This window comes from Lactuca sativa, chromosome 9 (assembly GCF_002870075.4).
Source record: "Lactuca sativa cultivar Salinas chromosome 9, Lsat_Salinas_v11, whole genome shotgun sequence".
Lineage (NCBI taxonomy): Eukaryota > Viridiplantae > Streptophyta > Magnoliopsida > Asterales > Asteraceae > Lactuca > Lactuca sativa.
In genome coordinates, this window is record NC_056631.2 from 148,602,320 (window position 1) to 148,674,408 (window position 72,089).

Below are 72,089 nucleotides of genomic sequence, written 5' to 3' on the forward strand. Positions count from 1 at the left end.
CTACGCAATAGGGTCAAATCCAATACTCTAAGATCATTCAACCCTGATTACATGTGACTTAATGTATTCATCTAATAGCTAACTCACATCACTCAGAATCCCACAAAGCACAGAGCAAGCAGCATTTAGACAAGGAAAATCTAGTCATAACATAATCAGGCAATCATATTCACATATCAAGAATCTGTACTAGCATGCGACATAAGCTCATATACTCAAGCATAACCTAAACAGGCTATCCCACTACTGTCTAATCAATACTATCATGCAGCTCAAAAACACATATAACAGGCACATAAGGCATCCTTTCTAGATCCTTAGTCCTAATCTAGCATATTGTTCTACTAACTGATAATCATAACATAACTTATATGGGTATTTTGGGGTACTTACTTGAGCTCGACTGATTGCATGCACCACACCATTTTCTCTTTTCAAAGTTCTTTTCTTTTTCAAAGTTCTTTCCGCTTTTTCTAAAACTCTTTTATTTTCTAAAAATCCATTTTTACAAAAATTGATTTTCCTTTTGAAAATTACTTTACCAATCCCTTAGTTTGAGTCCAGACACACCCGAAAGTATGTCCGAATCCCTCAAACAAAGGCTCTGATACCAACTTGTAACAACCCAAAAATCACGACTAAAAATTTCCTTTAAAACATTACTAAAACCATATTTATAAAACCATATTATAAGTCATAACATAACTTCAGAGTATCAATTCAAAACATGTTCTTATTATCATTGTAAAACATCCTAGGCTGACTAACTATGGTGTGTGCCATGCGATCATCCCGAGCTCTTCCCTCCGCTACCGGAAGTACCTGAAACCAAAACTGAAAACTATAAGCACAAAGCTTAGTGAGTTCCCCAAACTACCACATACCATACACATAACTGCATACTGTAAATACTGGGCCTCGCCTACTACCTCGAGCCTCGCCCGCTGCAACAGGCCCCACCTGGCTTCGACCCTGCGGTGTACATATCTGTTTCTCTTAGGTCCCGCCTGTCTCTGGGACCCGCCCGCTAAACATATACAAACATATGACATATCGCATAACACATAAACCATAACTACTCTACTGCATTCCTGTACTAAGGCCTCGCCCCTGTCCTGCTACTGACGAGTCATGGAACCCCGTCCACACTCCTGCTGATAGTGAGATACGGGCCCAGCCTACACTCACTCCATTCCTAACTTCGGCTTCGCCCCTGCTCGGCTACTGATGAGATATGGAACCCCATCCATAATCTGTTAATAGTGAGATACGGAACCTCGGCCACACACACCTCCCTACCAGGCACATACAAGTATCACACATACAACAAGTATACTCTATCATGCAAAACATTCCTTGGGCACCCACCCGACATTGGACGTTGGTCCTGAATATCATACTGACAAACAGTGCCTAGGGCTAACCCCCAGGTCTTCCTACTCATAACTACATGGGTCAGCATTATGGCCGTAGATCCATTCACACAAAGGGAAACTCACCTGCATTGCTGAACTCCGCTGATAACCCTCAGGCTACTATCCAACAACTTTCTGAACCACTGCTCCACTAGCTCCCCGAGCTACCAATACCAATAATAACAATTAGCCTAACTGTCCTCCCGAAGTCAACAAGGTCAAATCTGGTTAAGGTCCTTCTCAAGGTCAAAGTCAACGGTCAGAGTCAACTTCCAGTTGACTCGACTCGCCGAGTTGTTCTACCAACTCGTCGAGTCCATGTTCCTCAAATCCCAAAACAACCTCGACTCTACTCGTCGAGTCTAGCAACAAATCGATGGGTTCTCCTTCAACTAAACATTCGGGACCATCTTCAACCGACTCGTCGAGTTGTTCTACAACTCGTCGAGTCCATCTTCATTAGCTAAGAAGATTGCCTTGGACTCGCCGAGTTCCTCCTTGAACTTGTCGAGTACTATGATCTTCATGTCCATTACGGACCCAATCTGGTTGAATCCTTTACTAACTCCACCCACTGATCCGAATCATAAATAGGAGGGTTTGGGTTTGCGACCCGACTCGCCAAGTCCATGAACTGACTCGTCGAGTCCACCTTGTGACACCTCTATTCTGTCGATCACAGTCCATTCCAACACCTTCAAGTCATAGATTTGGACTTCTAATGCTAGCTTTGCACGTAAAGTTGCTAACTTTACGTGCATGCAAGGTGTTATGGGGCTAGAACACTTAATCCAAGCTTCAAAGAAGGCCTAGTTCATGAAATGAAGCCATGGATGGATAAAGCTACCCCCTCAGAGCTTCTAGAGCTCATAAATGCATAGATCTTAAGTCCTATCATCCTCAATGGCTCAAAGTTCGGATTGACCTTGGAAATGATCCAAATATGACCAAATCTATACTAGAAAGGGAATCTAGGTGATTAGCAGCCAAGGTGTAAGCTTTTTACCTCTACATGGTGTGAAATGTCACCCCTACTCTGGATCTAAACTTCTTCTTGCACCAACAAGGTCCTTCTACCTTCTCCAAGCTTCAATTCACTCTCAAGGAAAGAACTAGCTCAACAATGGAGTTAGGTGGCTAGGGTTTCGAGTTCTGGACAATAGGGGCCGCAAATGAGCCCTAGGGAAAAGAATGAGATGCTTAAATAGGGTACCAAGTCCCAGAATTAGGGTTTCCTAACCCAGACCTGACTCGCCGAGTCCACTCTCTGAATCGTCGATTCGGTTACTTAACCTTGCACACGGATCCCGCTCCGGCTCGTCGAGTTCTTCCTTGGACTCAACGAGTTGACCCCTTTTGACTTAGGGTTTCCTTTCCTTTCTTGGTCTTTCTGATTCTAGGTGTTACATTATGACACACTATATAAGTAATATGTTGATCAGAAAAATTGGAACTTAAGCAAGTAGGAAGAGGGCTAACTAATTTCAAGAGTGTGACATTTCTCTCAAGGTTTATTCCAAGTGCGTTGGGTGTTGTGTGAGACATTTGAGGCATCACACTTAGGGTGCTAGGCTCACAAGGTTTTCAAGGAATCCAAATCACTACAAGGTATGTTTTCTTACTATCTTTTATGATTAAAAGTTTCCTTGTATACTAGATAGGTTAAGAACCATGGAAAAAACAATTTTGCATGTATCATAGATAAAACATAGATCCAAGGTTTCTAGGGGTGCATGTACACCATAGGAGTGTTAGAATGCTCAAAACCCAACAGGTTGTTGGGTTTGAAGATAGTACACCCCCCTGAATCGGGGTAGAAAACCCCTAGATGTACTTTTCTATCTTCTTACTCTCTGGGGTAACCATCCTCGGGCATAGTGCTGCCAGGTCGCTAAACCTGTTAGTGTAGGCCACTATGTATGAGCCGACCATGGTATGCTCCCATAGCTATTGTTCCAGTTTTTGAACTTCGCCCCTTGGGCAGTATTCTTCCAGCATCATCTTTGTTAGGTTCTCCCAACCTATCGAGTTAGCCACTGATAGGGTCATTGATTTAACATAGCAATTCAACCATGTTAGGGCTCTGTCGGAGAAGGTGCCGGCCGCAAACTTCACTTTGCTCCCTTCTAGGCACAAACAGATTTCGAAGACCGAATCTGTTTTCTTGAACCATCGCATCAGAGCAATGACTCCCCCATTTCCATTAAAGGATTTGGGTTTGCAGTTCATGAAGTCCTTATACGAACACTCCCGTAGGTGTCCACGGGTAACACCGGGGTTAGTTAAGTGGGTACCGCTACCAGATCCACTGGTACTACATATGTGAGTGTGAGTTATAGCAGCTGTTATTGCTGCTATTATTGCTTCTTGGAGAGCAGCAGGATCAAATTGTGGTGGTGCATTCTCTGTTGTGCTATTGGCCACACGCCTTATAGGTCTAACGCGAGGCATCTTTTGCTAAAAATAATACAAATATGAGACAGAAATAAGTCTGTAGCAGTGGTTATAAGCCGAAAGTTGAATGACTAAGTTATCCGTTACTGGCTACATGAAAAAGCAATGACTTAGTGGCTATCCTCGAATGAATTTCCGTGAATTGAATATCCGTTACTGGCTGCATGAAAAAGAAATAATCCTAACACATAGTGTGAGTAGTGTATTCGCTAGCTCACAAAGTCAATTAAGGTTGTTATTTATTAGTGTGATGCATAGGATGTTTTGGTTTCTTCGGTTGATCCCTCCTTGGAAAACTCCTCTTGAATCTCTTTTTGTTTCTCCTTGACCCCTCAAATGACTGATATAACATAGTGGTTACATCTATCTGGGTTTGTCGTGCGAGAATGGAAGTATCTAAAGAATCTATGAGATTAAGTGAAACTTTATGGGGTGATCCTTACCGGGTCCTCCTATAATTGCGCAGTCTAAACAAGTTGTATATAATTTAAGATAAAATAGACCTTCGAATAAGTGATCCTACTCTAAAACCACAACCAAACAAGGAACATGAAGTAGAGCATAGATCACAACTTCTAAGTCTATAAAATCTCAATTATATAAAACCGTGGGAGTATACATTCTGGAATTATAGACCTACTGGAAGGGTCTTTTAAATTTTCACATAAGTTATTTATAGTGCCTAAAATAACCCTATAGTATTTGAATGTAATGAACTTGGTATGTTTTAAATTTGTTGTTGTCTTATGGTATCATAAAATACTCTTATAGTATTTTAACTTTATGTTCTGATCTAGAAATCCCTTAAATAGAGCTAGGTAAGTTTTAAAACTGTTGCAACACCACATCACTCCCTGATAAGTTTAAAACTAAACTTGAAGATCGATTAGATCAATAAAACAGGTAAAGAAATAAATAAGTAAACAGCAAGAACACTCGAATGAATCAAACGTGTCGAATGATTATAAAACAATCCTCAGAAGAGCTCGATAAAGAACATCAACTGTAGAGGATTAAAGGGTTTACAAGAACGATAAAGAAATCTGCAAAGCTATCATAATTCTATCAATCGTATTCTAGATCGTTTCCCTAATATGCATGCAAGCATATTATTATATACTAAACCCTACAGCTCACGGTTGGACAGGCGCAAACCGGAGATCAAAATATTGGACTATTAACCAAGCCCAATGACGCAATACAAAAACTAATCTGCTACCCAACAATCTCCCCCTTTGCGTCAATTGGAGCGAGATCATTACTTCTTGCTTGGGCCAGCAGCAGCAGGAACCTTCTTCTTTACAGTCTGAAACAGACGCGAGATAAGGGCAAGTATCGTCTGTCTGAATCGGATGTATCACTGTATCATATCATCGAAGTATTTGATATCATCCGCTGTATTCTCTTTACACCTATGGATGATCCCCAGCACATGCTCAAGACAAGCAGTGGTATAAAGATGTTTATCCACTAAGGCAAAGAGACATTTCTGTCCTTCAGCCCTAGTGAACATGACCGAGTTTCGCCTTGGGTCAATCTTTCCCATCTTCATCTGGTTGAGATCACTGGCTGAGCCAACAGGAGAGATCTTCGGTTTCTTCTTGAAGACATTGGCAATCTCCTGATCCATCAAGGTGACCTCCATGATATAGCATACCAACATCCTTTTGAGATGGTCAATGATTGGACCATATTCAGCTTCATTCGTCAAGAGGATGTTGTGCAGAACGATCCAGTCATGGGGGTTGAGGTTCGGTAGATCTGCTAAGGATATGAGAAGTTCGGTTTTTGCAGACCCTCTGATCACCCTGAACCGAACGTTGATAAATCTCCCTTCAGTGTATGGCTTTAGCACCCGAACGTTGACGATCTTCTGAGCGCTCCAGGTTTGGTACTGGGGTTGAGCGGCCTTCAGATAGAACTCGATCAATTCCCGATCAACCTCCGGATGAGGATGAGGGACTTTGGCAACGTTGGCGAAGGCGTGGAAGATAAACGCCTTTCGGGTTAAGGGCATGTCGAACTGCGAGTCAACAGAATTGTAGCAGTCGAAGGAGATCACCGGTTTGAGCCATAAGATGCTCGGAGTATCGATTGCCTCCTTTATCATTCTCTCTCGAGTCCAATCAGGGAAAAGAGTCTTCCTGCTCTCGAGGAGATTGTGGGCTTCTTTCTTTTTACGTTCAGCTTCTTCAGCTTCTCGCGCCACACGAATGTTGTCATTATCAACATTGCGACTATTTTTGCGTTTCAGCAAGTCGGCAATGGTTTCTTGATCATCTTCCTCTTCTTCCTCAGCTATCTTCTTTCCTTTATCCTTCACACCCAAACCAGAAGTTTGACCTGTAGGAGGAGGTTCGGTTGTGTGAGCAGCTTTTGAGGAAGGAGGTTGCGATCCAGACTCCTTTTCTCCCCCTTGTTTCGGAGTAGACACGAAACTAGGCAGCCCTTCAATTTTGCTGAGTAGATCCAGGGCAGGGGCGAGTTTTTCTGCAAGGGTTCGCCTCACAGAGTGGTTCAGAATGGGATCGTGCGCTTCCAGGATGTTGGATATTGCTGAGTGTACATCCGAAACACACGTCCTTATTACCTCCCGTTCGGATCGAAGAGCGTCAAGTTGTTGTTGAGAACTTGAAAGTTGAGCACTCTTGACCTTGAGGGCAGTGGTCTTCCTTGCTAGAGCATCCATCAACGAGTTATCATAAGCAAGATCCTGTTGGAGTTTAGACAGGCGCTCGTCGATAGAGGTCCGAAGGGCAGAGTTGTTGTCAGTTAAAGTTTGACGAAGGGTGGCGAAGGACTTCAACTCTATGGAGACGAACGTGGCCAATCGTTGAACAATCGGTTCCAGCGTTGTCTTGGTTGCAGCAGCACTCTCCTGTAAAGATTGTAACAGGGCAGAGGCGTCTGAAAATAGTTTATCGACTTTTTCGGTCGCAGCCTCACAAGCTTTCGTGGAGGCGTCTATGGCAGCAATGGCAGAAGCGACGGAATCATGTTGAGCCCTGGAGAAGGCATCAACAATCTTCTGAAGAGCAGCTTCAGAGAGAGAGGATTGAGAATTGGAGGATGAAGCAATAAGTAGGTCAACCTTCTCATGCAGCTCCTTAAGATGCTTCTTTGTTACTGGAGCTTCCTCATCGTCGTCGCTTTGGACCTGAAACGGACTGTAGTAGACCGAATCGAAGGTCATATTTTCCCCTCCAAGGAAAGGGTTATCTCCATCAAAGGCATGACCTAGAGATGTTGGTGGTGGTGAAGCTGGGGGTGTTGTGGTATGAGTAGGTTCAGGTTGAGTGTGAGTGGGGGTAGTTTCGGGTGGATGTTGAGTTTGGCTAGGTTCGGGTGGTGGTTGGGTTTCGGTTGTGTTTATAGGTTCGGTAACAGGTGGTGGTTCGGTTGCATCGGTATGAACCCCCGTATCAGATACGTTGTTTGTAACCTTTGCAGTTGTTGTTGTTGTTGTATCAGTGAAAATGGGTGGTGGTATAGGGAAAGAGGTTTTAGGAATGGTGGTAGAGGGGTTTATGGTGGGAATGGAAGTGGGAATTGTTTGAGTGGGAGAGGGAATTGGTGAGATATGGATTTCCATATCAGGGGTAGGTTATCGGGGTGGGGTGTTGCCTCTTGGAGGGGTTTCGCCTCTTTGAGAGCCGTCCGAATCTGAACTCTCACCGTCTGATTCACTCGAAGAGGAAGCGCTAATGAGCTTTCGCTTCAGTTGAGTCTTTCGCCTCTTCGGCTGCGGGGACTGTGCAGCTTTCGTTGATTTCCTCTTCCTGGGAGAAGGACCTTTAGCCCCTTTGGCCACCTGCTTGCCTTTATCTGCCTTTTTGCCTCTCGAAACAGGCTTATCGGCATCATGAATGCACTTGAGCATCTCCGGCGTGAGATCCCTCGGTCCAGACTGCTTGAACTCCTTGATAGTTTGGATGATTCTACTGTCTGCTGGGACATCAGCATACATTGTCTCCGGAATAGAACCAATAAAGGGGAATTTTGATGCATCTGAGACGATAATCTTCGTGGTATGGAAAGTACCGATCGAAGACATCGATGCACCGGCAACAGTGGGGACATCAAACTTATCCATCACCCACTTAGTGATGAGAGTCCAAAACCTTGCATACGACACCTCATAATGTCGTGAAGAAGAAGAGAGGCTTTGGATGAGTTGTTGCCAGAGAACCAACCCATAGTCGACGTTGATTCCGTTGTAGACGCCGTACATGATCGACAAGAAGAGTCGACTGGAGCCATCTGATCCTGAGCTCCTTTCTGATAAACCCTTGAAAAGGACAGTGAGCATACCGTTCCACTGTGGCGGCAAACATGACTTTTTAAACTTTGGGACGGAGGAGAGCGCCTCCGTGTACCCCATATTGTAGAACATACTGTAGAGATGCCCAATCGGAATCGTCTCCGGATTAACCCTTGAAGGGTCAGCAGCAAACCCTAGCAATGAGCCAAAACGTTGCTTGGAAATTGAGGCTTTGTGATCAGACACCTCGAAGAAGATCCTATCGACTGCTTTATCGTAATGTGCAGTCGCATAAATCTGCGATAAGAGCTCCATGGGCACCGATTCCACCCTAGAAAGTGCAGGAGCGATGGGCGAGTATTTCAGGCACTCGATGATCGGAAACATGTAGGAGTCGTATGCCTGAGGGGATAAATCGATCACCAAACACTGTTGAGGGCGAATGGGAAGGATGTGTGAGGTAGCATGAACGGATGATGAATCTGCCATTGTTGAAGTTGGGAAGAAGATGATGAACAGTAAGGGTTTCAGGGAAATTTTGCTCTCTTGGGAATTCTGATGCAGTAAAGAGGTAAATGGGAGTGGATGTCGCCTTTTATAGGGTTTAAGGAGAGAGAAAAATCTGCACAAATCTTCTATCGAAATACGAAAGGTTTTCCCGGAATTTGACTGATGCGTGACAGTTAAGGTAAGCGATGATCACGCATGAGAGAGAGTGTCAGATTCCTTGGAACACGCCGCCCAACAAGCGCCGTTTCTGAATAAACCGTTTCAAATTCACACGCGCCTTTTTGTACCAGAGAGGAACCGTTTCAAATTCGCACACGCGTCCTCGACGTCAGTTAAAGAATGGACGTTTCAAATTCGCATGCGTCCCTTTTTACCGCCGTTTGAAATTCAATCCATTAGACTCCCGCCTGAGTCAGCAACCCTTCATCTTATCCCTGTAATGACATCTTTTGAATAATACTCCCACGTGGATTAGTTTTGACCACATCTTTATAATTAACCACCGATGCAAGGAAAAAGCCTGTAATTATTAGTACCAAAATTTTGGAAAATCAAAGATTTTCGTGCTAAGAGTGTAAAAAGAAAGGAAATAAAGCGAATCTTTTTAGGAATAAATGTGATGTCAATAAAGACACGAAACAAATGATCCCGGGCACGAATCTCTTCCTTCAAAGTCAAGAGAGACTTTAAAGTGTTAGTGTGGTTTCCCGTTGAATAACGATCAAACACTTATTAATAAGTGTTGAAAGGCTTCTTTTAATTAGGCTCCTTAGGGTGGCTTTATCTTTGATTCAACAATTCTAATCTTGAAATAAGAAAGAAAGTGAACAAAGTACTTGTGAGACCGGTGTAGTCTGTTGAACAAGTAGGTAGGAATTAATTTAAAGTGGCTTAGAAAATATAAAATCTCAACAAAAAATTAAAAACTGGATCCCAAGGGAAGAAATGTTATGGTGTTTAACAATTTCATAGGAATCACACAAAATAAAAATTTGAGATTTCATGAAGATACATCCGTCAATTCTTTGGTGAAAACTTGATCAAATTAATTGTTCACCGTCAATTCAGATTTGGTTTTGAATTTTGGGTTTCACTCAGCTCGTAGTGGCACGAAACTGAGATCATAAACACCGTTGTTGTGTAACCATAAACCTCAGTGGTAATTTCTGAGAGTCTCAGGGGTTACGTTGGTGAAACGAATTTAATGGAGAAATGTAATGGAGATGGTGTAAGAAAGCAAAGTACCTCTGCTGTGAAAATAAGGACCAAGCAGAAAACTCTTATCTCATGTGAGAAGAGAGTTAGGTAGCTCACGATTAGAATAAATGTGGTAGCCTAATTGGGAAGACAAGGTTTGTTTATACCAAGTCATTAAGGCTATTATTCAGAATCTTATGAGGCTTGAGACACATACAACAGCATGCTTCTAGGGACACTTAACTAATCCAACAATTATATCCCCATAAACGAACGAACACACAAATAAAATGAAAGATAAAAAAAATATTTTTGGAGTTTTTGATATATAAAAAAAATAAGAAAGTAAAAAAAAAAACTTAGAAAAAATAAAAGGAGTAAAAAGAACTTTGGAAAAGAAAAGAAAAACATAAAAAAAAACTTTGGAGAATTTTTGGAACCGAACCCGAACGTTCGGTTGGTTTCGGTTGAGAAAAATGTTGAAAAACCGAACTCGAGCGTTCGGTTGGTTTCGGTTTTGAAAATTTTTGGAAAACCGAACCCGAGCGTTCGGTTGGTTTCGGTTTTGAAAAATTGTGAAAAACCGAACCCGAGCGTTCGGTTGGTTTCGGTTTTGAAAAATTTTGGAAAACCGAACCTGAACCTTCGGTAGGTTTCGGTTTTGAAAAATTTTGAAAAACCGAACCCGAACCTTCGGTAGGTTTCGGTTTTGAAAAATTTTGGAAAACCGAACCCGAACCTTCGGTAGGTTTCGGTTTTGAAAAATTTTGAAAAACCAAGGAATTTAGGCTTTTAAAAAAGAAATACTTTTGACAATAAGATAAACAACTATGTATATGAAATATACAACCAAGAAAACTACCTTTGAAATGATGAGCGAGTGCAGATGATTCAACCGAACCCGAACGTTCGGTTTATTTCGCTTCTGACGTTTGAGTTTGAGAGGTAGTTTGTGGTACTGACTCTGATTCCATCATACCAAGTCCTTGTAAAATTCTGTTGAATGACGCTTCAGGAAGAGCTTTGGTAAAGACATCAGAAAGTTGATCAGTGGTTCTAACAAAGTGTACTTCAACATTTCCATCTTCCACATGATCTTTGATGAAGTGATACCTCAGTGCTATGTGTTTGGTTTTGGAGTGTTGCACTGGGTTATGACAGATCCTAATTGCACTTTCAGAGTCACAATATAGAGGGATCTTTTTCATATTGAGTCCATAGTCTCGAAGTTGACTCTGGATCCAAATCACTTGAGAGGTACAGGATGCAGCTGCTATGTATTCAGCTTCAGCAGTAGACAAAGATACGCACATTTGTTTCTTTGATTGCCAGCTAACCAACTTCCCGTCAAGGAATTGGCAGCCGCCAGTGGTGCTTTTCCTGTCGAGTCCACATCCTCCAAGGTCTGTATCTGAGTGGGATTGAACGAAGAAGCCTGAGTTGGAAGGATACCATAGACCTAAAGAGGCAGTTCGCTTGAGATATCGTAGAATGTTCTTCACTGCAAGCATGTGAGGTTCGCATGGGTTTGCCTGAAATCTAGCACAGTAACACACAGAAAACATTATGTCAGGCCTACTAGCAGTAAGATACATCAGAGAGCCTATCATTTGACGATAAAGCGTGATATCAACAGCTGGTTTGTCCAGGGATGGGGTGAGCTTGGTGCCGAACGCCATTGGGACTTTGACTTTGGAATCCCCCATCATGCCAAATTTTGGTAGGAGAGTCTTCGTGTAAGCTTCCTAATTAATAAAGATGCCTTCGGGTCCCTGTCTAATATTTAAACCAAGGAAAAAGTTAATAGGACCCATTGAGCTCATTTCAAATTTAGTCTCCATTAGCTTTCTGAATTCAGTTGTTAGGCTAGGATTCGTTGAGCCAAAGATGATATCATCGACATAAATTTGAACGATCATAAGGTGGTTACCTTCCTTCTTACGAAAGAAGGTTGGGTCAACCGAATCTTGTTTGAATTTGGACATCTTTAGAAATTTAGTAAGCGTTTCATACCAGGCTGTCGGAGCTTGTTTCAGTCCATATACGGCTTTATCCAGAATGTAGCCATGATTTGGATACTTTTCGTTCACGAATCCAGGAGGTTGCTCCACATACACAGTTTCTTCGAGTTCTCCATTGAGAAATGCACACTTGACGTCCATTTGGAAACCTCAAAGTTTTTATGGGCAGCATAAGCTTGAAATATTCTTACAGATTCCAACCTAGCTACAGGAGCGAAAGTCTCTTCATAATCAATCCCTTCCTCCTGACAATATCCTTTCACTACCAGCCGAGCTTTGTTCCTTATAACGTTCCCTTCCTTGTCCATTTTGTTCCTAAAGACCCATTTGAGACCAACAACCGAGGCATCTGGAGGAGTTGGAATGAGGCGCCAGACTTTGTTCCTCTCGAATTCGTTCAGTTCATCTTGCATGGCTTGAACCCAATCGGAGTGATCAAGAGCAGTATTAACTGTCTTCGGTTCAACTTTTGATACGAATGAGTTAAACATGCAGAATTCAACTTTGGAAAATAAGGATGTCTGTTTTGCCTTGAGTTGTGATCGGGTCAGAACCTTTTCAGAGACATCACCAACAACTTGAGAGACAGGATGATCTCTGGTCCATTTAGTGAGAGGAGGGTAGTTTGGATCAAAGGTTGGATCCAGTTCAGCATTTATCATTTCTTCTGGTTCGGACTGGCTTTCATAGTCGTATGACATATCAGCTTGCTCCCCCTCGATAGATGAGCTTTTAGGAATGCTTTGCGAATCTTGACCTTCAGAGCTTTCTTGTGGTGCTGAGCTTACGGGCGTTGATGCACCTTCGGATGGTGAAGCACTTTCGGTTGGTGAAGTGCTTTCGGGAGCAGTTGGAGACCTTGGCTCCCCCTCAACATGTGAGGTTGGCTGAGATGATGATGGTTGATCCTCCCCCTCGACTGAAGCATTGTTTGATGGAGGTTCGTCAGAATTTGATCCTCCTTCATTCATTCTCCTTGCAGCATCTTCAACAATTTGTTTCATGTGATCTACCTTATTGTCTGCTGCACCTGCTTCTGAGAGAGTGGCTTTCTCAGGTTCATCAAAAAGCTCCATGAACTTCTCGAATAGATTAGCGATCGAGACTGTGACTTGGCCAGTTTGAGGAAAGATTTCCCCAGCTGAGTCTTCTTTGGCCTGTAGCTTTTTGACATAGCGATCATCAAAAGTCACGTAATAAGTCTCTTCGATTTTCCTCGAACGCTTGTTTAATACCCTGTACGCTTTGGAAGTGAGAGAGTAGCCCAGAAAGATTCCCTCGTTGGCTTTAACATCAAACTTGTTGCGGTGTTCTTTAGAATTAAAGATGAAACACCGTGAACCGAACACATGGAAAAATTTCACATTGGGTTTCCTGTTGTTGAGAATCTCATAAGGTGTGAGCGTGAATCGTTTGTTGAGATATGACCTGTTCTGTGTAAAACAAGCAGCAGAAATAGCATCAGCCCAAAAATAAAGAGGTAAGGAAGCGAAACTTAGCATGGTTCGGGCAGCTTCACACAAAGATCGGTTTCGTCTTTCGACAATTCCATTCTGTTGAGGTGTGTAGGGAGCTGAGAAGTTGTGACTTATTCCCTTTTCTGCCAGGAATTCTTCGAATTCTCTATTTTTGAATTCCAGACCATTGTTGCTCCTGATGTTGCGAATGACCTTCTTCAGCTGTACTTCAATCTGCTTGATGAACACCTTTAGCTTGTGAGTCGCTTCAGATTTAAGCTTTAGAAAGAACACCCATGTAAAACGCGAAAAGTCATCAACAATAACAAGAATATACTTGCTACCACCGATGCTTTCGATAGATGATGGACCACACAAATCAATATGAAGTAATTCTAGTGGTTCAACAACTTTAGTGTTTATTATAGATGGATGACTTTGACGACTCTGCTTCCCCATTTCGCATGCAGCACACAAATGATCTCTGTCGAACTTGAGCAGTGGAAGACCTCGAACATGACCTCCAGTGACAAGTTTGTTGATGTCTTTAAAGTTGAGATGAGAGAGCCTTCGGTGCCACAACCAGCTTTCGTCAGATTGTGCTTTTGATAACAAGCAGATAGCTGGGTTTCCTTTGATGGGTTTGAGGTTTAGAGGAAACATTTCACCCTTACGCTCCGATTTGAGAATAACTCTTTTCGTCTTCTTCTCTATTATTTCAGAACCTTCATCGTCGAATGAGGCTTTGAGACCGGTACCTCCAACAAGCTGAGATACACTGATGAGGTTGTGTTGTAGTCATTCCACATATGCCACTTTCCTTATCGTGAAATCACCATTAGTAATCATTCCATAGCCTTTTATGGTGCCGAAGGAGTTGTTTCCAAACTTGACGTTTCCACCATTTGAAAGAGACCTGTATTCCCTCAGCTCTTCTTTCCTCCCTGTCATGTGACGCGAGCAGCCACTATCAATGTACCATTCTTCGTCAAACTGCTCGTCACTGATAACCTGCAAAAATTAAGCAGATTTAGGAACCCAAAGTTTCTTGGGTCCACGTGAGCCTTTCACAGGAACAGGAATAGTAAGAGAGATGTCAACTAAATATGTTCGTTTTATTAGTGTTGTTTCATCTTTCTTTTTGATGGTAAAAACTTTAATTTTATTAGGGTTTGGTGCTTTCGGTTTTGACTCAGGTTTAGACACCGAAACCTTCTGTTTCCCTTTTTGTTCAGCTGAAGATTGAGATTTTTGAGAAGGAACAGAATGGAATTTAGAACAAGGTGGAGAGGAATTGGAAGAATTAGAAGAATTAGATGAGTGAGAATGAGAGGGCTTAGATTGAGATGGCTTCTTGGCTGGAGACTCTAGGTGACCCTTTTGCTTTTGATCATTGGTGGGACCGACCTTTGAGTTTTGATCTCTTTTGTTCTCAGAACCGAAACTTTGCTTTTGGTTGGTTTTGTTCTCTGAACCGAACTTCTGCTTTCGGTTGGAGTCATTCTCAGAACCGAACCTTTGCTTTCGGTTGGTATTATTTTCTGAACCGAACCATTGCTTTCGGTTGATGTTTTTCTCTGAACCGAACCTCTGCTTTCGGTTGTTGCAATTCTCTTGCGATTCAACAGGATTTTTCTCAAACTTTAGGTTCTTGTCTTGATGTGAGAAATAAGCATTCTGGGATTGCCAGAACTGTTTTCTTTCAGAGAGATTCTTCCTATATCTCTGATTCCTTTGACGTTTTTGATTTCTCATCTGCTTCGGTTGATGATGGATGTTAGCTTTCGGTTTCGGTTTTTCTACAGCTGGTTCACTTTGGCTTTCGGTTGATGATGGATGTTGGCTTGAAGATGTGACTTCTTTTGCTGGGCTTCCTTTTTCTTGAGGAATGTCTTTCGTACCGCTAGTACTTGGCACGTTGAAGCTATCAGGCTTGTTCAAGGGTTCTGGCACGTATCTGCCTTTACTTTTCCATGAGGTCCTTTCAGACAAACCTACTATTTCATCAGCATTATCGATTGGAGCTGACCAGAAGAACTCATCGCATCCATCAGCATTGTCTTCGTTTACAATAGTTGTGAGTTCAGCAGTCTGATGTTCGGTTACGCCTGTGACCTTGTATACCTGATTTGGAGTAGTTCTAACCTTTTGATATACTACGGCCTTCTTTGCAAGAATCGGGGACTTTTGTTGGGACAATCGAGCGAACTCCACTGAATTTTCTGAAATTAGATTCTTGTGGTTTTCAGGTTCGCTTTTCACAAATTCTGAGCAGTCAACCGTGTCCTCTACAGAAATTTCACTCATATTGTCATCCTCATTAAGCTCAGATGCATTTTCAACATCAATTTTGTTTCTGAGCTCAAGTTGGAGTTTAAGGAGTCAAATTTTTGTATGGTTTCGGTTCTCAGTTTCAGTCTATCATTTTCATCCAAAAGGTTTTTAAGCATGTCCTTATGGTCCTTGGATTTAATGAAAGATTCTATTTTGTCCAGTCCATACATATAGGTCGGATTAACGTCCTCAGATGATATCACACTCTCACAATTATACGCTTCGGCATCAATTTCATCCTCCTTAAACTCAAGGAAGGGCAAAATCATGCGATGGATCTTTTGTCCTATTTCACAATCCAAATGAAGGTGAGTAATATTAGAGTAAAGACGTTTAGCAATTAGACAAAACACATTTCGCTGTTTCAAAAGCTTTAAATTGTCTCTTTGTAAATAAATGTTTTCATCTTTTATTTTGATTAATTCCGACTCCTTCTGTTCGATCCACATGCGCCGTTCCTCACTCTTCGAAGACACCCTGCTTAATTGATCAATTAGGTTAGAGTTGGTGACTCGAGTTTGAGTTAAACTACTATCTAGATGAGAGATTCTTGAATTAACACTTTTTAGTTCCTTTTCATATGAGCATTGTGGGACTTTAAATGAGACAAAAACCGATTGTACCTTCTTAATCAGTTCATCGAGCTCGTTGAACTGCACGCTGAGCGGTTTGGCTGTAAAGCACATATCCTGTTGCTCCTTCGGTTCATTACTCCCACCATCAGTGTTGTATCCCCTCATCTGAGATACGTCAGACACCATCAAGCACCTTCCTCCACTGCTTTCCTCTTTAGCCACACAAGCCTTTCCATGAGAAGGCTTCCTCACTTCATCATCTTTAGAGTCGGTTGACCAAACCTCCATGCCACCGAACTCGTCATCAGCAACCGAACCCTGCACAATTAGAGCATTCATAGAAGGGTTAGCGGTAGATTTCTTCTTCCTGATCTCATCAAGCTTTTTCTGCAGCAAAGCTTCTTCATCCTTTTCAGCCATCTTTTTGAGGACACAATCCTTTGCGTAGTGGTTCTTTCCTCCACAATAGTAGCAGCTTACTCCAGAATCACCTTCTGCCTTCGGTTCCTTCTTAGACTCTTCAACCTTCGGTTCATCTTTAACTTTTTCAGAAGTATAACTCCCCTGCCAGTTTCGGTTTTTGTTAGTGGGGAATCTCTTTTTGATGAACCTCTTGGGGTTCGACACCATCATAGCAAAGTCCTCAGAAGTGAGGTCATAGTCCTCCAAATTGAGGTCTTCGTCCTCCATCACAGCTTTACTTTTGGATAGGAGGGCCAACGAACCAAGGCTTGAAACCACATTCTTCTCCTGTAACACGATCTTCTCCTGAGATTTGAGAATGCCCACCAGTTTCGCCAATGAATATGATTTAAATTGCTCGTGGGCTTTAACTGTGGACACAACTGCTCTCCACTCTGATTTGAGACCATTTAAGAACGTAACCTTCTGGTCAATAAGCTTCCTTTCGATGTCATGTTTGATCATCTTGCTGAGAAGATGATTGAAGCGATCGAACATTTGGGTCATAGTTTCTTCGGCTCCTTGCTTGAATTCACCAAACTCGGACAAGAGTAAGGTTTGAATTGAGTGTTCAAGGTCTTCGTCTGTAGAGTATAATTCACGTAGCCTGTCCCAAATCTCTTTTTCCATCGTGCATGAACTCACCAGCCTGAAAGTATCGGACTGAAGGGCGAATCTGATCAATCTTAATGCCTTGATATTGCACTGAAATTTATCTTTTTCATCTTGCGCAATATCTTTAACATCTTTCAGAAGATCATTGTACTCCTTTTGAGTTTTAATAATCCTTGAAGTTGCAGAATGAGAAAACGGTCCAGAAACAATTGCTTCCCAGATGAGGTATCCATTATCCTCAGATCCTATAACATAATCTTCAAAGTGATGCGCCCAGACTTCATAATCATGGGTGTATAGGATGGGAATCTTCGTGGTTGATCCAATTCTGTTTGAAATATTGATGGGATTTGATTGCGACTCGTCCATTATGATCGAATAACCTGTTCAAAGATCAGACTTGTAATAAATCAAATTAGGGCAAAACAATAAATATCGAGATACGTCAATAATGAGATGACGGCTCAATAAATATCAATAATTGCGGAATAACCCTAATCGAAACCTTTTTCACAGAAAAGAAGTGTATCGATTACACAGCCTCCTGCTCTGATACCAATTGATAAGTTTAAAACTAAACTTGAAGATCGATTAGATCAATAAAACAGGTAAAGAAATAAATAAGTAAACAGCAAGAACACTCGAATGAATCAAGCGTGTCGAATGATTATAAAACAATCCTCAGAAGAGCTCGATAAAGAACATCAACTGTAGAGGATTAAAGGGTTTACAGGAATGATAAAGAAATTTGAAAAGCTATCGTAATTTTATCAATTGTATTCTAGATCGTTACCCTAATATGCATGCAAGCATATTATTATATACTAAACCCTACAGCTCACGGTTGGACAGACCCAAACCGGAGATCAAAATATTGGACTATTAACCGAGCCCAATGACGCAATACAAAAACTAATCTGCTACCCAACACTCCCAAACACATGTTGGTCATATCTCAAAAAAATATAGTTGATCAGGCTATATTGATCCGAGATATGATTAATTAACTGTCCAGGTTTGATCGTAGTGTCCAACCTTTAAATACTTATGTTTTGTTCTTCTTGTGATACTTCTTCTAGTATGTATATATGTATGCAGGTATGTATACTTTTATAAGAATATTGTTATATTTTAAAATATACTTTTAGTCAGAGCACTTCAGCCCATTACATTTATAGTTGTATATCTTTTATAGGTTGATATACTTAGTTCACTATAAGCAATGCTATGACACCGATCTGTCACACCCCAAACCGGAACAGCGGAAACGTTCGGGGGCGGAGGACGTCATATATAGTATCACAACACATGCATCATAGTAATCAAAGTAACAAACAACCATTGCATTAATATTAAAGTGTTTACAAAGTATGTGATTCACAAAAGATTGACTCCCAAAGTAAATAACAAAACAACACATGAAGCTACTATGCTCCATCTTCTGAATCCTAGTGCGCGTACATGTCTACTAGTTTCCTAAGAATACAAGTTATTTTGAAAGAGTATATCAACATTTAAGCTGGTGAGTTCATAAGTATTTTAGTTATGAAATGTAAAATGTAAGTTCTTTTAGAAAAGTTCGCATGTTCCTCCAGAAAATCCTATATTTTCTGATGTGATGAATGATAACTAAAAATGACTCTATAATTCCTTCTATGAGTACTAAATAGATACACATTATATACAATCCAGAGTAAACAGACAATCAATTGTGTGAATCTGCCCTAAGCCCACAACCAAACAAGGAACAGGAAATGAGGCGGAAGTCACACATCACATTTTTTCTTAGATCTTCACTGTATATAACCCTAGCGTATTCATTTGGTACTTATGGAGTTAACTGTAATAGTTCTTTATATTTGATGAAAACATTCTTTAAGAAAATCATATATTTCCTTTAGTAAAATGGTAACCACAACCAAACAAGGAACAGGAAGTAAGGCGGAAAACACACATACAATTGCTTGTTGGATATTAATCATATATAACTCTGATGTATAAACTAAGGTATTATAGAATTAACTAATAAAGGTCCTTTAAGTTAAATTGGTTTAATAATGCGTATCAAATCCTTTTACGTATGACTTTCTAGTTTAGCCTAATTAATGTTCTATCTGAAAAGTATGTTTTTGTACTAGAAAATGGTATATTGAATTTGTATGCCATGACCTGACCCATACCTGATACTCCTTATGATTACTTGGTATATATATATATATATATATATATATATATATATATATATATATATATATATATATATATATATATATAAGATCGAATAGATAGTAGACTATGTGAATCTGCTCTAAGCCCACAACCAAAAAAGGAACAGGAAATGAAACGGAAAGCGCATATCCTATTGTTTGTCAGATCTGATTAATATATATCCCTAATGTATCCATGAAGGAATTATAAAGTTAGCATTATTGGTCCCCTTCTAACTGAATGTCCTCGAAGTCTGGTACTTTGTAGATGTACCCCATATATATCCTTATTCCGTGTATATTGTCATATTTTATTATAAACAATGAGTTAATGATATGTTCCTTCCTAGGTTACTGGGAGTGTAAAGTATAAGTTCGTAAATCATGATTTGTTCTTCTCTTCTAGAATATAGTATGTTCTTTTCTGTTCTTGTTATAGTATGTTCCTTCCTGTTCTAGTTATAGTATGAGTTGAACCCCTAAAATATACCTATTATAGTTTACTAGTATGCTTGTTTGAACTGTTACCGACTTGAAGAAAATACTCAGTTATCTAATGAATTAAGCATGTACCTTAAAAACAGAGTTTTATAAACAACAAACTAACATCTTTTTAAAAGAGTTTTTGAATTGATTTGATCACTTACAAAAGTATAAGAAATCCTTTAATGTGATGGTATCACAGGTAAATATTTACACAATATTATTGCGTTAAACTTGTATTCCCCCCCCCCCCTTTAAAAGCATTTAAAACATTTAAAAGATTGATTATAGGGGTATGAACTCACTTTATGTGGGTGATTCAATTGAAGAGTCGAGTAAGGATGCTAAGTTCCACGAATGAATTCCCAAGACACAAACGAATCCAAAGAAGTGTTAGAAGAAAGATAAGAGGCTGATTGGGTGTTCACGGCCCAAAGGAAGGATGGTTCACGGCCCAATTTGATGAATGGTTCACAACCCAAGTTGATGTTCACAGCCCAACTTGATGATCACGGCCCAACTTGATGAGTGCTTCACGGCCCAAATATGGAGAATAACACTTGAAGATCTTGGTGCTTTGGTGGGTGTTTGATGTTCCTAGTAAGCTTCTATTGAGTAGCAAAGGAAAATGGGTGTTTAGGAGTGAAAGTTGTTATTCTTGAACTATGATACTTGAGAGAGACTGGAGTGATTGCGACCATGAGAAGAAGAAGTGAAGGAAAGTGGCTAAAACCCATCTATATACCATGAGTTCACGGCCTAAGAGGTGTTCACAGCCACACTTGAAATCACAGCCGTGAATACTCTTTGATGGGTTTTCTAGTTCGATTGCATTCCTCTAATCCTAAGCTACCACTTCAACATCCAATCCTTAAGTGTATTAGGCTTAGAACTCATTAAAATGACCCTTAACAAGGCTAAAAGTTAATAGAAACAAGTCTGACTTTTGATTGATTGGTTTGACTTTACAAGATAGAAATTTACGGGTTGTCACAAAAATACTGCATTTTTCTGGAACTATATATTTGTACTTTACAAGTGAAGGATATACACCCCATTAGTTTTATAAAATACAAAACTATGTTTCGTATATTATGTAAACTAATTTCACAATTTCGGTCTTAGGGTTTTAAGTCCTTAACCCTCTTTTTATATAAAAAAATATAGGATTTTCTGGGAACACCTTGTTTCTGATACAAACAAAGGAAAACAAAGAACATGCGTGCAACTATACACGGATTTTATAACGAGACTCACAAACTACTTTTTATAGAAAATATTGGATTTACTGGAGTTTTACAACGTATTATGAACACAGATATCACAACGTTTTACCTACCAATATGCTTATGAACTCACTAACTTTTTAGTTGACGCTTTTCAAAATGACTTGTATTCTCAGGGATCTAGCAGGCAGGTACTCAACCCTTCTTGAGGGCCGGCATCGCCATGTTACGTTTTTCTTACCTTTCAGATATTTCTAATCAACTTTCGAACAATTGTAATACTCTAAATCTTAATGTATGAATGTTTTTGTTGCTATGTTTCATTACTATTCAATTGTTATGATATTGTACATGAAGTCACTCCATCCACCCCCAGACGTTTCCACCGTTTTGGTTTGGGGGTGTGACATTGTCAGATCGGAACCTTTAAAAACTCAAACTTTAAACAATGTCTTCACATAGTTTTGTGCATCGGATATGAATTTCGTTTGCGTTTTTGAAATCATCATATCCGAGAGAATCTAGAAATGCTTTTGAAATATTTTTATGAAGTCAGGATTGTTGGCACGTAAATCGAGGCAAAATGGCAGGGTGACAACAAAAGGATGATATCACCCAAGATCATGGAAGTACCATGCACATGTATATTTATGTTATTAAATCCTCTAAATCCTTCCAATATATACAAAAATCTTATTTCATTCCTTTAAAATCATTCCCCCTTCTCACACACACACACACACACACTCTCTCTCTCTCTCTCTCTCTCACACACACACACACTATCTCTATGTGTATCTCCGATAAAAGAAGAGGAGTCGACAATCCCTCCACCAGTTGTGTAGCCTCCCCCATCGATCATAGCTCCACCAAACACCTCATCCCTTCACCCCATGCCCCGCTGCCACCCATGATTATTGAAAACAACTCGTCGAAGGCCAAACAACCAAGAGAAAGCCACCGGAAAACCGGCTGCGTTCCCCTGTTCTCTTGTTCTTCAAAACCTCCAGCCACATTTCAATGTTTCCTACTCCGACACGACTACCCCATATGCCTCCTCCCCCTTTCCCGTCAAAAACAACCCCGAAAGAAGCCAAAATAACTGCACATGCATCGTCGATAGGCCATGCACCACCGTGAATGGTGGTTTTATGGCGACTATTCATGCCCCCTCTAGTGCTCCATTATTAATGGAAAGTTGATTTCCGGGTTACTCTCATGCAGATCTATGTTATCGAGTGCTCAAATTGTCCAAAAGGTGTCACGAGCAAAAGTCAGAAAAAAGCAAAAACGGCCCGATCTCTAAAACGAGCAGTCATACACTTTGAGGGTGAGTTTGTATCGCTCCTCTTTTAGGTTTTTATGATTTTGGGGGAGAATACTAGAGAATTCATGGTTTGTTTACGTAAACTGGTTTTATTAACTTAAAGTCTACGTGATTAATCGTTTTGCTTAAAATGTTAAAACCAACAAAATGATATAAGATTTGCTATAACGAGTTCATGCAAAAGAATATCAACAATCTATAAAGATCTAATTATATATGTTTATTTAATATATATATATATATATATATATATATATATATATATATATATATATATATATATATATATATATATATTGAAAATGCTAAAGATCTACGTATATATGAATGTATTTATGTATATATTATTTATGTGCATTAGATCTAATTGTACATGTATGTTGTATAAAAAGCATGGATCTAAGTATATGTGCATATGTGTGCATGTGGTATATATATATATATATATATATATATATATATATATATATATATATATATATATATATATATATATATATATATATATATATATATTATGAAAATGCTAAAGATCTATATACATGTATATATAAAGTATTTATATTTATGTATATATTATTAACATGCATTAGATCTAGTTGTATAAATATGATGTATAAAAATCATGGATCTTTGTATATGTATATATGTATGCGTTCAAAGTCATGGGATTGGTTATATATATATATATATATATATATATATATATATATATATATATATATATATATATATATATATATATATATATATATATATATATATATATATATATATATATATATATATAAAAGGTTCTATGGAAAACAAAAAAAAAACCCTAAAAAGACCCTACAAATCATAAAAATGCATAAAAAAAATATTTAGAGATCCTAATTTTTTTTTGAATTTTTTTTATAAAAAATCGCAGGTTTTTGTTAAAATTCGCTGGAAAAAAATAAAAAATCTTTTATTTTTTTGTAAATTTCTTTTTTCAATTTTTTTTTCATTGATTTTGTATAAAAAGCTGCGATTATTCCACAAAAAATTTTCAAAAAAAAGTTTTGTGATTTCTAGGTTTTCTTTTATGCATTTTTATGATTTTTAGGGTTTGTTTTGAGTTTTTTTGTTTTCCAAATAAACCTTCCCTATATATATATATATATATATATATATATATATATATATATATATATATATATATATATATATATATATATATATATATATATATAAACACTCAAGAGATCATAGATCTAATAAGTTGTATTTTTATATATAAATTATTCAAAATGATATGATTTAACTTAAAAATAAGTGTATAAGAGTTAAAAGATTTATATATATATATATATATATATATATATATATATATATATATATATATATATATATATATATATATATATATATATATATATATATATATATATATATATATATATATATAATATTGCACATGTATTTGCCTGTGTGAAACCAAACCCGATATGTTTATATATTTATGTTTCAATATAAAGATGTCAATATTATATACATCGCTATAAACTTCAATAGTTATAAAAGCACGTTGGTTAATTACGTTAAAAAGTCGTTTTAATATAAATGATGTATTTGTAAAGATTTTGTAAACTTGTGATTATTGAAACCTGATTTTTGGTCAAAATATTGTTGTTATGCTACCCGTGTTTTGTTAGGAAAAACCTATATGAATTATAAAGAATAAGTCTGGTAAACCTTGAATCCAAGCGTTAACACATAATTTTCCATTTTAATGAGTTGAACAAATAAGAGTCTAATGAAGTTTTAACAAAAGTTTTGGACTAAATTGCACGCACTCATTGTTTGAACTACTAAACATGGGTTTCTCTATATGAGATGTGTTTTTCATCCACTAAGAATGATAAAATTAGTAAGATCGTATGTGCTATAACCGTTAATTCACAAGGATCAATGAGCTTTTTAGCATAAATCTATATGAGTTGACTATTGTGTATGTGGTTGCTGGCTACAAGATAAGTCTGATGAGTCGCAACGGACGTAAAGGTTCAACCTTTCATTATTTCATGACGACGATGAAGCGTTGGTGATGTTCTCAACACACCACTTGTGCTTTTTAAGAGGGTTGTGCATCTGCAGTTCGGTTATAGGCTCATTAGAGACCCCAATGTTTGTTTTATTGCACATATAGAATTGAAATAGGACTTATACGTTGTTTGTACACTTATACAAGTTGAAATAAGACTGTATGCAGTGAGAATGATTTGCTCAAAATGGATAAGTGTTAATAAATGGATTAAGTGGAATATTACTTAATTAATCCTTCGACATGACTTTTTATTGTTTATAACCTTACAACTAAGAAGTTATCTACATAAACTAGGGATGGCAAAAAAGCCCGAACCCGATGGGGAAACCCGAAACCCGATCATTTCGGGTCGGGTAACGGGTCGTTATCGGGTTTTTTATCGGGTTCGGGGCAGGGAGTGGGTTATCCTCGCCCCGACCCGCCCCGCCCCGATTATATATATATATATATATATATATATATATATATATATATATATATATATATATATATATATATATATATATATATATATATAATGTTCAAAAATTTTTGCTGTTAATTGTACGCGTTTAAATATAAAATACTTATTGTGGACAATTTTTTTAGTTATTAACAATCTGGTGTTAATGATCATTTTTATGTGTTTTGACGTATTAAACAAAACTTAAGTCAAATAATTTTTAATATAACGTCCAGTTTATTTTATTAAAGTGATGCATCATGTTTTTAATTTAAAAGAGTTGCTAGAACATGTATATTTTATAAGACATTGGGGTACCCTAAAAGAGAATAAAGATTTCATTATCAATTGTTGTAAACCCGATAAGATACCCGAAACCCGACGGGAAAACCCGAAACCCAATGGGGCGCCTCGATAAGATACCCAAAAGTTATCGGGGCGGGTTTGGGAATCTATGCCCCGCCCCGAACCCGCCCCATTGCCATTCCTAACATAAACAAACATTTTTACTTGCATGGGATTGGAAGGAGATAAACGATTTCTTTTCTACTTTTGGATTTTGAAAAAGTACATTTTATTTTATACAAATGGATATTCAAATATATTTATATAAAATATACTTTTGGTCATAAAAGTACACAGTGTTATAACCTGTAGAACTCACCAACAATTTTATTGACATATCTTTAAAAAATATATTTTTAGGTAACTAAAGAGTTACGGTTTCATACCCAGATATTATGGATTCTCTAGTTTGTACTTTTGATGTTGACTACGTTTTATCACAAATATTTTTATCTTTTAAGGATATGTATTGAAATTTGTAATGATGTAAGACACATGTATTTAGTATTGTAATATTGTATTATTCGTATACTGCTCATTTTATGCTTTGTCTGTGATCTATTCATTAGGTTGCTACGACGGTCAGGAGTGTGTCAGATTGATATTAGAGCCTTAGTTATAGAGAACTAATATTTCCTTTTGGATCTACAATTATAGCTTAGGAAAATCACTTTGTTTACATTTAATCCTTTAAACATACAAATAATTAAGTATTATTAAATAATAATACATGATAAATATAAGATAATAGAGTTTTGAGTATAAACCAAACTCTATTATTAAGAATATTTTCCCTAATATAAGAACAAACTTAAAAATCAAGATTTTAGATCGAATACCCAACTAAGTTTTATAATACATAGGTTGTGCTACAATTAGACCTAGTTTGCGCACCTATGTTTTATTATGGACCAACCGCATGTAATGTCTAACTTAAGTGTGGTAGTTGATAGACTACAATCCTTGGAGATTTTGTAACGTCACAAAAATAATGACATGAATATTTCGTTTTTAGATTAATAATCATTAATACATATCATTTCCATAAAACCAAGGTAATCAAGATTTAGCAAAACATCATCGAATCAGAGTAAATCACATAATGCGGAAACATGTGGGGTGTTCTCTACAATCATCCCGAGCTCTTCCATTTGAAAACCTAAGTACCTGTAACATAAACTGAAAACTGTAAGCATAAAGTTTAGCGAGTTCCACAAGATACCTCATACCGTACATAAAATCACATAATGGGCCCCGTCGGGCATCGAACCCTGTCCAAAATCGGGCCCCACTCGGCATCAACCCCCTCTTGGTAAACAGATCTGTCAGTTATCAGTCCCTGCTTGGCATCGGGCTCCGCTCGGTATAAGCATATAAACATATAAACATATAAACACACAACACATGCCATAATCATAGAGATAAATAGCATACAGACTAGCCTTTGGGCCCCACCCAGCATCGGGTCGTACCTGGTAATCATAAAACACATACAATAACTAGCATACAATATACTCATCAGACCTCGCCTAGCATCGAGCCCCGCCTGGTAAACATAAAACACATAACACATGTAACAGTCATGGAAAAAAACAAGCATGCTAAGCATAACAAATCATGGGTCGGCATTGGGGCCTTCGAACCGCTAAACATAGTGAGGACACTCACCTTGATCTGCTGCAAATCAGATAACACTCGGTTGCCGAACCAGAAATCCCACACTAACGAAAAATAAATCCCAATTTATAATTATGCCATAATCCATTAACCGCGACCTCAACTCATAAGTCCCGAATCCTTGGGTAAAAGACCATTTTACCCATTCTTTAATGGGTCCAACCCAAACTTGGCCCAAGGCCCACTAATGGGCCAACAACACAAATTGAGGCCCAAGCCAAACCTAAGGCCCACTCAAAGTCTTGAGGCCCAACCAGAGCCCAAACAGATAATTCATAGCCCAAAGAAACAAACCCAAACCCCAAAACAAGTCCATGACCAAAAGCCCAAAAAGCCCACTGATGAACCAAACGCGCTGCATTCGCTAGTGGAGCGTTGGGCATTCGTTTCCAGACCACATATCGGGACCCTTCTCCTGAACCCACTGTGTTCCTGACATGAACGAACGACGTTCCCGGTCTTTGTCCAAAAATAACCCCAAACGTCTTAATACCTTAAGTCCAACATCTAAATCCTCAAAATAGCTTCATATCAGTAACTTAATCCATAAAGTCGAAGGCTTTAAGCCTTTGCATGGCTTAATGAATCCCAACATCAAAGATGAACTCCAAAGGTCAAAACCACACTAAAATGTCTTAAAAACTTCTTAACACTTTAAGACCTTAGTCCAAACTTCCAGATCTGATTCAAAGGGACTTCTTAAGTCATAAAGTTTCCAACTTTATGACTTAGCATAACTCAATGGGACCCAAATCAAATTCCTAATTCCCAAACTTCATCAAATGACTACCAAATCATGCATGAAAGGTTAATACTCATCAAGATCCAAACTTTATGACTCCTTAACCCCAACAAGGGCCGATTATGAAGCTCAAAGGTTCACAAAGGGACCAAAAGCATAACAAAGTACCACTTAGCATGATCTATATGAAAGAGTTATCAAGAAGCTCCTTCTTCTTCCTCAAGCACCAAAACACACTTAAACCACTATGAAGCTCAAGAATCACTCAAACGGAGGCTATGATTTCGTTCTTAGGGTTAGAGAAGATGGAGGCTGAAGAATGGAAGAGCTTTGGGTCCATAATGATGCTTATAAAGGGGCCAAACCTTAAAAACGAACTTTTAAAGCAGTTCAACGAACGCCCAACATTCCCAAGTTGGCCCGCGTCCAATTTCCTTTTGGTACGCCATGTGTACCCGTTTTGGTCCAAAACCCCTCTAACTTCAAATGGTCATAACTTTTGTATCCCTTATCCATTTTCGATGTTCTTTATATCCATGCAAAGGTAATGAGATGCCCTACACTTCTATCACCTTTATTTAGCCTGAAAACCAACCGAACTAAAATCCAAAATTCATAAAAGTCCTGAACAAATGCCTTTACCAATATCCTTGGGCTCTAAAGTACAAACCGAACCCTTTCATCACATAACCAACATCCCCACATGCAAATGGATCTAAACCTTTCTTCCCCAAGGCCCTAAGCCTTATGATAACTGATGATCGGGCCACGGTCCCGAATAATGAAGCAATTCGAAACCGAGCGTTATTGATTTTAAGGACCAAATCATAACTAAAATCATAGTTAAAAGACATGAATGCTTGGGTCTGTACGAAATGTATATATGTTTGTGATTTATATATGATAAGAGATGATACTGACAAAAATTTAAAATATTTTTATAGATGGCAGAGTGGATGAACTTGGGAGGAAATGTTGCCCCTATTCCCATACTACCCGGGGACCCTACTATCCTTAGTACACAATGAGGTACCATCCGTTGGTGTTAGATAAGGGAGCTCCCATTCTAGTAAAGGACGAGGAGCCAGAGTAGGACCCCTCCAAAGAGGAGGAACCCAAGGAGGAAGATAAGCCATCGAAGGAGGCTGAGGCAGTTGAGGAGAGCAAGCCAATTGATGAGGAGGAAGTGATCACATCACCCTGACCCTCACCAGCCAGTCCCTACCAACATATCTTTGATTATTCAATTTTGATTAGCATTAATCGCTCTTTTCTTTAAAGTTGATGTTGTAGAAGCGGACATCCGATTATTGGCATTTTATCCTACAAGTCGTATGGGGTGGGGTGCTTGTGATAAGATGCCTTATATATGAGGAATTCTAAAAAAAAAAAAGGAAAAGTCAAAGATCAACTGGATAACCTTGTACTGACAGAGTGCTTGCAAGTACATTCCCATTACAGGAAGTGTACCAATTGATAAAAATCAGAACAATTATACGATGTAATATATTGATTATAAGCAATAAAAGATTTAATATTTAAAATTTCTTAAAGAATTAATCATGTCTTATTTAAAAATTGGATATTCATTTGAAATAAGACTTGTGTGTAATGTTTAATCCAAATTTTATATACCGGTTGGTGAAATCTATCAAATAAAAGTCATCTGAACATGAAACTCTAACTACCGTTCCAACACGGCTTTGTTTAACGGAAAATTTTGATTTTCATCCATGAATTTGTATTAAACATTTTTTTAAGGAATCAAGTTTGGATAAATTACGAACAAGACGATGAAAAGTGGCTAACGTTAAACATTTATAAGCCATAAGATCAAATTTAAAAACACTTCACTAAGCAATCCTACTTCTCCCTTCTAACTCTCGATGGCCTCTTTCCTTCCTAGCTATATTGCATTTTTAAAAATTTATTTTCCTAACTAATTAGTTCATTTTATCAAAATCTAACTAGCTCTTAAGGGAGCACGTTGTAGGAAGTCAAATCAAATCTACAAGATCCTAACATATCTTTTGCAAGATTTGAGACAGTCTTCCTTTTCCCTTATGCTAAATCTTGATCACCCTCTACCTCTCGTATCCCTCTATCTTTGTCACTAGATTCCTTGGAAATAATGCACATGCATTGTATCTTTCTATGATATGATATTTATAACCAAATCAAAACAAGATCATACCATATCTTCAAGGATATCACTCACAATTTCCTCATACCTTCCTCCCCATTTACTCCCTCTTTATGCTCTTATTTCTCCAACTAAAGTCCTTACTAGATGAGTCCATAACTAAATCTTAAGGGCATCAACTAGTTAGAGATTTGACCAAACCCAAATCAATTACAAATGATCTCCAAATATCTTACAAGATTGCACAAATCTTTCCTATCTCTCTCTCTCTCTCTCTCTCTCTCTCTCTCTCTCTCTCTCTCTCCCCTCATAAATCTCGATCACTACTTCCCTTTATCATTCTACTTCTATTTTCTCCTAACTTTCACACATTTGCACTCTAAATTTCACTCAAGACCAACCCCATTTCAGCCCTTCTCCTCCTATTCAAAGATCATCAAGAATCGAGGGCAAAATGATGTTGCTGCCCCTTGGTTTTAGCCTTTCAATTCAACAAATTTTCATCTATTTTTGCAAGCTTTAAAAGTGTAGATAACCCGCTGAAACATGTGTTTAGTTGCTGCTGTTGCATTTTCTACGCATCAAATACACTCTAAACTAGGTAGCAGAAAAATCGAAACTACAATATACCTAAGTGTACATGGAATCTATTGGTTTCATACTAATTACATATACCGTATGAAGGCATAAAACATAAGGAAAAATAACATACTCTTTCATAGCCCTTGATCTCCATGCTTAAGATCTTGATCCTCCATGAAGTTGCTTGGATGAGAGGACCCAATGACACCAAAGTGTGGAATAAAAATAACTAGGAGAAGGGTCGATTTCAAAAGCCCTAAGGGGGTTAGAAATCATCCCTAAGATGGGGAGGAAGAAGGTTTGGAAAAACTTCAAGCCAATGTGCAAGGAAGAATGAAATCCCTAAGGCCCTATTTATAGCCTTGGATCCATTCTAAGATTTTGTAATCCTTGCCATGTAGGATAGGATCCTAACCACGAAATTCACTCCTTTTCCCATGTGGGATGGAGTGATTTTCATCCAACCCTAATCCCATAAAGTTCTGGAACATTCCTGATTAACCAACTATCAATTAATGAATATTCAACCCTTTAATTAATTAAACTGTTAATTAATTCCCAAAATATTTTCCAATTAGTTTCTAATTAATTATTAACCATAATAATTAATAAACCAATTTCTCCTTTTATTTATTCTACCCGATTTGGATCTTGAGGGCAACCCAAAAGGACTCTGTTATTATTAGAAATATCAACAAATAGTTAATGACCTTGGACACTCTTCCAACAGTCTCCCACCTGGATAAGTCATCAACTATACATGGTCCAATATTTCTCCAATAATCAATAGAGAGTTAGCCATCCAATGCAACTATTGAACTCTTGATCTAATCAAGATCTAACCCTTAGATAAGTGATTAACTATCCCTTCATTCTATGATATCTATATGAATTCAAGACATAGACAATGGTCAATCCCAGAATTCAATATTATGTTTCCTGGTATATATTTGTGATAACTACATTTGACTACCGAATTAAACACATCAATTCCAATCAGGTCTCGGCCAAGCACTTTAGATGTCAAAACCAAATCATCGAGGGGCCATAGATGTCACTTCTCATATTAATGTAGAAGGAACAAATAAAATTTGACTACATAGTTTTTGTCTATTTCATAATGCATACATGGACATACCATTTATAACTACCAGTTACGGATAGTGTTGGAGTAAACCAATGCATAACAAAATCTTAGAGCAAAAATCCACATATATCTAGGTTTGAAGAATAGAAGATATTATCGTATTAGAATTACTCATGACTGGATCCATGAAGTAATCGCTAAGTGTGGGTTGGTCCAATACTTAAATCTCTATTAAGTACTCATGAGTGTTAGCGCAATCTCTATGCTATATCTTATCACTATGGATAATCCACCAATACTCATGACAGTCTTGAATCACTACTTACTTCCAAGAGTATGATCGATTGTGGACGTTTGAGTAAATTAATACTTGGGAAGTGGGTTCCAAACATGCAAAAGGAGAACAAAGTAATAAGCTATTTAAAATGACTGATCACCATCATATATTAAGATCTCCACTTAATAATCGCCATATCAAATTAACACTTAGAATGCTTAAGTTCTTAAGTTTAAAACAAACTAAACTAAAAGTGTTTAAACCAATTCATTTGCAAATCTAATGCCTCTTGACTTCATGCATCTGACTGTCAGACTTGGTTAGTGACATTGGTTAATGGAATGGATCGACAAGATTATCTTTCGATATGACTTATTAACTATGATGTCTTTATATTTGACTCACTATCAAATGTTTTGGAACGTACTGAGTATGTATCATGTGATCTTGTGTGACTTGGGATCCATACCCAAGGTAAGTTCACCCTTATCATCACAAGAGCCTCCAAAAGGACCATCAATGATTGAATTTCAACAAGGATGTCACTAATGAATCTCTTTTAGTCACATTTTCTTCTTTGCAATTTAACTCATTGCAATGTACTCTAAGTTTGTTGAATCCAATATGGTGTATTACTTGGTACTCTTCCAAGCTAATACATCACAATTCAGTAAAAGTACGAATTCCAACTGCGAAAGAAATCGTCTTTATCAGTGTGGAACTTAGCATTAATGAAACTTTTACAATGATCCATTCCATATTGTCAAGATTATTTCATTTGTCCTCTTAGGACACTAAAGAATGTTCTTGATCTTGATTCGTTGATTCTTGCCAAATTGATCTAATCCAACTTGTCATGCTCAAGGCATACGAGTCATCAGATCTTAAACATGTCATAACATATATGATCGATCCCATAGCAGGAACATGTGGGGCACGACTTATAACCTCTAGTTCAATAGTAAAACTAGGACATTAGCATTGCTTACTGTTATGCCATATTTTAATAAGCACAAACTCCTTTTTGATTCTTCATGTAGAGCTTTCTTCAGATTCCATGTACTTTTGCATAATCAAACGAATCACTCTGATCTATCTCCAAATATCTTTATTATGTATGTGTTTTGTATCTCCCATGTGTATCATAGCGAAACAATTCTCATACCGAGCCAAGTTTTTACACTTGCTAAGTTAGAACATAGTTTCTTATGAATCATACATTATCTATGTACTAAAAAGGGTGACAACAATACTCCCACTAGCATTGATATATATATATATATATATATATATATATATATATATATATATATATATATATATATATATATATATATATATATATATATATATATATGGTTTATCTATCTTTCTCGAATTTCAAACTCCTTGAACTTTTTCATTGAAACAAATATTCCAATTACTCCCACTAGCTTTGACATATGTATGGCTCATCTTTATTTCTAAAAATTCAAACTCTTTAAACTTTCTCATTGAAATAATGATCCCACTTGCGAGATGCTTATTTCGATCCATAAATGAACTTGTCAAGCTTACATATCCTTCACAACCTATCTAGGTTTGATTATGTGTTTGTTCCTATCCATGCTTGTCTCTACTTGAAGATCCACTTATACCTAATGGTTAAGGTCAAGTGATTGATCTACAATGTTTTCACATACATAGACTAAATCTCACTCTCCATTTTCTCCTTCTATGTTATAGCCTTTAGGGCCTACCATAGCTTTCGATTGTTGGTACACTCTAATTGGTATCTACCAGTGACTCATATACCTTAGTAATATAAACTCTTATATAACTATGCATAATGTCCTCTCTCATATCTAAAAGGAAGAGGTGGAGGTATGTCATTTTCCTCAATAGCTCTTCCAATCCCGAATTGAATGCTAGGTCCAACTTTAGGCTCTTTGTTGGTTGACTCTTGAATCTTTTTAAGATAAATGTGGTTCCCACTAGCCCTTTTGGAAATCATCTCCATCTATTGGAAGACTGCCCTTCGAGCAACATACACTTTGTTCTCAAAAGGATTGTTAAACAATTATCCAAAATGCTTGATGGGTTCTCCAACGAGATAACACATCTCTATTCTAAGTTCTATTCTAAGTTCTAGATTGTCAAGCACTTCGCGACAACTGTAAGCCTCATAATCGTAAACTTGCATATGTGTCAATGAGGAGTAAATCCCACTTCACATATCATAGAGTGTTTCATGAACCTACTTAGTTGGTATAAGACCAAAGGACTTCTCATAACATTATTCATGGTACAATCCATGAATTTGTAGTAAACATAGTGCGACTCATCTAATACAAAATCAATCAATGATTTGTTTCTCTACCCAACTAAGACTTCCTAGTGGTAGTGTTCTGGGTGGAGATAGATCATGAAACTCTTTCATAATTACTTAGATGATCGATAAGGTTTTGGACTGAGATGCTCATTATGAGTGTCTAATCCTATTGCCCAATTGATTCTTAACTTTGCTTTATGAGAGCTCTAAACATCTGAATGGTTCCAGACTCATGTTCATACGAAACTGGTCTCACCATGTATTGTGGTTAATCTGAATGGTCCACTAGTGCAAACTAATTCCAACAGATATTCACATCACCCAGTCATGTATTTATCATGAAACTTGAGTTCAAATGATATAAAATCCGATCCAACTGGATACTTGGTAATGTGTTTCTCATTTATGTATCCAAGACTATGATTCCACAAATACATTTCACTCAAACCTTTTGGATGTATTTGAATCAGTACGTATTGTGGTTAATCTGAACAATCCATTAGGTAAACTAATTTCAATAGATATTTGTACCATAATAATGCACCTTATTCAAATATTCAAATCAATTTTGAACTATTGCTACTATACTAGTTTTATAGATTTCATGACTTTCTTTTAACATGTAAGAATGCTCTACATTTAAAAATTCAGAACTATCAAATGAACAAAGTATATGCAGTTTCAATTATAAGACCGTAGACTAAACATTTAGAAATGAGTTGTCTTTTGATCCTTTGAACACTGCAAGGGCTTGACATTCATGATCAAATTATCTTCTCCGTGTTTCGGTATTCTTACTTCATTTTAGTCACCGCACATTCTTACAAATGTTAGTACTTAATCCTTAGTAAAATACTCAATGTTTAGACGTAATGTTCTTATAGCATTAAAATTCATATATTTGATTGAACACCAAACATGGAAAAACTAGTTACTCTTGATCCTATGGAAATTAGCTAAAGGATCTTGATCAATAATCAAATTTAACTTCTTCATGTTCCAGTCCTTTCACCTCAAATATATATATCTTGGGCATGTATGCTTTCTATGTCCTTTCTTGTTATGGAAACAAACAGCTATCAGAACATGTCTAAGAATAAGCCTTCCTTTATCCTTGGCATTTAGGCCTAGATTATGTATACCACCACTAATTAGCTTTTAACCCATGGGCAATTGGCTTTCTTCTTCTTGACACTTCTATTCATGATAACAAATATATGGTAGTATTTGAAGTTTGAGTTTCTATTATTGGCCATGTTAGTTCTAAAAGAAAACCTAAACATGCTACATAACTTCTACATAGACATTCCAAGTTGTCCGTATCAAAATCAGCGTAAACTGATCATATGTACATGTTAGCTAGTCGACTAACCCTAGTCAACTCCTAATTCAAGGAAGTTCCATTTTACTTCAATATGTTAGTTTACAACGTAGATTTGATAACTGCTCTTTCTAACAGTTTAGAATGCAATGTTTGAAGTAACCTAGGAAGAGCTTTATCAAAGGCATGATCTTTCCTTTCGTTTATGAGAACTATTCCCAAAATACAAGTTTGACAAGATTGATCATCCTCATAGCTAATCCTTTTAAAGATTTTATAGCAATAGATTTTAGTGGATACAGTTATAGACATCATTCAATATCAATTTCCATTATAGTTTGTTTCATTAATCCTTAGAAAATAATTACCCTAAATAAAATTATTTAAGAAGTTTAGGATCCATATTTGGCTCCATGATGTGTAAAGGCATGTGGTAAACATGCCATAGAGTTATTTAGGTAGGCAAAGCCTTTTGCCAATTTCGATCACCACAAAATTCCTAGATCTTTGAGATTCAATGACTATCAATGGCATGTTAATCTCGGATTATGTTTATCTCAAATTCAATGGAGGGGTTGTTGCGGATCACTGAACAGATGGTGTATCTTCCATACAAAATTGCATGGTCCCCGGCTCAAGCTACGCTTGAGATTCATGAGTTCCACATCATTATCTACTTATAGTCTCAAATTGACGTGCTGATTAACCAATTAAGCTCCATCAACAAGTTATAAAGAGAATGTGCAACTTTTATGGATATCATAAGATTCACAATACATAGATTGTGAATTAACCATACAAAATCGCATGGTCCCTGGCTCATGTTACGCTTTGAGATTCACGAGTTCCATATCATTCTCAACTATACTCTAGATTCATGTGTCACTTAACCACACGAGCTTCATCAACAGAATATAAAGAGAATGCGCAATTTTCATGGATAATATGATACTCACTTTTTATTAATAAAACGAGATTTTGTTTTATACTTGTATTTAGAATACCTTTAGATTGACCATTATCACTATTAAACCATTTCGGTAACTCTATTATCAAAATGAAATACGACAGTGAGGGTGGTAAGCGTGAAACATATTAAAAACCGACCTCATTAGGAATCATAGAGACCTCCTTAAACTCCAACATCAGAATGGGTGAACCTAGTCATGGTAAGACTGATAATGTCAATATTTAAAACATAAGAGGGCGCATGTTGTAACTTTCTTATACATATAATAGACACAATTAATTAAAAATAATAATAGACACAATTCTAATATATAGAATGGGTAAATTTAAAACTCTTTAAATTTAGTTGTCTATTATTAATTCTAATTACTTGCAACGACACAATGTAACAATTAATAAATCATGAGGGAATAATATTCAAATTTATAATTCTCTATTATAAATAATATTAAATATTTAAATTCACCATTTAAATAATAAATAATTATTCAAATTCAAATCTCTATTAGATAATATTTATTATTTTTCCAGATTTAAAACATTTTAAATTAGGTATATATCCATATTTAACAAACCTTCAAATTTGAAAAATGAAAAATAGGAAAACCCTAATCTGGCAAGCTCACGTCATGAGAAGCAAGCTCTCACATTGTGAGCTGCAACTAAGGGTTTTAACAATTAGGAATTTTTCAATAATTCTTCTTTCATTCAATTTCAAACAAGCATTTACATAAAATATGGATCTAGGGTGAATAAAATCATGAACCAATGGCTCTGAAATCATAGTTGGGTTTTCTACGCATCAAGTACACTCTAAACTAGGTAGCAGAAAAATCAAAACTACGATATACCTAAGTTTACACGCAACCTATGGATCTATAGTTTCATATTAATTACATCTACCCTATGAAAACATAAAACATAAGGAAGAATAGCATATCTATTTCCTAGCCCTTGATCTCCATGCTTAGATCTTGATCCTCCATGAAGTTGCTTGGATGATAGGACCGAAACCAGAATCCCTCAAATGGTATCACACCCAATGACACCAAGGATAGAAATAAAATAACCAGGATAACGGTTAATTTCACAAACCCTAAAAGGGTTAGAAATCGTCCCTAAGAAGGGGGAGAAGAAGGGTTGACAAAACTTCACATCAAGGTGCAAGGAAGAATGAAATCCCTAAGGCCCTATTTATAGTCGTGGATCCCTTCCTAGCTTTTGTACTCCTTCCCATGTGGGATAGGAGCCTAACCACAAAATTCACTCCTTTTCCCATGTGGGATGAAGTGATTTTCATTAAACCCTAATCCCATAAGGGTTCTGGAACATTTCTGATTAACCAACTATCTATTAATGAATATTCAAGCCTTTAATTAATTAAACTGTTAATTAATTCCCAAAATATTTTTCGATTGGTTTATAATTAATTAATAACCATAATAACTAATAAACCAATTTCTCCTTTTATTTATTCTACTCAATTTGGGTCTTCAAGGAAACCGAAAAGGACCCTGATATTATTAGAAATATCACCAATAGTTAATGACCTTGGACACTCTTCCAACGGCTGCAACAATTAAGAAAATAAACCAACTCAAAAAGCTTTCCTTTTCCTATTTTGTCTACCAGATTTCGGGATATAAACAGTCCCATAAGGAGCTGTTTTCGAGTGTGTTAAAATCCAAGAAAAACTTCGTCTTTCTCCTTAAAAGCCTTGTGTTCCAACCCTCTTTTTGGTAACATACTTTGGAATCCAAGAAAACTAGGTGATTACATGAACTTTATCACTTCTTTTTGCCAAAAAAATATGTTGCAAATAAAACTTGATGAGGTCTAACTTATTAATCCATGTCTTTATGTATTAAGACCTCCCAAAAGACACTTAAATCTGAAGCTTTGGTAGAACCGGAAACGTCACGAATCTCTCTCAAACATAACTAACGTTATGCGATGAGGGTGAGTTTTACAACCCCTTTTATCTATTTAAATCTTTTGGGGGAGAGTACACGCCACCGTAAGTTTACCTTATGATTTATGTTCATTTACGTTCCCATTTATTTTACATTCATTCACATTATTCGTTAATATTCACAAACATTTTACATCCATTCTTAATGGTTATCATATTTAATCAAGTTATATATATATATATATATATATATATATATATATATATATATATATATATATATATATATATATATATATATATATATATATATATATATATATATGTTTTATACATAAAATTACATATGTATCAAATGAGATATATAAAAGTAATTGTATAGACAGTAATAAAATACGAACATATAGTTTGTATGTAAAAGTGTCATATATATATATATATATATATATATATATATATATATATATATATATATATATATATATATATATATATATATATATGCTCTGTTAGATAAATGGTTGTATATGTATACATTCATATATCAAAAGAACGTAAAAGGAAATGTTATATGTGTTCATTAAAATGGTTTCTTTGTGTATGTACATGTTTAAATTATTTTATTTTTTGCATGCATTTTACTACTAGAATTGTACATGTTTAGATTGTTAAGGTTTTGGTTTGTTTCACTTAATTTGAAATCTAGTTTTAGTCGAAACGCAGTCGTTATGCTGTCCAATTTAGATAGGAAAAGTTTTGTAGCTTTACACTTTACACTTAAGGTTCATTAAGCCTTACAACCAATATTTTCCGAACATAAACAATTGTAGAATTGTAACTAATCTTGGGTTTTTGTGGGAGTTCTTTCATTCATCAAACTAAGAAAACAAACTTACTAAAGACCTCTGTAATAACCATTAATCCAATGTGATCGAAGAATGTTGTGTATTGATCTATATGGGTTGAAACCCCTGTTTGTGGTTGCTAACTACAAACCTCGTTTGACGAGACAAAACGGACAATAACTTCTTGGTTTTATCTTACTTTTTTTTATCACGATATTGATGAAGCGTCGTTGGTACAACAAGCACCAACCTATTTATTGTGCTTCACGGAGGCAAATTTAAGTCATATAGCTCGGCTGTAACTCCACATAGCCTGTAGTTCATTTCAATAATACTAATACAATTTAAAATAGAACTATATATAGTATAAGGATTTACTCTTAGATCATGATTAAGTGTAATGTTTTTAAAATAAAATAAACACGAAATCATGTTGACTTCAAGTTATAGTTCACAAGTGAATGAATATCCATACTTGTAAGGGATTACAAGTACAGTTACACTTAAGTCACGGAAAAACATCTCAGTGTTATTTCACGTTTTGAATTATAAAAGTAACATTTTTATATAATCTGATAACTAGTTATTTTTATAAAATTGCTTTTTTAACAAAACAAACATAGTCAAAACCTGTAAAACTCACCAACAATTTTTGTTGACGTATTTTTAGACGTGTGTATTCTCAGGAATTTAGAAGCTAGATTTCAAGCTTCGTGAGTTATGGAATAACCTATCTTTCCTTGTCTTTTGTTGTTGGCCAACCTGTTCAAGACTTTTGTTATTGTTAAATTAGGCTTTGCGAAGCTTGTTTTGTAAAGTTTCATTTTTGATGTTTAAAATCCTTGTATTCAAAGCTATGAAGACATGTAATGTTATTTAAGTTTTGTATTGTTCAATGTATGTTTGTTAACCGTGATCCAATTTTCAACGTCACAACCTCGGCGCTTCCACTATCGGTCGAGGTATGATAGATTGGTATTAGAGCTAATGACTGTAGCGAACTAGTACTTTCTTAGGAAAGCACGAATATAGTCTAGGGCTTACTCTCGTAGGATTAGGTATACCCCTATCAAACATCATTAAACACTTAGGCTCACTCTTTAGACCTACGATGATGTATACGCCAACTTTATTTTCATAAACCATTAATTAATAAATATTATCAATTTATATATAAAACTCTAACCCTCAATAATGATACAATGAAAGGTTTTAGGTCAGATACTTTAGCTAAGTTTTATTGTACATGGGCCGAACCACATATGAACACTGGTCACCTTGGTTAAACCGATGCGTAATTGAACTTAGATTCGGTAGATGATAGACTAAAGCGCATGGAAATTCTAAAGGAATCAAGGAAGATCACAGTTCAAAATGCTTAGGAACTCTCAAAAGTTTTGGTAAACACCTTACAAATATTTGGTAAATATCTACTTCAAATCCTCATAAAAATCTTGCACTCATAAACACCGATCGTTTTTGGTGTTTAATTCAAAATTCTAATTACTCGGCTATGATGCTCTATGAATACTCCTATTAGATATCTTATGAATACCTTACAAAATACATGCACTTGCAGATCATTAGGGATTTCAGATTAGATATTTAGTTAATCTATATCTTTCTCAAGTGAACCGTTGTAACGCCCGTAGATCCAGGCTAGTCAATTTAGAGATAATAGGGGTCGAAAATAAATTTTTGACAAAAGATTATTTAGAATAAATAATCTTAACCAAGTTTTAGAATATGTCTAAAGGATTTCGTACATATAAAGAACGCCGAAATCCGAGTTATAACGAAGAAGTTATGACCCGTCGAAGTTTCGCGACGGAACCGGCACGATACCTGGAAGCGTAATTAGTGAATTTACGGTAGAGTGACTTTTAGCCTTAGCGATCTAAACAGAAGTCATAGAATACGTTAAACCGAGAGCGTCCATAAAAAGAACGCCCAAATCTGACTTCGTATGAGAAAATTATAATTTTTCGATGTTTCGGCTTAGCGGTATATAGTCCGAAACTCGAATTTTAGATCTCATTAATAGGAATTCAACGGTAAAAAGACAGATGAAAACAAAGTCCGTATGTAGAAGTTATGAATTTTACACGGATATTTAACAGTATAATCTCCTCGTACTGTTAAAGTTAAGATCGGTCGAGAATTAACCAGCGGAGTCAGAATGAAAGTTGTAGATTTTATTTTTACCTACGCGTGGATATAAAGAACGTCAAAAGCGGAGCTTGTATGTGAAAGTTACGGATTTTAGAAGTCGGAAGTGTGTTGTGAGAAAATGGGTGATGTGGCACAATCTTGGTCATTGCTTTCTCCCCAAGTCTTGCCACTAGATGGTGACATGTGGCACTAAGTTCAGCCATTTTTCACCCTATAAATAGAACCTCTCCCACCCTCATTTTCTTCACAGATTTCCCATTTTTTCTTCTCTTTACTCTCTCTAGCCCCGAAACCCCCCGAAAATCCTAGGGAACCTCCCTAACACGAGGCGGAAGCCCCGGAGTGCTCGACAGCTCCAAGAAGAAGAGATTTTCGGCTCAGGAACACTGCTCCAAGCAAATCCCGATTTTTTATAAAATCCGTTGTAAGTGAGCTACGCCTACGCTATTTTTAATATAGCTTTTATTTAATTATAGTAACGTTATTAGGAACTTATAATAAGTACTTGGACTATTATTATAGGTTATATAAGTATCGTTTAACACTTATATAATAGTAATAATAGCTAGAGTATTAATTAGTCTCGGTGAATAATAGACTAAACTCTAGTGGTAATAATACTAGGTTTCGTCGAAAGATTTTTTTTTTAAGAAGCGAAACGCTGTCTGAGTTCGGAATCACCACCTTTTTAGGTGAGTGCATGGTCCCTTTCATTTTACACATATATATGAAGTATTTAATATAAATTATATGCTATGTGTGAATATTGTCTGAATACTTGCTGTCTATGCTGGGTGAAATATTTTTTATACACGTTTTAAATGATTTAAATTGTATATATATTTTATATCTACAAAACGTGTTGGGTAAAACATCGATAGATGTAATAGTTGCTGTGTGACCAAATAAAATAATGAGAGGCCTCGATATAGATGTTATTGATGATCCAGTTATCTAGCGGAGTATAGATGATGACCACGGACTATTCTAGATAGTCCAGTGGAATGCTAGCAAGCTCGCAACCTGTAGGTGTTTATTTGAACTGTGTGCTCACCAGCAGTACTGCATCCCCCACATGGTTGCCTTATTTGACATGAATTGCTGAGGAACCCCCAAAGCATGTGTTGTCACCCCGATGAAAGTCCTTAGACTAGGTCCCTTGTGTTAGATGTTTTAGGGACGTAAAGTGAGGATAACGGGAACGGGTAATCGAGTTTGTTTGGTTTGATAAAGTTAATAAACTTATTTATTGTGGGTTGAAAACCCTATGTACTCCCCAGGTTTCCCAACCTGACCCACTATGTTTATTTATATCACAGGTGTTGATATGAAGTCACAATACACTGAGAGATTAAGGAGATATAAATCACTAGTGATAATTAATGTAAGTTCTGTTTATGCTTATGTTTATGTATTGATGATGACATCCCAAATGTTTTAAAATGAATAAAAATATTTTTCTTCGGAAATGCTTTGATAACGTATTTATCATGTTTTACTGGGAACAAATTCCACAACATTTTTATTTAAAGAGGTACTCTGATTTTTATAAAGCATAAACAAAATCGGTCTTTTCTGGCCGTGAAAATGGGGATGTCACAACCACCCACATATGTTTGAACCATGCAAGTTCAAAATAGGGCACCTGCACTTAACCTTCGTATTCTGTGGCCCTTTCGAAAGTAAAAACATCATAATCATAAAAAATGCAAAACAAGAAAGTTATAGGAAATTTTATCTAGTTTCAAAAAAACATCTTGATTCAAATAAATCGGATCCCCAAAAGTCGTGATATGGTCAAAATATCGATTAGTGGTCAAATTTCTCTTTAATATTCTCTTCGTGCTTTTGAACAGTACATGATATTTTCCTTTCACTCATTATCCGTTTAAATTCCAACCATCCTTTGTAGTGATGTATAGTTACCTGCCCATAATAATCATAGTGAACCTATACTTGGATGAATCCCATGTCAAATTTAATATGTTTAACATATTTCTGGTATTATCGCTTATATTTACAATGATATTTTCACATGACTCATTTTCCCTTGAACCAATTGTTATAGGAAGAAACAATGTCTCACAATAAATCAATAAGTAAGCATCCATCAACAAAAAAAAATCACTTAGCACAGCTACAATTGAGTTAATGATTGAACAAAAAATTGGTAACACTTTGGCTACATATGAAACCAATAAGAACAACGTCTCTAAACAAAGTGGGGTTGAAAGGAGTATCCATGGAAGTAATAAGGACATTCCAAAGGCTTGCACATACAAAAAATTCATAAAATACAAACCCGATTCATTCTACGACAATGAAGGAGTGGTTGGAATGACACTCTGGATTGAAAATATGGAATCAATATTTCATAACAGTTCATGTGCAGAAAATAATCATGTTAAGTTTGCCACTTGTACTTTTATGGACGCAACCCTTACCTAGTGGAACTAGTATACGGAAATCATGGCCATTCATTCCGTTTATGCTATAACTTGGGAAGTACTAAAGATAATGATCATAGAAGTACATTGCCCCAGAGATGGGATACAAAAATTGGAACAAGAATTGCAAGACTTAACCATGAAAGGAACAGATATTGTAGCTTACTCATTCTGATTCGACAATCTCATAATGCTATTCCTGAGTTTTGTAACTCCAAAGGACAAAATAATCGATAGGTATATAAAAGATCTAACTCTACCAATACAATATATATATGGTTGCATCTCTCCTATCCAACACCTATAATCATTCCAAGAAATTGGCTATTAGTCTGACAAACTCGTTAGTCTATTAAGAAACCATGATCAAGAAAGAGGATGCCACTAGAGGTGAAGATAATAAAAGGAAATATGAGGGTAGATTCATGAGAACCACAAGCCAATCTTCTCAAAAGAAGCGAAACACCAGGAAAATTCATGACGCACCAACCCCTCCGCATAAACATTGTAACATGAAGAAACTGTTATGCAACCATTGCAACCGCCATCACAAATGTCACTACTTCTTCTGCAACAAGTGCAACAAAAAGGGACACACTGAAAACTTTTGCAGAAACCCAACATCTACCAAAGCAAACCAGGGTATGAGTATTGGACTAGGCACTGGTGGAGGAAAAGATTGTTATGAATGTGGTGAAAACGGACATTTTAAGAGGAACCGACCAAGGCTAAAGAACCAAGAAGTAAAACTCGAGCCAGATCAATCATGATCTAGACAAGAGATGAAATCCAAGAACCATCAGAAATAACTAGTATGTTTCTCCTTAATCACTTGTAAGTTAAAGTACTTATTAACTCAAACATGCATAAGAGTTTTATGAACCCTGAACATAAGCATACTAGGTCACACCCCCAGTAGACTGAACGAAGCCTTTAGATTATCGACAACCAGTGAACTATCGAAAATATACATATAAAATTCTAATAAATTTCATCCTAACATATAACAAATCACGTTTTTCACGTCAATCTCATGCGTATATCCATCGAAATTGCAGTGTCATTTTCTATATAAAATGATTTGCCTGTGTCACGTTAAATTATTGTACTACGAAAACATTATACAAACCCCCCCCCCCTTTTATCTAATAAAGTAACCATAAATGACCAATCTATCCCCATAACTCACGCGAATTGCAAACCAAAGATTTAACATCATCATAGGTATGAATTGGCTATCTTTCCATCATATCAAGATCTTGTGTTATGAGAAAACTGTGTGACTGAACCTACCCAATGGGGATACCATGGCTATTTATGGTGACAAGTCGAAGAAGAATCTAAAGTTTCTTTCTTGCACTGAAAATCAGAAATACCTACCCAAGAAGTGCTACAACATCATTATAGATAACATGAGTCTCCGATACATCCTTAATCATTAAGAACCCAACAAGAGACAAAAAGGAAAGAACAAAACTTTGAATGATTATGAATGAGAGATTCATTATTCTTTCTAGTAAGGCAAAACATCATATTTTAACAACATTTAAGTAGGGATCAAAAGAATGACTTAGTCCTCCCAGTTTTTTGACAAATAAAGAAATGTATAAGTTAGAAAAGCTAACCAAGACCTATATTAATGAAATAATCAAAACACATTAGATTCCAACTGCGGTCATCTCAGATAGTGGTAATAGATTCACCTCACAATTTTGAGAATCATGGTAGAAATCCTCGCGAACTCGTCTGGGTATGAACATAGCTTACCATTCTCAAATGGTCAAGACCATATAAACCTTTGGGAATATGCTTCACACTTGCGTAATAAACTTTATAGATGCATATAATACTCAATACCCTTGAATGAGTTTTCCTAGAACAATAATTATAAAATTGACATAAAATCCACCCCTTTTAAGGCTTTGTATAGAGGAAAGTGTTAATTCTCAATATGTTGAACAATGGTTGAAGATACGAAACAAAACAGAAAACATCAAAGTAGCATATTACATAATGATCTAGGAATCACTAATGAGATTATAGAAAAGATTGGATAAACCAAGGAACAATTAAAGGTTGGACACAAACATCGGAAGAACAATATAGAACAAGAAACATACGTCTCTCGATTTCCAATAGGGAGACTGTATAACTTGAAACACCCACTCTTTTAAAGGAATAATACAGTTTAAAGAATAAGGCAAGTTAAACCCGCGACACAAAGGAAATTCAAAATTTTTAAGAAAATTGGTCCTATTGTTACACTCGAGTCCTGGTAAATTTCTCTCCTAGTCCTTCAATTTATAATTTTAGTAGTTTTGGCCCTTACGCGGGGCATACCTGGATGGTATGCTAGGCGTATGGGGGTTAAGTGGAAACAACGCTGTTTTTAGGAGTACGTTGGGCATACTTTGAGTACGTAGGGTGTACACCGTCTGAACACAAACCCTAGTTTTTAGGGTTTGGACCCTATATATTGCACCTTCAGTCCTATGCCCTCATTTCGTTTCCATCCCCCATCACTTGAAGCGTTGTCCCTTGCAAACCCTAGCCCCATTGTTTCATTTTGAAGCTTAAAAGTGTGTTTTTGTGTGTTTCAAAGGAAGAAGAAGATGGTGATGAAGCTTGGAAGCTAGAAGCAATCTTGCATCTGAAGGTCTTACATCATCCTCAACCTCCAAACGGTATAAAGTTTAGTCTTCGTAGTCTTCCCATCACCGATCTGCCATTTTCCATGTCGATACCTTCGTTCTCCCACTTCTCCATTTGTGTGTCCTCCTCCTCCGCTCAATAGAGAATTGGAGATTTCGTTTCCCTTTCCCCTTTTTTCTTCGTCGAGCATCGCCATAGAACCCCCCCACCTGCAGCGTTTCCAATCTACTCGTTTCGATGCCCTCCATCTTCGACTCGATTTCGCACTAGAGGAGTTTTTGGTTGTCAATTTGTGTTTCATTTCCTTGAACCAGTCAAGCATCGGAGACGTTCGTATTTCTACTTTTGTTTTCCTTTCTCGATCAAACAAGGATCCAACCCTCTGCCCTCTTATGTCCCGACAACCAACCACACCCTGAGTGTGTCGCTTTTGATCGATTGCCGCCCTCCCTTTAACCCTCACCGATCGACTGTCGGGAACAAGGAGGGAAGCAGCGGAGCCACCCACTACCACCAATCGCTGCTTGTTGCCACCACTTACCTGGTGATGCCGATGAATTCCAACCACCACCTTGCTATTTTCAAACCAAGAGAAGTAACAGAGGTGCTCCTCCCTCTGGATGCAAGATCAGTCGATCGTCAAATCCTCTGAGGCTCCAACTGCTACAATCGCGTTTTGATTTTTACTAGTCAAACGTCAAAGAAAACCCAAACCTTATTTTAAATTAATCAAAATAAACCCTCCTTTGACAAAACATTACGAAATCAGTCCCAATCTCCAAACATTGATTCCATTTCTTCAAAACAACCCCTCTCTTGAATTATTTTAACTAAATAAGTCCTACTTGGGCTAGTTAAATTACCAAATAACACCCATAGTTTAGTGAAGTTACAAATCAACCCTTATAGTGTAAATTCGTTACAAAACGGCCCCGAAAGTATTTCAAAGTTCCTGAATCGTGGCTTTGCGGTTTCTCACGACAAGCTTTACTAAAATGAAACGAATTCGAACAAATGGAACTCACATTTCAAGGGTGAGTCTTTACGACCCCTTTTAATATTTCTAATTATTTCGGGGGGGGGGGGGGGGGGGGATACATATCCCTATATACTTTGTTTATGCGAATATATTATTCATTCTACGAAATGCAATAAATCTAGTTTATAAAAATGTTATTTAACAATTTAACATATCGTTACAAATAAACTAATATAAACTTTCTGTATACGTATTATGGTTATTTTATCGTGAAATAACTAATCCACACAACAAATGGTACATGATACAAAAATGTATGATTTTTATGTGACATAGTATGTCATAAAAAGCGCGTCATAAAACTTTATAGTATTTCAAGGATTCAAGCTATTAATATGTATGTATATTTATATGTTTAATTACACAACGCTTATACATGTTCATATGTTCATTACTTTGAGACATTCATCTTTATAAATGTGAGTACACTAAACTTTTACATACATGCCAAGCATACTCCGCTTTTATAAACTTTATACAATGAAATTAATTATGCCTCGTGACTTAATCACAATTAAGTTAGGGTTGAGGGCTATTCACACACCTTTTAGTTAAGGGATTTTTAGTGAGACAACATTCATTATCTAAGTCTAAACACTTAGCATACCCAAACCACTATAACTGTTATTCCTCAGAGAGAGATACATATGTATAGATCTATACGACGTTGACGTCCCCGCCTGCGATTCCTAGCTACAACCTCGATCAATCAATCGAAGTGGGTGATATGTGTCTACAATTGTTACTACGACGTCCAATGAAGCTTTGTAGCAGGCTACATTCGGTCACATAGCTCAGTTATAGAACTCATTATAAACATTAACTCGAATCTCTCTCTCCCTCTCTCTCTCTTTCTCTCTCTTACTACAACTTATAAACTTGATTCTTTCAAAACCATTTTGAGCATGGATTTACTTGTACCAAGACACCTTTTGGTTTTTTAAAGTTTATTTAAATATGATTTACTTATAAAGAAAATACTTTTTGAACGCTTTTAAAAGTATCATTACTCCCATCGAAAGAAAACCTGTAACTCTCACCAACCTTGTGTTGACCCTCAAAATTTCATGTATTCTCAGGAAATCACTAAACAGACATTCAAGACGGATTGAATTACAAATGATATAGTTACTAGTTGTTGTATGTCTATCTGATAAGGCAATCCATGTACTAATATTATTTGTAAGAACCTTTTATTCAAACATCAAGATGGAATGTACATGCTATTTTGTTTATTGTTTTACTTGTGCTATATGTTCAGTTTACATGTGATCCATGAACTTAGTCGCACAGCCTGACGTTTTCCACCTCCTCGGCCTGGGGTGTGACATAATCTCTTAAATAATAATAATCAGAAAAACATAAAGAAACTAAGACCCTTAGGTGGAGACTTAACTACAACTGCATCAGATGAAACTCGAGTCTCCTCAACCTGCAACCGCAATGCTCGACTCCTTGCCACTGGAGCCTCTACTCCGCCCTCACGACATTTGCGATCCTCAACGTAGCTGGGGAAGGTGCCCTCTTTGCTCCATTCGTCAACCTCGAACAATTGTCCTTCTTGTGGGCCACCTAACTGCAGTGAAAACAAATTGGACTCAAACCCCGAGGACAATCCCTGCTAAAATGACTAGCATGGTCGCAACTAAAGCAACCCTTCTCTTTCTCATGACAGCTCCCCTCGTGAGTTCTCCTATTCCTGACACGAAGTCTCTGACCCTTATGGCATCCCAATCACAAATTGTGAATCTTAGGCCTCTTCTCTCAGCCCACTACAGTCTGAATCTACTCCGGCACACGCCTCGACCGAAGATGCATCTTAATCTCCCGCTCCCAGGCTCCAGTAATCATATCAACCAAATCCTTGCAGCTCGACATAATTATAAACTTACGAATATCATCCTGCAGCATATCATGGAACCTCAACTTCTTCATCTCTTCATCCATAGCGTACTATGGAACCAATAAAGTCCTCTATCTAAACTTGGTGGTGATCTCCACCATAATCTGTGTCGTCTGGCGAAGGTCTTGAAACTTTATCTACAATTGTTGCACCTCAATGGCTGGTGCACACTTCACCTTGAAATTCGACACAAAATATGCCCAAGACATGGTCGCCATGGCCTCAGCTCCAAGAGAATTACCAACCTTCTCCCTCATGTCGCGGGCTCCAATCCTCAGAATCCAAGACACAAATCCCATTTTTGATCCCTGATGGCAAAAACTAGCCAGTTGATCATTCTCCATGTCATCAATCCACCGCCTACTAGTAATAGGGTTCTTCTTCCCGAAGAACTTTGGGGCTCTGCAAGCCTTGAACTCCTAAAAAGAGAGAGTCTGCACCCCAAACTGACGAACCTCAATCTTAGCATGGAAAACTCCAAGCCGCTCATCCAGTTGCTCCATGATCCCATCCTTGATGGTACCAACCATCGCAGGAGTTGCATCCAAAAGACCACGGGTGATCTCAAATGAAACGAGCTCATGAATTCTCTCATCAATAGGCTCGGCGCTAGAGCCTGAACCAGAATTAAAACCAAAACCTTATCAATGTGTGCTCAACACTAAACTGAAAGGCAACCATACAAATGATCTGAACATACTCAAAGAATCCTCATTCCACAGGCTTCGTAGAATCTATGTTACTATCCTTGATTCGAGTGCAAAGCATGTGCTTTCAGTATTACGTGGCCAATACTACCTTCCACACTAATCCATATTTTCCTCAAGAATCATCCTGAATCCTCTAAGTCACCTTCTCAAATTGGCATTCCCAAGACCTGCTAAACAACGCATCATTCCGAATAAAGCACTTCCTAGGCTCTTATAGGGTCCCACCTCACCCTGCCATCAACTGTTGAAGAACTCTTAATAATGTCAGAGAACTACTTCATGAATACAAGTACATACAACAAGGATGAGATAATCATTCTGTTGGATTAGTGTCTAAGTCCATAACTATAATTGGTATGTACTTGACCCAATTGGCATGGTTCATTTGGGTTGCATGGCATTAGAACAATTTGCATAGCTTTTTGTGAGAAAAGGATAATTATGATTTGTTAATATATTATAAGTTCTAATATATTAATATGAAATCATATTATTTAATTAGTATTGATCAAGAATTAATTTGGAATTAATTTTGTGATCAAAAGGATACTAATTAAATATATGGGGATTGATTGTGTAAATCATTCATTCTTATATATGTGGGCTTATGATCCATAGTTCTTCATGATGGGCTAAACCCATGGAGTAACCCATGGATACTCCACGGAGGTTTAACCCATGGAGCATGAAGAATATGGAAAGACATGAATTACATGGTGTAACCCTAACAGCCACAATATATAAGGACCCCATGGCTCAAGAAATTGGCACTAGTGTATGTACACATGAGGGCTCGCCGATTTAAGCATAGGAACCTTTTCTCTCAAGTTATTCCAAGATGTTGGTGATGTTGTGTGAACCATTTGTGGTGTCACACTTGAGGTAGTAGGCTCTTAAGCTCCATGGAATCAAGCTACATGAAAATGTATATCTTCTAACTTGTTTATATTACCTAAGTATCAATGATTGTATGCTAGTTAGGGTAATACCTTAGAAAGTTCAAGTTTGCATGTATAATAGAGAAAACATAGATCCAAGGTATATAGGGTTGCATGTACACCATAGGAATGTTAGAATGCTCAAAACCCTTTAGTGGTATCAAAGCCTAGGCTTGTTTTCAATTATACTCGATGCAAATTGCTGAAAAATGCAGAAAAATTTGATTTTCTGTTGTTCTGGACAGTGGACTCGCCGAGTCCACTGATGGACTTGCCGAGTCCATGCATAAAATCATCTAACTCGTCGAGTTGGTTCATGCACTCGACGAGTTGGACCCCCAGACATCATATTTTCGAGTTTTTTGGTTGGAATTGGACTAGGAACATTACTCTAAGTTGTTTTTGAACTTGTAAACCTGTTTTGATGTGGTAATGTAAATTCTAATCCAATTTCATACATAATTGTGAATAGATTCATGTTTTGTATTAGTTTAATGGTTAGGCTAATTACATGAAAAGTGTTTGATTTGAATTATCTTGTTCTTATGAGGATATTTAGATTAATAGAAAAGTTATGTGATAATATGTTTTCAATCTAAATTGATCTAAATGTTGTTCATAATATGTGTTTTTGTAACTTGTCCTCAAGTAATATGAAAAGTCACATTTATGATTATTAAAACTCATACGATTTCCATAAGTTATGAAAAATGGAGAGTCTCATTTTTAAAGTTTTAAAGTCTTCCATAACTTGTCCTCAAGTTATGGAAATTTGAAGAGTTTTTCATTAAAACTACTTTAAACACATAAGTTATGGAATTGAAAAGTTTTTGAACAGTTCAAAACTTGCCCTCAAGTTTTGGAATTTGTAAACTTTCCCATCATGAATACTTTAATTCCAAGTCAAGCCCTTAGAACTTTAAAAGTTCAAATTCAACCCTTATACTTTATAGTATTATAAGTTAATAATATATATGTATATGAACAAAGTCAGTCTTACCGTTAGTAGGCCTCATTCACGAAGCCGGTCTATAAGGAGGGGGGGTATAAGGTTACTGCCTATAAAATATCACTTTAATCGGTGTCTACTCTCACCTACCGCTTCCTTGACTGGTGGTGGGTCGTTAGCCGAACGGGTAGGACAAGGACTAGAATTCTCCCTTCATTAAAAGTATTAATGATAAATACTAAGTAACTAAACTATTATGAATTCCCAATCGTAGTTACTTAGGAAAAATGTAAATTTGGTGCTAACCCATGAAATTACACTATGCACATTGCTTAAGTCCGTTAGTAGAGCGTGTGTAGTTAACCGACACACTAGCTTGATTTAACAAGGTAGGCAAAGGGTAACTTAATGTTTATCATACTATCGGTGGAGCACGTGTGGTTAACCAGCACATCGATTGAGTGGTAAATGTTAATGGTACCAAGTATATTTGCATGGTTATTCTCACCTTGTTTTGTGATCATCGACATTCCAGTCATAAAATTTGAGAGGGCACAATCGAGATTGAAACATGCCATTGAAAAGTTCAATGAATCTCAAAAGATCTAGGAGTTTCAAATCCAATTGAAACCTAATAACTCATTTCGGTTTTCATTGTGGAAATTGGTTAATCGTTATTCGCCTACCTTCAAATATTCTATAGCTTGGATAAAGGCATCCCTCTTCCAAGTTATAAAATATTGTGTTGGGTCCTAGACTTAATATTTCATATTGGGTGTTATATTAAGGACCTTAAATCAACTATCTTGAATATCAGATGTTTCGTTTAGTCAACTATGATCTTCCCAAATCTCTTGGAACAAGCTTACTAATGATCATGATGTCCTGGATATCATACTTCACTTCCTCCACCTCCTCCAATTATTATCCCTAACCCACAAGTTCAAGGTCACTCAAGCCCTATTGGCAAGCAAGGTCTATGTGTGCTCACATCTTGGAGATGAAGTCAAATATTGACAAGTCGGGAGCGTTGGGTGTCAAAGTCTTGAGGAAGTTGGATGCTGACTAATCACTTCCTAAGTCATATTGTGAGTTCTTTATGGACTACTATGTAACAGACTATGACATGACCCTTAATGATCTTATCTATTTGCTCAGTTCTGCTGAATCAGCAATGACTTGGAGCACTTGTAAAGCAAATTTGATTAGAAGATCAACTTACCAATCTACCATGGACATTGTCAATGGTAACATTGGATATCCAAAAAAGCTTTCTCTTCCCAATGGAAAGGGATCAGCCATAGTCAACTTGGTTGACCAAACAGTAAAGAGAAAGGTTAAGTCTGAGATAGTCCCATGTACAATTACCAAAGAGTCCATATGGTTCTATTGCCAAAGGAAGGGGAATTGGATGCGAAGCTGCCCTAACTACCTGAAAGATTTGAGAGAAGGTGTAGTCAAAAAGTTTGACTTTGCTTCAGGTAAGTCCACTATCTAACTAAATTAACTTCCTATTTGAAGATTCATAATACATTTTAATGTATGGCAGAATCAAGCAAAGGGAAGGGAACTTAAAGAAAGAGTATTTTGAATCTGATCGCGAAGATAGATTTCAATCGCATGGTTCGAAGATTGGATTCTTGAGCTACTACTTAGGAGTTATGATATATTGCTAGAAAAATATGTAATAGCATAGTTTTTCATTTTAAGTTGCATTGTAAGGAAAAGGTTTTTTTCGCATTTTTATAAATAAATAAAATTTTGTTTTATTTTATTATATCTCCTTGCAATGGCATTTATGAAAAATTGATATTTGTATGTTTCTAGCAATAATGAAAATATGAATTTGACTCTTTCATTTGTGGTAGTGTCTAAATTTACCAAATAAGGAAAGATTCTCATCACCCAAGTTTTTAATTGGACCAAAACTTGGAATCATTCAAGTTGTATAGTATGATGAATGAGAATTTTCAACTTCGGAAAATTAAGACTAATTCCTTGTTCACATGTATATGTGAGTCAAGTAAAGGACTAAGGATTCGAGTACACATTCTTGTGCACTGGTCAAGACCACCACAAAAGATCAATAAGACTATTCGTCATGATTTACTAAAGCTTAGTAAATATGGTTATACTTACAAGTTTAAGTATAATTCTGGAACATTGGAAAAGTTTCGATGTATGGCATAACGAATGGGAAGAATCAAATTAGGCAGAAAAGATAAAATTTTATCAAATCTGAAAAGATGGGAGAGTACTTTAGTATCATGTTTTGTGATCATCTCAATGATTAAGAAACCATATCACAATTGGTCCTCTAAGGACATCTTAGTGCATTGTTATGGCTAAGAAGAAGAGCCATGAATTGTTGAAATGGTTAAATCAAGAAGATGAGTCATACTTCGTTCCAAAACAATTCTTAGATTCTTACTCCAAGATTGTAACTTGAGTGACATATCTTAAAGAAGGTTTGTTAACACTTGTCAAATGTAAGAGTAAATGTGTCATACTCTTATACATTTCAAATTGGTAAGTTGTGATGTTTTGGATAAAACAAATACCAACTAAGGCCAATTGTGTGACGTGTTTGTCTTGATAAAGAATCTGCACTATCTCTTGAATATTTGGAAAGAGAGTCTTATATGTCAAGAGGACAGTGGGAGTCTTAAACATCCTGAAAGAATTTCAAGATCTAATCAAGAATAAAACATGTAGTTAATCACTAGCTCACGACTTGAGGTTTATAACCTATCGTGTTGACAGTTTTCCTATTTATGTGCCCATTCCAGTTAAAGTTGGCTTTACATATAAGTTTTGAGAGTTCTCAATTGGTTGCATAACAACTTGGAAGCAATGGCAGGCCCTTGTGCTGCCAAGCGACAAGAAGTTAAGACTGCACAAGTTCAATCCATATGAGTTTGGATTTGTCACTAACCTTGTCTTGTGATTATGGTTTTGACAAATTCACATGGATAGGAACACATACACCATAAAATCTAAGTGTCATAAGGTTTCTCTCCGATTCATGAAAATGATGGTGAGGAAACGCTTTCACTAAGTAGATTTTAGGTAGATAGAAATTGTGATATTTTCATCCTCAAAGTCGTTAGTGGAGCGTGTGTGGTTAACCGACACACTAACATGGACTTGTGAGGAATGGCAAAGGTCTAAACAATTGATACTATGATTACGGCATCCCTTTTCATAGTTCTGAAATTGTTTAGAAACACATGTGTGCTATCTAAGGAAAGGTGTATGATCTTGATAAAGTTTTATCAAAGCATCTCGTATCAGAAATTTGAACTTTGGTAAGAAATTCAATAAAGTATTGATTTCTAGAAGTCCGGCTGATTTATGAGTACATGTCAAAGCTAGTAGGAGCATAAGTGTTATGCTAATAATCATCATGTTAGTGGGAGCATGATAATTATGATAAGTGTTGCAAGTTAGCAATATTATTTATAGAAAACAAAAGTTTCAACTGGGAAAAGTTGTTTTGCTATAATTAAGGGAGAGGAAATTATGGAGTTGTCTCCATAGGTGGAAGTTATTCAATTTGTGTAAGATTAAAAAACTTAATGCAAAAAGGATGTTCAAAGAAATGTACTTTGAATCTAAGACTTCATTTCCATGGAGTTGATCTCCATTGGAATACTTTGTAATGTCTGTTGACAAGTCTTTGTGACTTTGTGCATAATCATTACAGAGGATTAGTGCATATAAGATTAGAATCTAACAAATTTAGGTAAATGGCAGGAATTTGGAATTCTTTCATTTGCGATAAGGATTTGGGATTGTGAAATGAGAATCATTGGAATTATGTTCAATCGATCTATTTCACAAAGTAAATATCATAGACAAACTTAGTGTGCATACTTGGTATACATAACTAATGTTTGAAAAAACATAGTGTGCATACTTGGTGTATGACATGACTAGTGTTTAAAAAACGTAGTGTAAATGCTCAGATCATGGGACAACTATTGTTTTAATTCAAGTATAAAGTTTATAGTTTCAAACAGTATGCAATGAATAATGTGTAATCAATATGGTGATAAAAAAGTGTTCTTTTTATATTCATAAGTTCTGAGACCATATTGGATTCGATTATTCTTGTATTTCACTTTGCATGTTTTGACTTCCAGAATAACTAGGTCGTTCTTCCTGAATGACTAAGTTATTCAAACCATCCACAGTCGGTCATATGTTGGAAGTAGATATGAATCAAGACTGTCATGAACCTGCTTTATAGATATCCAAGGTAGTGGACATAGCAAGAGTTCCTGCAACATTCATGAGTGCTCATAAGTTCTAAGTATTGGATTAAACCCACACTCATTTGACTCACTTCATGGATTTTATCATGAGTGATCATGAGACGATAATATCTTATATTCTTCAAACCTAGAGAGATGAGTTGTTGACTAAGAGTTGGTTAGACATTGATTGTTCGAAAACGCATAGGTAACTCGATGTTATAAAATGTGCCTTTATGTATGATTTAACAAGTGGTAGAACAAGCATATGAGTTGAAGTTTATACATTCATTTTACCCTTGAAGGGATAAAAGCGATATCTGTGGGCCCCTCGATTATTTAGTGATGACACCCCGAAGTGCTTGGCCAAGCCTAGACTGATTTGATTTGTTCAATTAGTCAATCGTCATAAATCGGAAATCTAGAAACAAAAAATGGACAGAGGGAATGATTATAATCCATTTCTTAGTCCATATGATATCTAGAATGGAGGAATATATGATCCCTTATCTAATGGATGCGTCATTGATTTGTTCGGAGTTCGACATCAGCTTTTAAGAGCTACGATTGCTAGTCGGGTTTTTAAGTCATACGCAATAATAATTTTAGACTTATCCAAGTGGGAGATTGTTGGATTAGTGTCTAAGTCCATAACTATAATTGGTATGTATTTGACCCGATTGGCATGGTCCATTTGGGTTGCATGGCATCGGAACAATTTGGATAGACTTTTGTGAGAAAACGATAATTATGATTTGTTATTATATTATAAGTTCTAATATATTAATATGAAATCATATTATTTAATTACTATTGATCAAGAATTAATTTGGAATTAATTTTATGCTCAAAAGGAGACTAATTAAATATATGGGGATTGATTGTGTAAATCATTCATTCTTATATATGTGGGTTTATGATCCATAGTTCTTCATGTTGGGCTAAACCCATGGATACTCCATGGAGGTTTTAACCCATGGAGCATGAAGAATATGGAAATACATGAGTTACATGTTGTAACCCTAATAGCCACCATATATAAGGACCCTATGGCTGAAGAAATTGGCACTAGTGTGTGTACACATGAGGGCTAGCCAATTTGAGCATAGAAACCTTTTCTCTCAAGTTATTCTAAGATGTTGGTGATGTTGTGTGAACCATTTGAGGTGTCACACTTGAGGCACTAGGCTCTTAAGCTCCATGGAATCAAGCTACATGAAAAGGTATTTCTTCTAACTTGTTTATATTACCCAAATATCAATGATTGTATTCTAGTTAGGGTAATAACTTGGAAAGTTCAAGTTTGCATGTATAATAGAGAAAATATAGATCCAAGGTATTTAGGGTTTCATGTACACCATAGGAGTGTTAGAATGCTCAAAACCCTTCACATTCGACTAATAGAGTCAACCTTACAATAGTTAGACTTAGACAAGAGCTGCATAATAGGGCAAAATCAATCACTCTGAGATTATTTAATCCTTGAAACATGTAACTTTAAATATTCATGTAATAATTAACTCACATCAATATGAGTCCCAAAAAGCACAAAGCAAGCAGCATTTGAGCGATAAAACTCTACAAGCCACATAACATCAACATGCATCATTCCTAACATACATCTCTCCTAATAGCCATTCTAGCATACAACCATGAACATATCTTTATGCTAATCCTAGCATACAAAACATATAACATAAAAACATGTATGGGTATTCTGTGAATCACTTACTTGAGCTCGGTTGATTGCACGCATCCCACCCTTTTCTTTTGTAAAAGATCTTTTTACGAAATTTATTTTCTTTTAAAAAGATTACCAATTCCTCAGTTTGAGTTCAGACACACCTGAGAGTGTACCCGAATCCTTCAAACCAAGGCTTTGATATCAACTTGTAATGTCCCAAATTTCAAACCAAAGTTTTCATTTAAAAATAAAAGTATTTATTCAAAAACATTTATCAAAGTGAAGGGCCAATATATTTGGTTTGGGCTAGGCATTAATGCATGGATGGTTTAGGGTTGTTATTAATGTGTTTTGGACATCTTTTGTGTTTGTTTGAGTTTTTGGTCTAGGTAGGTTTTCGGTCAGGCTTTGACCGAAAACTTGTTTTCGGTCTGATGTGTGTTACTATATATTGGTGTCAAGTTATCAGAAGTAGTAGTCGCTTCCAGTAGGTTTTCGGTCCATCCAAGTTGTATTCGACATTTCATAGTTGAATTGTATGCAAGCTTGGTTGTTTAATCTTCTTCTTCTTCATTTCTATTGCAGCTGATTGATCATTAGATAGATCCCACAGATTTGGGACCTAACAATTGGTATCAGAGCACTTCTAGTGTCAATCAATTGTGTTTTCTATTTTCGGTTCTTCAACAATCTCGTGATCTTCATTTTCGGTTCATTAGTAAGTTCAAATCTGCTCTACTTGGAAGATTGGATCGTTTTTTGCTTTATCAAAATCAAGATCTGCAACAAATTTAAATTTGTGATGGAATTCTTATAGTTTTCGGTTGTATCTACACACACCGAAAACTCATTGTCATTTTTGTTCTCTTCAGATCTGTGTATTAGGAAGCATTTTTGGAAGTTTTGGTTGTGCGGAAAATAGTAATCGGATCAAGAATCAACGTTTTCACTGGAAAAATCCTTAGTTTTCGGTTCATCTCCAGAAACCGAAAATTCAAGCATCTTCAGAAACCGAAAATCCAAGCATCTTCTGAAACCGAAAACCTTTCATCAACCTTAGGAAACCGAAAACTCACTTGATCCTAGTTTTCGGTCTAACTTTTCCACCAAAAACTTGTCTTTGATCATTTTTTTTTCTTTCTATTTAATTTTCCAAACAAAATTACAAAAAAATTAAAATTAAAATCATATAAAAAAAACAAATGGATTCTCAAAGCATGACAGTACATCAGGAACTTGACACCATCATGGGAACAACTTCTCGGATTCCCCGACTCTTAAATGTTAAAGGCTTTCCGGAATTGAAATACCGAATCGAGAAGTATATTAAAATGAAAGACTTCAAGATTTGGCGCAGTATACTTAGGGACCAATTCGAATTACTACTATAGTGGATGAAACAATTGTCGACAAACGGATTGAAAATTATACGGATGAGGATTTCGAAAAGGTCGAAGAGCAGGAGAAAGCCCTTTCTACGCTTACAATGGCATTATCTCCAGAAATCGCTAAGGCTTTCCGTGAGTATACATTTGCGAAAGAACTTTGGGAAGCACTAATAGAAGTTTATGAGGGTAATGAGGATATGAAGCAGAGTCTTCCGGACATGCTTCGACAAAAGTTGAACATGTTCAACTATGTCCTGGGCGAAACTCTTGAGAACCAGCTCCAGAAGTTTATTACTCTCACTACAAAAATGAGTTATGTGGGTGTTTCAGTAACAAGATCAGAAATCAACAAGAAGTTGTTAAACTCCCTTCCAAAATCCTGGGATATGAATGTCTCATTGATCAAGAAAACAAAATACTTAAACAGGATGAGTCTGGCAGAAACTATGGCTATCATCAAGGCTTGTGATCTTGATGACAAGCAGAGGGAGATTAATCATGTTAATTCTTATTCCACTGCAAATCTAGGGATCCAAGCCACAAACAACAATTCTTTTTCAGGCTTCACGGTTGAGCAAGCTCCTCAATTTACCTCAACTCCACATGTTCCACAAGTTCAACCTTTCATGACTCATCAATCGATTCAACCTACATCCCATGTTATCCCTTCCATGCAACAAGTTCAAGTCTCTCAACCTCAGATCACTTCTCAACAAGTTAATCCCAGTGTTGGCTCATCTAATGTTGTACCTCCTAAGTCTCATGGTTTCAGTTCTCAGATGTCAACCATGAAAGAAAAAGAAGAAAATGTGGCTCTTGCCACGAGTTTGGTAAATTGCTACAATGCTTTTGTGGTTGGAGAACTCTCCCCACAACTTTCGTTTGCCGACCTTGATCAGATTCATCCTGAAGATGTAGAAGAGATGGATATAACCTGGCAGATGGCCATGGCTATGTTCAGGGCAAAGCAGTTTTCTAAGAAAACTGGAAAAAACAACTGGAGTGTGAATTCCGACAAAAAGATCGGATTCAACAAAAGAAAACTTCGCTGCTACAATTTCCATGAGCCAGGGCACTTTGCTAGGGAATGTCCAAAGCCTGATAGAAGGGAAAATGCTGATCGAACCAAGGTGCCAATTACCTATGTCCACAGCAACAGCAGAGGATCCTCGTCAATCAATCAACTGCAAATCCGGCAATGGTGGCTCAATCCTTTGATTGGGAAGATCAAATTCAGGCCCTGAATATTTCAGGACCTGAAAATACTTATTTCGCCCAGATCGAGGATTGCAAAAAGAAAGAGGCGGAGATAGATCCCGAAGAAGATATGGTGAACCTCCAGTTTGCCTTCATGGTGCAAACTACTTCTGAGCCATCTAAGCCCGAGGTAAGTGAATCTGGTTGCTCTCCATCTTGTACTAAAACTATGAAATTTTTGCGAGAATCAATAGAGTTAATCAAGAGAGAGAACTAGGACTTCAAATATGAGGAATACACACTTAGGAAAAACCAAAAGCCCTTAAAGACTCAACTAGAAAATAAAATAAAGGACTTTAGGAAATTACAAGAGGATTACAGCAACAAATGTGAGAACTATGACCATATCAAACGAAAATTTGAAATTGTGACTGTTAAACTTGACTCATTGAAAACATGTTTTGAAAATGCTGAATTCAATTTTAAAAAATTTGATGGGTCAAGCGAAGTTGTTGCAAAAATAATAGAAAACCAAATGCAGTGGAAGGATGTCACTTGTGGAAACCAAAAGAAAGTAGGACTAGGTTTTGAGAGTGTCCCTCCTCCTTACAATCACAATTATACCGCTATTCCATTATCTCAGGAAGAAATAGATCGAGAAACTTTTCTTGTATATGGAAAACCTGCTTCTGAACAAGTTAAATGTTCAAACGATAAGGTTTTGGATACTAACGTTTCAAATTTGAGTGCAGATAATTCCATAGCTCAGGGGGAGCAGAGAGATGAAAAGTCTGATGTTCTTAAGTCTAATAATGATGATGTGTCAAAGTTTGGTGTCAGTCTGTGTAATGAGTCTGCATTAAATTCAAATTTAAACAATTTTGTATCTGGTGGTATTGTTTTTTCTAATGATAAGATTGCAACTGATAATGCTTTGTCTGATTCAAATGCTTCTACACCTTCAACATTCGCTTCAAAATCCTGTGATTGTTCTTGCAAATGTGAAAGTGTTAGAAATAAAAATAAAAGAAAGAAATTTGTCAAAAGCAGTGTCAAAACCAATGATAATAAACAAATCTGTTTTAATTGTGGCACTGCTGGACACATTGCAAGAAACTGTTTAAACTGGATATTTGTATCTCACACATCAAAAAGAGGAGAGAATGAATTTCGGGGACGATCTTTATCTAGAAAATCCCCCAGAATTCATTCTCGGGATGGTGACTTGAGCATAAATTCAAACAAGAAAATGGCCAATTTTCAAAAGAATAAACAGGTTTTCCATAAATTCAATAATAGTTTGCCAAAATCAACTCAAGCTAAGCCTAAGTCGATTTTGTCAAAGGGCAGGACCGGATCTTCAAACTCTTTGAGTAGAAAATCCACGGGCTCGAAGCAAACTAACAAAGTTTCAAAACCTAACTTTAAGTGGGTACCAAAATTGAATTCAGATCAGTCGCCATTAACCTCTAAACCTAATGAAAGGAAAGAATCAAATGAAAAATCTGTGAAAGTGAAGGGTAAACCCAGGATTGTGATGACCTGGGTTCCCAAATCTGAATAAATTTTCTCCTTGTACACGGACAGTCGTGGAGGAGTATCGTCAGTCCTTGGTATGTCGATAGTGGCTGCTCCTGGCACATGACAGGAGATATCTCCCAACTGCATGACATTCAAACATTTAATGGGGGCTATGTCTCGTTTGCGGGCGGTGAAGGTGGAAAAATAACTCAGAAAGGAATAGTGACGAACAGAGTGCTTAGATTTGAAAATGTCAGCTATGCTCCTGAATTGAAGGACAGCCCGTTGAGCGTTTCTCAGATTTGTGACAAAGGGCATTCGACACACTTTACCGACAAAGAATGTCTTTATTTTAAAGTCGGGCATTGTCATTCCGGAGGAGTGGATTCTTGTAAAATCTAAGCGGGATGGGAATGCCTACATCATAGACATGAACATCAATATTCCCGACGAAGTCACTTGCCTATTCTCCAAAGTCTCAGAACAAAATGTGATGTTGTGGCATCGTCATCTTGGTCATACTAATGCAAAGAATCTTAATCGGCTTGCAAAGAACGAAATGGTCCGAGGTTTGCCTGTTAGAGATTTCATTACGTTTGAAAAGTATGTTTCATGTGCTCAAGGAAAACATCGTCCGAAACCACACTTTCCAAAGCAGGTTAACTCCATCAGTCATGTGCACCAGTTGTTACATATGGATTTATTTGGTCCGGTTAACGTTCTCAGTATCAACCGCAATTCATACTGCCTCGTTGTGATAGACGACTACTCTCGTTTTACTTGAGTTTTCTTTCTGTCCAACAAAGTTGGGATCGCTGACCTCATCAAGCAGTTCATTGTGATGATAGAGAATCAAACTACAACCGAGTGAAAGCGCTGCGTACTGACAATGGAACAGAGTTCAAGAACGCTGTTCTTGACCACTTTTGCGTTGAGAAAGGAACTGTGTGTCAATTCAGTTCTGTTCGCACACCCCAACAAAACGGTGTTGCCGAACGGAGGAATCGAACTCTTAAGGACGTCGCAAGGATGATGTTGTGTGATTCCAAACTTCCTGTGTTCTTTTGGGCGGAGGTGATTAACACGTCATCCTACGTTCAGAATCGCGTGCTGATCAACAATGCCAAAATGAAAACACCGTACAAAATTCTATACGGACACAAGCCATCTGTCAGCCATTTCAGAGTATTTGGCTGCCCTTGCACTCTTCTCCACTTGGAATCCAACCCCAAATTCAATGCAAAAGACGATGACTACTATTTTGTTGGATACGCTGCTCATACTGCATACAGGGTTTATAACAAGAGGACGAAACAGATTGTGGAGTCTTTCGATGTTCGTTGGCTTGAAGAGAATGAGACAGACGCTAGAGTGGGTCCAGAATGGCTATTTGATTACACATCTCTTTTCAAATCATTCAATATATCGTCGGATACTCAAGCAGGGTCTACGTCTAGTTCGAAAATCATTATTGAAGACGAAGAGGAAGAAGTTGTCTACAGACCCCCATTGGTTTCTTCTGATCCTCCGGCGGTGCCTTCTGTTCAAACTAATTCTTCTGAGTCCTCCCCTCAACAATCTTCTCCTGATGCTAATGCTACTCCTCTAACTCTGGTGGAAAGAGAGTTCATGAACCTAGAGACTTCCGTTGTAACTTCAAATCTGATGGAACTTCTCTTTCTGGAAAGAATCGCTGATGAGTTTGTAGCAGATCCAACAAACAAACCTAGTTCATCTACTGTGGATCATTCAAAAAAATGAAGGAACGGTTAACATTCATAATCTTCTAGTATTTATCAATGACATCAGCCACGAGATCCCTGCTCACATTCAGGGCGAGCATCCTATAGAGAACGTCATTTGCCAACTGGGCGACGGTGTTCAAACGCGAAGTCAGAGTGGAGACGTCAATACATGTCTCTACTCCTGCTTTATTTCTCAGATAGAGCCCAAGAATGTCGAAATGGCTCTGAATGAGCCCATCTGGGTTGACGCCATGCATGACGAACTTAATCAATTCGAGAAGCTCCGGGTTTGGAAGTTGGTGGAGCTGCCCAAAGGAAAGAAATCTCTTGATACCAGATGGGTCTTTCAGAACAAGCAAGACGACTCGGGTGTCATCGTTCGTAACAAGGCGAGATTAGTGGTTCGCGGGTTTCGGCAAATTGAGGGTCTTTATTATACGGAGGTTTATGCTCCGGTAGCGCGCTTGGAGGCTATACGTATCTTCCTTGCATATGCTTCCTATATGAACTTCACAGTATACCAGATGGACGTCAAGACAGCTTTCTTGTATGGCAAGGTCAAAGAGGAGATTTATGTTGACCAACCTCCCGGTTTCGTTAACCCAAAGCTTTCCAACCATGTCTACAAGTTAGACAAAGCTTTGTATGGGCTGCATCAAGCTCCTAGAGCTTGGTATGCTACCCTAACTCAGCACTTGCTCGATCACGGCTATTCCCGAGGCACCATTGATCAGACCTTATTTATCAAACATGTCGGTCCGGATCAAATTCTTGTTCAAATCTATGTGGACGACATTATATTCGGGTCGACAAGCCATCGACTTTGCAAAGAATTCGAAGACGTGATGAAGAATCGGTTCGAGATGGGTTCCCTTGGGGGGATGACCACATTTTTGGGGCTTCAGGTCAAACAATCTTCAACCGGAATCCTTATTCACCAAGCAAAGTATGTGGATGATATGTTGGAGAAGTTCGGGTTCCGAGACGCGAAACCTGCTCTTACACCCATGGCGGAGAGACCTTTACTGGCTCCTGGTCTTGAAGGCGAATCCGTAGATCAGACGTACTATTGATCAATGATCGGATCGCTCATGTATCTGACTGCTAGTCGCCCAGATGTAATGTTTGCGTTCTGTCAATGCGCATGCTACCAGGCTAATCCTAAACTTTCTCATCTTATTGCTGTTAAATGGATTTTTCGGTACCTCAAAGGTTGCCCAAAACTGGGTCTTTGGTATCCGAAAAATCCCGAATTTGACCTTTATCCTTTTGCAGACAGCAACTATGGCGAGTGCGAGCTTGATAGAAAATCAACTTCAGGAGGATGCCAATTTCTGGGAGATAGACTGGTCTCATGGCAGTGCAAGAAGCAACATACCGTCTCAACCTCAACAACAGAAGCGGAGTATGTCGCTGCGTTTGCCTGTTGTTCTCATGTTATATGGATCCAACATCAACTGTTGGACTATGGTTTGAATTTTCGAGAAACCCCTATATTTTGTGATAATGAGGCTGCGATCCAAATTGCTAAAAATCCGGTCCAGCACTCAAAAACCAAGCACATTGACATCAAAGTTCATTTTATCAGAGATTGTTATGAGCGCTCGCTCATTCGGCTAGAACAGGTTCACACTGATAATAATGTGGTGGATCTGTTCACCAAGCCGTTTAACAAAGCTCGATTCGATGTGCTGGTAAACTTTTTGAAAATGATTCGCTTTAAGGATTAATTTTTGTTTAGATTAGTTTAAATTTGCGCGTTTTAATTTCATTCTCGCCCATGCACAAATTTAGGGGGAGAAATAAACAAAAACCAAAACAAAACAAAATTAGAAAATTAAAAATCCAAAAACAATAGAATATCAAAAAAATAAAAAAATTATAATAATATTGCTCTGTTAAGTGATGTGATGGGAAGTGATATCAACAAGTGATAACAGGCAATCTGAATCTGTGTAAGGTACCAAAGTCGAATTGTCTAGGCTCTGTGTTCGATGCGCTGGTAGGCACGAAAAGTTTAATGGACTTGAATAGGTGCAGATGAACTTAAGGAATCTAGAGACTTGATAAATCTTGACCTAGATAGTTCCGTTTAGCCTGAAAATATGACGCTTGGGTAGGTTGAGCAGGGAGATATACATGAGAATCCACCAGTGACCAGTCACATTAAGAGAATCCGTATCTAGAACTGTGGTTTAACTTTTCCTAGATGTACGGATTCTGTCCTTAATTCCGTTATTGATAGGGGAACTGGGGAATTCCGATATAGTAGTTATGTCGAAAATAATTTTCTTTCTTTCTTACTGTTAGTCATATGTTGCCTCCTCTGTGTGATTGGGAGAGATCCGACCTGGACTGCAACATATGCAAATCTATTTCTCTGCATCTTATATCAATGAAATTCTTCCTATCTGTTAGTCATATGGTGTCTCCTTTGTGTGATTTACAATCTGACCTAGTACACAACATATGCAACCTTCTACTTCTCAATCCATCGAAAACTCTAATTAGTCATAATCTAAATCTATCCTCTCTATGAATAATTGTCTACTCACCAAAAGTAAGGAGTATCTCGGAAGTTCATGATTATTGGGGTATGTCAGGAAGTGGAAAACATGTTCTAGTACATCTAAAATTGAACAATTCTAGATTGTCTGTAGATCTCGTTGCTCAATTTAGGTGGAAAACAATACTCTTGATCGTCGTCAGATAAATGGTCCTTAGGAATTTTTATCTAGTAACTTTGGATCAATCTGTCGTGTCACTGATAGCATTCCTAAAATTTGTCACAATTTTTCGTGCTTAAGTGGACCACAATACTGGTGATCGACCAGATCTATTCATGAAAGGAGAGGTACTCATAAATGGCAAATGATTGTCTAAAAACTATGATCCCAAAATCACGAAAATTATTAATTTTAGTTAAAGACTTAATTTTAGGTTTGAATTAAAATTTTAGCATTTAAAATTTTATTTCAATTTTTATTTTATTTTTTATTTTATTCTTTAGGATTTATAAATCTTAGGAAATTTTATTTCATTTTTTTTCTGAATTAACCTTCAAAGAGTATTATTTTTAATAAAGTGTTGGGTATTGGACCATTTTTTTAAAAATAAAATTTTTTGTAGCCCATTAGTGTTTGGAAATTGGGTTTGGGATTGGACCAGATCTTAAATCGGGTATATAAAGGAAAATGGAATCAGTTTTCGATTCCTTTTTCTCTCACGGAATACTGAAACCTCTTTTCTCCTCTCTAAGTCTCGAAACTTTGTTGTGTTCTTTTGTTCAATCGACCTCAAATCATCAAAGGTATTGTAATTTCGACCACTGCTGCGCAATTTTTTTTCAAAAATCGACCGTGAAATCAATGGGAAATCGCGAAAATGTGAACTGTCGGCGTTTTCGGTCCGGATCGGCTTTCGGTCCAAGCCGATCCGTTTTCAATCAAGCCAGCCCGGATGGCTTTCGGTCCAAGCCGAGCCGTTTTCGGTCAAGCCAGCTCAGACGACTTTCGATCCAGCTGAGAATCGGCCTTTTTGGCTTTCGGTCTAGCTCATTTTCGGTGTGAAATCTGGTTTTCGGTCTTGACTTGTGTGTTCGTCCTTAGGTTTTCAGTTTGACTTTCTTGACCGAGGACCTAATTTTTAACTTATAAAATTAATTAAAATGGCCAAACTAAAGGAATTAAATTGAGAAACAAAATCAATGCATTTTAATCAAAAGATTTCTCATCTGGTCTGTTTTGTGCAGATTAAAATGGCAAGTTTCAAGGTTGCAGAAAGTTACAATGTCTCCATTTTGCTTGATGATCCTCCTATGGCGCATAGTGAATTCAAGTCAATGATGTTCAGGTTGCGTGAATGCTGCATTTCCTCAGCACTCACTTGGAACCCCATAGTCTACTTGGATTTAATCAACGAGTTTTGGAGTTCAGCTAGCATAAAAAATGAAAGCAACGGAGCGTAGACAATCGAAGCAACTGTCAAAGGACATAAAATTGTCATCACTGAGCAGTTTATCAGAGACACATTGAAGTTTGATGACAAGGCTACTTATCCTACCGACATTGATCTGCGAGTTGTTGATGAGTACCTTGAAAAGATGGAATATGAAGGCGTTTTCCCACCGACCCTCAAGAAGCTTCTACCTCCATACTGGAGGTTTCTGGCTCATTTGTTTGTTAACTGTATATCAGGGTGTAAAGGTGGAGTAGATGAGATATCTTCAAGGAATACTCAAGCTATTATTGCACTGGCAGCAGGAATCGACTTCAACTTCTCAAGATTTATCTTAGAAGAAACGGTCACTAATCTCAAAAAGAAGGTGAAGGATCCATTCCTGCTTTACCCTCGGTTCATCCAGATCTTTCTCAACTGCCTTTTTCCAGACCTTGCCAAGATGGGAGAGATTCTCGACATGAAGGCTTTTGGACCAAACACAATCAGTCTGATGAAGCAAAATCGAAAAGGGAAAATCATGTTCTAAGGGAAGTACCCTTTAGAAAAATTTGGAAAATTTGCCGAGCTGACCGACTCTTCTGAATCCCATGGGTCACCTGAGCAGACTTCAACTGATCATGCATCATCAGATTATGCAAATATAAACGATGATATAATCGACGTTTCAGACCATGAGGAAGAAACTGTTGCTGCTCTAACTGTCAGTGTGGCTGAGGAGCATATTTTCACAAATGTGACAGTTCAAAATGATTTTGATGGAGGCTCCACAGAAGAATTCACCGAAACTGAGGAAGGAGAAGAGAATGAAAGAGTTGATCTGCCCGGCTATGACAGAGATGCTATTGTTGTACAATTCACTGGACTTGAGTACACCTTGTCAAATGAAGATCTCGACGACATCTTCAATGATATCGATGATGGTGCCAATTTAACACCAGAGATAAGGAAAAATGTTGACAATCAAGAAGTTGAGCCTCCTGTTCCTATTCAAGCGGCTGATTCTTCAATTCAAATGGACACCTCTTCAGTGATTCCTCCCCTTGAAAGGGTGATTTCTACATCTGAGCCAATTGTGAGTGAAGCCCAGACAGACCTGACCTCCCAGCCCCCAATGAAAAGACGAAGAACTGATCCAAGGGTGGGAGTTATTTTTCCTGACCTAACTCAAACCACAGAGACTCCTCCACTCACAACTGTTGCCTCTTCTTCATCCGTTCGCATTCAGGAAGGCCCCAACTCGATTCATGAAGTTGGTGGCTCATCTGCTGGCTTGAGTTCGTCTCCTCCAACGCCTTATCATGACGTAGCCTCTGAAAGGCTAGCCATGCATTTGGCTCAGAATTTAAGTCCAACACACTCCTCACGCGGAAAACGTATATCCTTTGAGGAGAATATATCTGGAGATGATGACGCCTCAGTGCCTGATTTGAGAAAGGAGATTAGTGTGCTAAACCAGAAAAATATCGAGCTTGATATCAGAGTTGCAGATCTTCAAACTTAGAACGTCAAGCTCAATAATCAAGTTGCTTATCTTCTTAAGGAAAATGCTCAGAAAACAAAGCAGATCACCGATCTTCAGACACATTTTGGTTTGTCGACCGCCAGCTATTATGAAAAAAAATGAACCCAAGGCAACACAATTCAGGTTGTTTTTAGAAGTTCAAGTGGCAAAGGGCTTTCCCTCTATGAAAACAACATCGTCTATCATCAAGTTTTACCCCAATGTCATAGATCCCAAAGCCAATCAGCCTTTTCGATCTGTGATGTGTCCCGCAACCAATCAAGTAAAGCAAATTCATATCCTTCAGAATCATCCAGATGGATCTCTGGAATCCTTGTTATACTGGGTGTTTGATGAAACTACAGCTTCTGCTGTCATCAAACTTAAACATGGATGTATTCGTTTATATGACAAAAAGGATTTGCTACAATTCGGAAAGTGGGATATACATCAACTTTCTATTCATCAGATCAAAGTGGCTAAAGATATTTTTGAGCCTGCTGCTAAGGAATACACAACCATGGTTGCTCACATTATACAGAAGGAGATGTGGTATGGAGCTATGGGAACGTCATATGTCCTTGTGGTTGATAAAGACTGAATCATGCTAGCCCCAAACCAAGGGGGAGATTGAAGGGCCAATATATTTGGTTTGGGCTAGGCATTATTACATGGATTGTTTAGGGTTGATATTAATGTGTTTTAGACATCTTTTGTGTTTGTTTGAGTTTTCGGTCTAGGTATGTTTTCGGTCAGGCTTTGACCGAAAACCTGTTTTCGATCTGATGTGTGTTACTATATATTGTTGTCAGGTTGTCAGAAGTAGAAGTCACTTCCAGTAGATTTTCGGTCCATCCAAGTTGTATCCGACATTTCATAGTTGAATTGTATGCAAGCTTGGTTGTTTAATATTCTTCTTCTTCATTTCTATTGCAGTTGATTGATCATTAGATAGATCCCACAGATTTGGGACCTAACACAAAGTAACGTCAATAGTTATTATGTGTGGAAATCTCCATTGGATGTGATGCAATCAAGTCGTGCCCCTTCCTTAATATAAGAAAACCTGAAAACATTTAGACCACAAACCGTAAGCACAAAGCTTAGTTAGTTCCCTAAAATACCACATGCAACATACATATAAACAGGCCCTGCCCAAGCTGCATAACGGTCCCCACCCACTGCATAACGGACCTCACAAAGACAGCTAGCATCCTGCAAACATAATCCAGTGGTCTGACATTGGTGCATTCGACCCACGAGTACAGTGAAGAGACTCACCTCAACGCTAAAAACAACGAAACCACCCACTCGAACTGACGATATCAAGCCTCCCCTTGCTGAACATATCCATAATAAAACCCTAATTAACAATCAAGGAAATGATTGGCCCACGAAAGGCCTAGGCTCATAATTAAACCTCCTTTGGGCAAAATATCATTTTTCCCTTCCAGTACTAAGTCCAAAAGTCAAATCGGCCAAAAAGTCAACGGTCAACTTTCAGTTGACTTACGCCCTGTGTAACTAATATATGCCCTGCATACATAGATTATGCAATGCGTAATGCCTCTGATGCCAAAAACTTATATTAAGCTCTTAATACAGCAAGCCAAACTCTTAAAATCCCATATCTGATCTAAATGAATGTCTTAATGGGTAAAGTCCCTAACTTTATCCATTTGCATGGTCACAAAGTGCACAATACCAAAACCTAGGTCCATAAATTTATTTATTGCTCAAAAACTCATGCATGGATAGATAAGAGTGTCCAAGCTCTAATTTTATGACTTAATAAACTCAAAATCATCAGAAAGAGGCACTCAAATGGTATAGAGTAACCCATACTCACAAGAACCAAGATTAAGGGATAAAAACATAAAACCCATGAGCTAAGTAGATCTAACAAATGAACATAAAGATGCAAGATTTATACCTTCTGGAGATTGGTGATAAAGTGCAAACTTTGGATCTAAAAATCTTGGAGCTCAAACTTGCTTCTCCAATGGACTCCTTCTTTAAGAATGCACCCAAAATCACAATAAGGCTTCCAAATCTCACGATTGATGGCTAAGGTTTCAAAAGAACAGTATGAGGTGATGGAGGCTGGTAATGGATAGGGTTCCAAGAAGTTAGATCCCTTAAATAGGGCTCAAAACATTAGGATTAGGGTTTTGGTCAGCAACAATTACGCCCTACGTAACCTAAGTTATGCTATATGTAGCTCATTAAAAACACGATCAACATTCAGCAAGTTACGCCCTGAGTAGGGCAAAACCCCAAACTTTCGGTTTAACTTCAAATATCTATAACTTATTCGCTTCAACTCCGGTTTTGGCATTTTTTATATGCACGGAAAGGTATTGACAAGCCCCACAATTATATCTAGTTACTTTTGGCTTTGCACATGTCGAACTAAAAACCATAATCCATGTAAGAAGCCTAATGTTTAATTTTTCCCATTTTATCATTTGGTTCCCGCACACTAAGCAAGGGCTTAGATCTCATAACCAATATTATCAACCCTCAATAAGGTCCAAACTTTACTTCCTCAAAGCCCAAATCCTTTACATGATCAGACTACGGTCAACGAGCCCTGATTTATTGAACGTCCCGAAATAGGGTGTTACACAACACTTAGCAGGAAGCACGTCGACTAACCTTGTATGCTTATAAAATTAACGATAACACCATACGTGTTTGCAATGAGAAACACAAGATTCAACATAATAAGCAGATATCCAATCACCGTAAAATCGGATACA